This window comes from Pelophylax lessonae (assembly GCF_965119305.1).
Source record: "Pelophylax lessonae genome assembly, chromosome: 9".
Lineage (NCBI taxonomy): Eukaryota > Metazoa > Chordata > Amphibia > Anura > Ranidae > Pelophylax > Pelophylax lessonae.
The window spans coordinates 75,960,012-76,032,100 of record NC_138776.1 but is presented as its reverse complement, the minus strand read 5'-3'; the positions used below and the strand labels follow the sequence as shown (position 1 = coordinate 76,032,100).

Genomic DNA, 72,089 nt, shown 5'->3' with positions numbered 1-72,089 from the left:
GGCACGCTGTGGGCACTCTGCATTGAAAGGGGGCACACTGTGGTCACTCTGCATTGAAGGGGGCATGCTGTGGTCACTTTGCATTGAAAGGGGGCACGCTGTGGTCACTCTGCATTGAAGGGGGCATGCTGTGGTCACTCTGCATTGAAGGGGGCACGCTGTGGTCACTCTGCATTGAAAGGGGGCATGCTGTGGTCACTCTGCATTGAAGGGGGCACGCTGTGGGCACTCTGCATTGAAAGGGGGCACGCTGTGGTCACTCTGCATTTATGGGGGCATGCTGTGGGCACTCTAAAGTTGTTGTTAATATTTTTTTGCAACGTAATTCTAAATAAAACATTTAACAGTGTAATTTTATGAGATATTTTACGAGTGCGTGTTTAGGGGCGGAGCAGGGTAGGGTTTGGGTGGGGCAACAAGCTAGTAACTCTTAAGGCCTGGCTAGTAGCTCATGACTTGAAATTTTGAACCCTGCTTTCAGGGGTCACTCGCTTTTTGTGGTTACGGACGGACCAAGAAAAGGGCTGGCCGCTTCTTTTGCTATCATCTCCAGATTGATCAGACAGACGGTGACTCAGGCCTATTCCATTAAAGGTCAGGTTCCACCTTTCCCTGTCACGGCGCATTCTACTTGGGTGCTGAGTGCTTCTTGGGTCTTCCGTCATCAGGCTTCAATATCGCAAGTTTGCAAGGTGGCCACTTGGTCGTCCGTGCATACTTTCACAAAATTCTATTAGGTAGATACTTTGGCTTCTGCGGATGCTTCTTTTGGCCGCAAAGTTTTGCAAGCTGCTGTTTAAGAGGGGCTGTTCCCTCTTGAGGCGCGTTTTTTCTTTAAACCTTTACTGTATTTTTCAGACGGGGTTCCTGTGACCTGGTTAAGGGTTCTTAAGTTTAGCCTTGGGTTATTTTCCCCACCCCTCAATTTCCTTTTGGCACTGCTTTTGAATGTCCCACTAGTTATGATTTATGGAGCGCTGTGCATGTCGATGAACAAAAGAGAAAATGTGATTTTTGTACTTACCGTGAAATCCATTTTACAGCTGAGGATGGCCCATGGGTGTAGCCAGGTGTTTTCTGTTCTGCCTAGTCCTAGGAGGAGGCAATATAACCCACTAGTTATGATTAATGGAGCGCTGTGTCTGTTGTTGAACAGCAAGTACAAAAATCCAATTTTTTAGAAAAAATACCCTTTTTTTAATTAAAAAATAAGAAAACAGTGAAGTTTGCTCAATTTTTTTCTATATTGTGAAAGATTATATTATGCCGAGTAAATAGATACCCAACATGCTTCAAAATTGCTCGTGGAATGGCGACAAACATTGGTACTCTATAGGCTGCGCTTTAAAAATGTCTACAGGTTACCATTTCAGAGTTACAGAGGAGGTCTAGGGCTAGAATTATTGCTCTCACTCTAATGATCATGGCGATACCTCACATGTGTGGTTTGAACACCGCTTACATATGTGGGCGCGACTTGTGTTTGCGTTCGCTTCTGTGCGGGAGCTCGGAGTGACGGGGCACTTTACATTTTATTTTCTTATTTATTTTACCTTTTATTTTTACACTGTCCCTTTAAAAAAAATTATGTAAACATCCCTTGTAATAGAAATAAGCAGGACCGGTACTCTTTAATGTGAGATCTGGGGTCAAAAAGACTTCAGATCTCACATCTACCCTTAAAAGCAATAAAAAAAGTATATATTTTTTTCCAACAAGAAAGTAAATGGGCCCGGATAGTTTGCACTGCTAACGGCGGCTCAGGTAAGCGGGAAAAAACGACTGGGAAGCGGAAGGGGGGGGGGGCACTTCTTCCGCCGCCCATAAAAGTGATCCAGCAGTGAACCCCAGAAGAAAATACCGGGGTTATGGCAGCTATCTGCTGTCATAACCCCGGTATTTAACGTCAAATTACCAACGTAAAACTGCGGCAGGTGGTCCGGAAGTGGTTAAAAGAGTTATACAGTATAGTTGGCCCCTTCACATTGCCGGCATGTCCTGTGGCAGCACATAACAGGATGCCAGAAAATGTGCTCCAAGCTTACTACTGGTTGGCGAGGCTATCTATCAAAGTGATGTACCTGTGGAGCACAAGCCACAGGCCTGCAAGCCAGCATGCATAGAGAGCTTGTAGCCATTTCTTAATCAGAACAGCCTGTTTTCTGGGGTCCTGGAGCACATGGTCACATAGATAATGTATGGAGCCAACTGGGCCATGCATTTGCTTGATAGATGTGTTTAATACAGGACAAAGACACACTTTAAAGCAATCTTTTTTTTAGCCCAGAGGAACCCCTAAAATAATTTTTAGGTCTTGGGGAACTCAATTCATTGTGGGTCAATGGGAAAATTCTCCTTACATCGTAGAATATCCCCCCCCCCCTCTTCCTTTGCAGCAGTGGTCAGAAGTACAAACAGTTAAAAAAATAAAAGGTGTCATGCAGTAGGTTCTGCCAAGTCTTGCCAGCCTTGTAAATTGCAGGCACCATCAGCTGGGAGGTCAATCAGCAGCTCAAAGGATCCCCTAACAACTCTGAAGGAACCCTAGGGTTTCACTGAACGCTGGTTTGAGAATGGCTGCTTTAGTGTAATAATATTATCATACACAATATGCATGGTCATTTCCTGTAATTGGACATCACATTACTGTCTTGCACAACTTATTTTGGGAATGTACAATATTCTAGGTCACATTGGGAAAAATGTCACATGTCAATGTATGCGCTGGGGTTTATTTATTAAAACTGGAGTGTGCAAAAATCTGGTGCAGCTGTGCATGGTAGCCAATCAGCTTTTAACTTTAGCTTGTGCAATTAAGCTTTGACCATAAAACCTGGATGCAGATTGGTTTCTATGCAGAGCTGCAGCAGATTTTGCACTCTCCAGTTTTAGTAAATCCACCCCAGTGTGACTAGTCTGCCAAAAGCCTGTTGGAAAATAGGTTATGGTCTGATAAAACCAAGACTAAACTTTCAGACCATAATTCTAAAAAGTATGTTTGTTTCAAAACGAAGACTGTGCATCACCAACCAAAAACCCCCCCAAAAAAACCTCACCATAACCACAGTGAAGCATGGTGGTGTCAGCTGTTTTTCTTCAGCTGAAACTGAAGCTTTAATCAAGGTGAAGGGACTTATGAACAGTTCCAAATAGTCAATGTTGGCGCAAAACCTTCATGCCTGTGGTAAAAAGCTAAAAATGAAGAAAACTTTATCTTTCAGCACAACAATGACCCAAAGCATGCCTCCAAACAACAAAAGAATGGCTTTACCAGAATAAGGTCAACGTTTTGGAATGGCTCAGTCAGAGCCCTGACCTGAATCCATATGAAAATCTGTGGCGTGACTTGAAGAAGGCTGTGCACAGGAGATGTTCTCACACATATTGTAAAAGCCTTTACAAGAAAGAGTGGGCAAAGATTCCTGAAGCAAGTTGTGCTATGCTGATAGGCTCCTACCCCAAAAGACTGAATGCTGGTAAAAAGTTAAAAGTGCTTCAACACATTACTGGTTTAACCCAGCGATGACAAACCTTGGTACCCCAGATGTTTTGGACCTTAACTTCCCATGATGCTAAACTACACTGCAGAGTGCATGAGCATCATGGGAAATGTAGTACCAAAGCATCTGGGGTGCCAAGGTTCGCCATCACTGGTATAACCCCTTGGTGCCTAAGCCTTTTCGGGCATATGTTGCCTAAAAGTTAAAATCAGTATTATTTGCTAGAAAATTACTTAGAACCCCCAAATATTATATATATTAGCAGAGACCCTAGAGAATTAAATGGCAATCCTTGCAATATTTTATGTCAAACGGTATTTGCGCAGCAGTCTTTCAAATGCAATTTGTTTGGGAGAAAAATACACATTTATGAATTAAAAAAAAAACAAAAAACAGTAAAATTAGCCCAATTTTTCTGTATAATGTGAAAGACAATGTTACGTTGAGTAAATAGCTACTTAACATGTCATGCTTTAAAATTGCGCACACTCGTGGAATGGAGACAAACTACAGTCTCCATAGGCGACGCTTTAATAAGATTTAACGGTTACCTGTTTAGTTAGAGGAGGTCTTGTGCTAGAATTATTGCTATCACTCTAATAATAACGGCGATACCTTACGTGTGGTTTGAACACCGTTCACGTATGCGAGCGTTATTTGCGTATGAGTTTGCTTCTGCGCGTGAGCACGGAGGAACGGGGTGCTTGTAATTTTTTTTTCTTAATAATTTTATTTATTTTATTTTTACACTGCCCATTTCACATTTTTTTAATAACTTTTATTGCCATCAAAAGGAATGTAAACATCCCTTTTGACAGTAATAGGCAGTCACAGGTACTCTTTATGGAGGGACCTGGTGTCTAATAGACCCCAAACCACTCCTCTGAACTTAAAAGCATTTAAGCACAAGTTTGGCTGTTTTGAATGTGGTCTTTTTTTTAAAAAAAATCTGGCACCTTTAAGGCTCCAGTACCCATAAGTGAGGTTATGACACCGCTTCTGGGTTTTTACATCGAAGACCTGATCATAGGCAAATACGGCTTTGCTTGGGTCATCGGCCAGCCAGTGAACATGCGGCTGGTCGCTCAGGCCTGCTGGTGGTACGGGAGACCCGGGGGAGCCGTGAAAGATGGCGAAGGGGGTGTCCCCTCCTGCTCCTTGTAAAAACAGCTGGTCAGCTGCATCGGTTGCCATTACAAGAAAGCTGACCATCGGCTCTAAGCAACGGTACCAGGTGATGCCTCTAGCTGCAGGCATTACCCCGGGACAACCCCCTGAAGCCGAGGCTGCATATTTGCGTTCTGTCAGCGTGAAGAGGTTAAGGGTGTGCATATTTATGCAACCATGTAGTTTTAAATTTTTACATTTTTTTCCCTCTTTAATTACTTCAGCTCTGGAAGCTTCATGACCATGAAATTGTTTGCTATTCGGCAATGTGCTTCTTTTTATTTTATGTTTTTTTTTTTAATGTTCTTTTTTTTTTTTTTTTTTTTAACAGAGGGCACTGTGCTACTTTAGTGATAGCGTGGTCATGCAATGCTGTACCCAAATTAAATTGATAATTTTCCCCCCCACTAATAGAGCTTTGTTTTGGTGCCATTTGATAACCACTGGGTTTCTATTTTTTTTGCAAAAAAAAAAAAATGAAAAAAAAAGACCAAAAATTCCTACAAACCCCCCCCCCCATATTAATTACTTTCTGCTATAAAATATATGCAAAAAAATTTAAAATAACTTCATAAGTTTTGGGCAAAATGTATTCTGATTAAAAAAAAAAAAAATCCCAAAAAGTGTATATTGATTGATTTGCATGAAAGTTATAGCGCCTACAAACTATGGTATGTAAACTGGAATTTTTATACTACTAATGGTGGTGGTGATCAACAACTTATAATGGGACTATGACAGTGTGGCGGACAATCTAACTCTAACTTACGCTGAGAGGGACCTTACTAGCTGCCACTGACATCACCAGTGCCATTAATACAGTGATAAGTGCTAAAAATATACACTGACACTGTACTAATGGCACTGGCTGAGAAGGGGTTAACATCAAGGGTGACCAAGGGTTAAATATGTTCCTAACTATGTGTAATGTGTGTAAAGCGTGCTACTTTTTACCAATGATCTCTTAAAGCGGAGTTCCGGGCACAGATGTAATTTTTTAATAAACATACCCCCGGGACAGTCAGGGCTAGCACATTCCACAATGGCTAGCCTCTGATCTGTCCCGGTTCGCACTTACCTTTTAGAAGAAATACTTACTTATAAAATTTCTTCCACAGCGTTTCCATCTCTCTTGTGGGCAGCTGAAGCCGGCGCGGTCCTCTTCTGTGTCTTCTTCCTCGTCTTCTTGTCCCAGAATGCGCCGCAAAATGACGAGCGGGGCCGGTGTCGTCGCATTGATTCCTGGGAGCTGTGACGTTCAGCTCCCAGGAATCATAGCGAGGCAGGAAGTGACGGGGTGAGCCGCGGCTCCGAGGGAGGAAGTACTCTGAGGTGAGTATCTTCGATCTTCAATTGCAAGGTAAGTAAACAAAAAAAAAAAAAATAACTATCCAATTCCTTTTCAGGTGAGGCATACCTAGCGAAGGGGCACAAAAAAAAAAATTTGTTTTTGTGCCCGGAACTCCGCTTTAAGTTCTTATTCCATTGCAGGGTTGAGAAACTGACAAATCGCTCCCTGTGTAATAAGCTCTGTGTTGAATTTCAGCACAGAGCTCTCGGCTGTAAATGAACAGCCAATCAGCAGGTCCTGGCTGTGAATCATTGGCTGAGACTTGCTGACAGGCTCCCACTGTGCACAATTACAGCGGGAGCTGTCTGGAGGCTCGCATGTACTGTATGTACCCTAAACCCAGAAGTAGGCAGTGACATACCAGTATGTCGCAATGCGGCCGGGCGGTCGTTAAGTGGTTTAAGATTTGTTTGTTTTTAATTAAATTGCACAGATTGTTCACATTAAAGATATAAATATTCAGAAGTGATTTATCTCACTCTGATTTGTTACATTTTAAAAACCTGACATATTTACATGACTTTTTACGCCTACTCTATTAGTATACGATAAAGCGGTAATAAAAGGATATTGCATTCTCTTTTCATTTCATGCCATTATTATTGTAGTGACCTGTCCAAACAGCAGAACATGTCTGTCATATACACATTGCATTACAGTATAATACCAAATCAGTGGAAGGCAAATAATTGGTGCATTCCAAAATATCGCATATCCCTCATTCCTCCAGCCATTTTGTTAAACAATAACTATGTGTTCACTATATTTATATTCAATTTCTGGGAAGGTAAATGTTAACATCTCTCACAAATACAGCCATAACATGAACATTATAGGCCTGAGAATGTATACTGTATATACTATTATAACATGAACGTTTCTTGTATCATTAGTATAATAAAATGTAACATTACCTAATATCAAAATGTATCAGAAATCCAGTTCACCAGACTGCTACAGAGTAGAGCAATGTTTCTCAACTGAGGTGCTGTGAGCACAAGACGTTATTTGCCCTGGATCAGCAACATGAGTAGCCATGATGTTGGCGACCCTGCCACCAGCATCATAACCAGTTACACTCTATGGCCAGAACACATGGTGTAATTTGTTGCTATGGTGTTGATGGCTGGGCAGCCTGCACCATGCCCCCAACATTCAGGAGAGGACAGAAGTCCCGTTCCTCCAGACCTCCTCGACCTCCTGCTCACTGCTGCTAGAGTTTAAAGGTAGGGCTCCGATGTGAAGAGGGGACTGTGTGATTGGGGAGGACTCTGATGTAAATGGGGGGATTCAGATGAGGAGGACAAAATTGGACGTGAAAAGGGGACTCGGATGTGAAGTTAATTTCATCATGGCAGTTGTGTATATCAATACCAGAGTTTAGGTTTCCCACTGATTAGTAACATTTAGGCTTTTTACATTTTAGACTGGGGTGCCTCAGGATTTTGCATTTTTAAAGGATGGTTCCACAACCTAAAAAAGGTTGAGAAATGCTGGACTAAAGAAACAAACTGTAGCAGTCTAAAAAAGGGATTGTAATAAGTAAAATTTTTGAATACAAAGTGACTGCAAAGCTTTTTTTTTTTTTAAATAACTGTAGTACTCTCTAGTGTGCTAGATGTAAACAGGTTAAGCTGTAGGCAGATCAGCTTGGCTGAGAGCCAGGCCTGGGCTGTGAATCTGGATCAGGGTTCAGTGACTCAGGCGCTGGATGACTCATCTGGTAGCTCTCTCTGACACTTCCCCCTGGTCTAGAGGATAGTAGAAACTTCCAGAACTTCCACCAGAGAGGTGGAAGTAAGGAGGGGCTGCCACACATATTTATGAAGACCCTGGCCAATCCCCAGCAACAAGCAGGGCAGCCATCAGAAATTTTGGGGCCCCTTACACAACCTTAGGCCTGGGCCCCCCCGGGCCTGACCACCAACATTTGCCAGGGCCCACCCACTGGCCATCGCCCCCGAGTCCTTCAGTGCACCCTCTTTTATTTTAACACTTGCAATTTAATATATGAAAATAAATAAAATCCAGCAAAGAGACGTCCCCATATATTCAGGAAAGAGACAGTCACAGCACAGGCCCACATCCAGAAACATTATCAATCAATTTACCATTGTGATATCTAACAAATTGTCCCCAGACCAGTCCATAGTGAGCTCTTAGCAGTCCTGTAGGCTACATGTGGCTGAGCTGGGACTGGCATGGTGCCCAAACCAGCATCTGGTCTGCAGGGAGAAGCGGATTGCAAATGATATCACTCCACCTTCCCCTTGCATCCAGAACTAAGTGAGCTAAATTGGCTCACTCTGTGGCCACCCTATTTACTTGGTCTTGTTGGTTGGGGCCCAGGTAGCCGGGGCCCTCAGAATGCATGGGCCCCTTACATGTGTATGGGCTGTCCCCCCCTGATGGCTACCCTGGCAACAAGGGATTGGAAGGGGGCAGCTTACCTCATAAAAAGGTATGTGCCATGCCAGCAGGGGCAGTCAGTGGTAGATGGAGTGCTGAGGAGGCTGTCAATGGCCCTTAGGGTACCCCCTTGTCTTCGGGGTGACTTCAGGCTGGGGCTTGGGAGCTGGAAGGATCCCTTAAAACACATGGAGGAAAATGTTCCTGAAGGCACGGGAGCAAGGAGAGTACAGCAGGAGCAGGTCAGCACATCCGGGAGATCACCTGAGAGTCAGCCGGGTGGGCTGATGAGTGTCAGTCTGGAAAACTGTGGGGAGATGTTAGCCTGGAGGGCTAGTGAAAGGGGCAGCTGCAGCCAGGCAGGTTGGCAATGTCTGAAGAGGTGGTGCTGGGATCAGTAGCCAAAGGAGAAATGTAAGCTGGACACTGAACTTTTTGCTACACAACCAAGGGGCCTTGGGTTCCTGCCTGTAATGGGTCATTGCTTTTAACCTGACTGAGTGACTGTCAGATCTTGACAGTGATCAAGCTGGGTTCTGCAAGCAAGTGTGTGGAGGAAAAAGTGGAGCGGTACATATGTTCTTATTAAATACATCCAAATATTCATGGTAAACTGTGGGGACTAATTTCAACATTTTGGAATCAGAATGGATACCAAAGGGAGGAGTAATGATATGAGATTCCTTCAGAACACAGCGTGCCTAGCAGTATGGAGAAGAAAATAAAATCTCACCCGTAAGCCAATTAATGCTGTGGTTATGTGCCTTCAACCAGGGCATACCAAGAATGATGGGGAACATGGGTGACGTTATGATGTCTATGCGTATGAATTCTTGATGATGGAGGAGGAATGACAGGACTGGAGCAACTGGAACTATCAGCCAGATGAACAACAAACCCTTGTTTCTTGACCCAGAGGGGAAGATTGTGTTGGGCTGCAAAGTAGAGTCCACAAAGCAGCTGCTGGCACCAGAGTCTATAATTGTAGGAACAGAAAAAGTCTTTTCAGCAAGCCTCAGGTGACCTAGGAAGGTGAGGTGCATTTGATTAGTCCCAGATGGATGCATCGTATGGATCCAGTTAGTGGAGGACTTGGAAGGTTTCACTGGACAGGTCTGTATATAGTGACCACCATCACCACAGTAGAGGCAGAGGATAAAAGGATATTGTCAATGGCGTTCAGCAGCGAACAGAGGGGGTCTACAGAAACTCTTTTGTGAGGAGCCATGAGGTGCATCTGGCTTGCTATCAGAAATGAAGGGAACAGTAACTTTAGACCCTGGGCGGACCAAAGGACTTCTGACGGTACTTTCAGATTGTTGTTCTCATAGCCGATCAATCTGGATAACGAGATTCATCAGATCCTCGAAGGCTGTTGGTATCCCCACTCTGACAAGTTCATCCTTCAGAGCATCAGATAAACCAAGACGGAACTGATAATAGAGGGCTGAATCGTTCCACTAAGAATCTTCACTCCATAAATGGAAGTCAGTCACAATCTTCTACAGGCCTTTGACCTTGCTGTAACTTGCTAAGCATTGATTAAGCAGTCTGATGACAGAAAGGGTCAGCGTATAGCTGAGACATGGCAGAGAAGAAAGAATCCATAGTTGCCGTGAGTTGGCAGAGTTAAATCGTGTTGCTCTTGGAGGTGGTAAGCCCAAGATTGGGGCACATCATGAAGAAGCAAGATGATAAACCCCACCCTATTATCTTCGGAAGAGAAGGTTCGGGGCAGAAGGGAAAAGTACAGTTTGAAAGCGTTCTGAAAAGTCTGAAATTTCCTGCGATCTCTAAAAAAGCGTTCAGGGATGAGAACCTGGGGTTCCGGTGGGAGAATGGCCCGCAGAATGTGCTGGAGTCCGTCTGAGTGACTTCATCTGTGACAGCAGGAGGAACTGGAAGTGACAAATCCTCTGTACAGGCCGGTAATCGAGACTTTGAACAATATAGGATAGTGCCAAGATCGATCGGCAAACGTCCTCCAGTGGAGAGGCCTCCCTTTCAGACTCCATAACGTGCTGACTGATACTGTCACATACCTGATAGAAGACTGAATTGACGAGGTTGGCCTCTCTTACATCTCCCGCCCTGACCCCACTGAGGATGAGACAGAGGGTGCTGAGGGAGAGGAGGGACATGAGTGCCTGTGGGTGTTGATTGTAGAACCTGCAGCAGGGAATGCGACTCAGAGGAGACTTTGGAACCAGAGGAGCAGAAACAGCAGTAATGTTTGGATGACTGGTCAAGACTAAAGGGGCACTCTGCTTATACTGATGGTCCTGGATAAGCAGCTTGTCAGGACTCTGGAGGTTGGAGCATACATCAGTATACAGAGCTGGTTCAGCAGACAGCCAGGTAAGCATTAGAGTAGTACCAGGAGCCAGGATCAGAGACAGAAGCAGAGTCTCAGGAATGGCCAAGGTCATCAATTAGGACACAGCTGAAGATCAGTCAGCAAAAGGAAATTGGAATCAGCTCCGTTTAAAGAGCCCTCCTGGCGCAGAGATCGTGCCTGCATGTGTGCGCACTCACAAATTCTGGCGGGGATGCACGCACCCGTTAGCCATTCTTCGGGAAATAACATGCGCATATTTATGCGCCAGACATCTTACAGGGATTCCCGGACAGCAGTTTTACTCCTAACACCCCCACCTCTCCCCAAACACAAAGTTTAAGCCATAACAAGTAACCAGATCATGAAAAAGTGAACTGTTAACAATTAACTTCTTCTAAAACTTAAACTCCATAAAGCAAAATAAACTCTTTAATCCCTAACATTAACTCAGTCCGCTTAAGAATTATACTTATTTATCCCACACTGGAAGTAGCCCTGCTGAAACCAAACAAGTTCTTTGCTGAAATCTACCAATTCCCAAATGCAGGATTCGCAAACAAATGGTCAAAGGCATTCTGCTATTTAGGTCTTCCACTGTCTGTTTACACATTTCCCAACTATGATGGGCAATAGTTACAGACATCATCACACTGGGATTGATTTAAAAAAAATGTTTGCTTTCTAAAACATTATTTAGAACACTTCTTGGTTACACACAGCTAGCCCTGTCCTATGAAAACAGTCCTAGTCCAGTGTAAAAGAAATCTTATATTACAACATTGCAGCAATGGTGGATTATTAGCAATCATTCAATGCTAATGGATTTTGCACTTTAGTGAATAGTTCCAATAAATCCTGATGAGTGAATGATTCCATTGATGGTGTGTGATCACTGTATGGATCTTTGGAGAAAAATGAGACAAGGCCCTGCCAAAACCTTTTGACAGATACACAATAGAAACCATTTATTTTGTATTGCAGATGTAGGCAATACATACATTTTAATGGAGGACCAACAACTCAAGTCAACTGAATTCCATTAGAACCTTATTGAAAACAACCAATATAGATGCATGTGAATTATTCCAGCCTTGAACCCAAAACATTTTGTACTAAAGACTGCATGTAATGAAAAGGATGCATGGTTATGGTTTATTTTAAAAATAAAGGAAACCTATGTCAGCTTCCAGTCTATAATGCTGAAATAATAGCTTCAGTATTCTACAGCACTCACTGAACAAATTGATAAATATATCAGGCCTCCACTTCATTTTGACTTTCCAGATCTGCATGCTTGTTCCAGGTCAGTGACTAACCATATTGAAGCCAATAACCAGCAGGGAACCTTTTTATCAGTTTTGCTTTTTTTTACATAAGAAAGCAATAGAAGGATTCTGTTTTCTATCAATTGAGCTTTTCATTTAACCTGCTTCAGGTATGGACCACACATTATCTAAGTATGTATTTTTAAAACATCTGTTTTTGCTATGAGAAAAGCTTTTTATGCTTATATTCAATATGGAAAAATCTGCTGTAGCCAGGGGGATCAAGTCTGCAGCTTTGCTCAGGTGCAACATCCAGTCACCAGAAGGAGAAAGTGACTTTTATTTACAGTGCTTATATTCTTTGCACATTTACAGCTTCTTACAATGTAAAGATTACCTATAGAGAAATACAAGACTTAAGTTTTGAATAACGGTCATTTTTATTTACATATAAAAAAAAATAAACACACATTTAAAAAAAAGCAATGTCTCCCCCTCCACCGGTCCAGTACACCAGTCATGCTGCAGATATCCCCAAAAGCACTGGTGCTCAGTGCTGGTAGGCACCAGGCTATTTAGCACATCTTAGGGCATGATATCAAAAGGAGTAGGTGAGAGATGTGATTAGGACCTAGGTTGCAGAACCTTGAGAAGTTTATCAGCTGAATAATTTGAATGATATATTGACTTTTTATAATGAAAGGGTCCACCTTTTTTTGCCAAAATGAATAGCTTTTGGGAAAGTTGCTGGGTAAAGAGTTGTGACTTCTGATTATTTAAGAGACACAGTTTCGGATCAACTACTCATCAATATAAACGTGTTGGCACAATATTGAATGGAGAAGTTTTTTTTTTCGGTTTCTAGATTTATTGAAAATAAAGTCCTACCACACAGTGGCACATATGAGGGCTTGAGCAACAGACGGGGATTTTAATGGTACCTAATAAGAAGTTTAACCACCAATCATAAAAAATATATACATTTTATTGCAACTTCTTACAAAATATGCACAAAGAAAAAACAAACATATAGAGACATCACAAATATTGAGTTGATCATTAAAATCAAAGCTCTTTCTCAAGTAAATCTCAAGTGATCCGCCACAATGGCTAGATCAAACGGATAATGCCTGACATATTCCCTATCACTTCTTCAGGGGCATATAGCTGTAATGAGGTGATCTTTAAGGTTCTACATTGAAAGAATAAATAGACATTGTTACACATAAACAAATATATTTTCTCGCTGAGTAAATGACCACCACCGTACTATGCCTGTCCATCGGAGTATCCCCCACCACCACCAATGACTAGATGGAAGAGGTCATAATAATGAGTGCACACCTGAACAACTCTCTCGGGGGGGATGAGTGCGGGAGCAGGTATATAATTATAAATCATATCACGGTTAACCAATCACCAAGAATTATCAAGGGTGTATTCAATGAGGAGAGAAAGCAAACCAAACTTAAAAAAGATTTAGCAGAAAAAACAAACACACCACAACCAGGAACAAACATAAGCTTAAATTAAAATCACAGAAATTTCCAGATCTGACTACAAATCCACAGATCTGGACATTTGTAGAATGTGTTGCGCGGGATATCAAGACCATGGTCTGGCCAACATTTGATAGTAACTTGAATATGGATCAATGTTTAGCACTCCGACAACTACAATCAAATAAATCCATAGTAATAAAACCCTCAGACAAGGGTGGCAACATTGTTATTATGATCTGTGCCCAATATGAACGTATGTGCTTGAAGGTCCTAAGCAAAACTCATTGGTATCGTCCGTTAGAATCGTCAGAAATACAAGATTTCATTAATGAGTTCCGTGTTTTAGTGGTGGAAGCATTCACACAGGGATTGATTGACAAAGATACATTGGACTTCCTCAACACTAAGCATCCAAGAATACCAACATTTTATACTATACTAACATTATATACTATATACACGAGCGGGGCATCCGGATGGTTGAGTCCCTTCTGCGAGAACTCGGACACACTGAATGGCCGTTGATGAGATTTGTTTTACGGTTACTCCGTTTTGTGCTAACTAGGAATTATTTAAAGTTTGGGGATCAATACTACCTACAAACCCAGGGGGTGGCTATGGGCACTTGCTTACAAACATTCAAAGCGTCCAACAAGCGGACAATGTTAAAGGAAGATAACATAGGAGTGTTCATACACTAGTAGAGACATCCGTACAATGCAGGTAATATACAGAACACAAAATCTATAAGGCAACAGCTCGATATATATGCCGCCTCTTGGGACATCATGTTATACATGTGCTACATGACTTCTCCTGAGTTTCGTACAAGATGAGGCTCGGACTCGGACACCCCCAATGGGAACAACAACTGTGTCCTCGTCCAGGCCCCACCCGGTTGTCAGGGGGCATCAATAATGGGGAGGTGACGTCCCAAGGGTAGGCCTGGGTTAAGAGTACGAACATCCAGGTTAGTAGTTGACTATTGGGGTGTATGGGGGACAACAACAACAACAGGGAGTATAGGGTAAAGTGATAAGATAGACAATAAAAAACTAAAAAAAAAGATACAAAAAAACCACCAATAATGTAAAAGATATAGTGTCATTAAGAGAAACAGTAATTACCCGGGCTACACCCTATTTGGGTGTGGGTTTGGGAAATGTGCATACCAGGCTGACCATATGTTCAGAAATCAGAAGAGAAACAGGCGCCACTGTAATAAGCCAAAGGTTTTTTATTGCACAAAATTACATAGTAACTTACACGATAGTAAGCTCCAGTCCATGTAGCAGCATCCCCAGCCGCACGATCCGGCCGTCCACCGGCCCGGAAGTGACGTCCCAGGAAGCTGGTCCGAGGAGCTGGTTACACCGGAAGCCACAGTGGAACGCAGGCTACATCTGCCGCAACGCGTTTCGGAGCATGCGCACTCGGCTCCTTCCTCAAGCGTAAGAGGCCGCCACCTGAAGTCAGGTTTAAGTAAGGCAGCCTTCAATCAGTTGTCATGGGGATCAAAACAAAGCGGCGCGATACTCTGCGGGACCAGCTACAAGGCCAGCCTAGCCGGAGAGTACACACAACGCTCTAGATAATACAATGGGCTGTTGGAACTGGGGCTTCTTTTGTGTAAAAACAGCAATTATTAACAGACAATACTACACTTCAAACATATTATAATAACATATCTAAAAATATATACGTCATCCAGGACAGATGCATTTTGACATAACTATATCAGAGCCATATTATCTATAAGACGAAAAAAAGTTTTAAGAAAAAGAAGTAAAAAGAAAAAAATATAAAAAAATATATATATATATATATATATATATATATATATATATAAAAAAAAATTATATAATATAATAATCGAGAAAAAAAGGAAAAAGAAAAAGCTACCTTATTGCGATAAGCAATAACGAATACCATGGGCTCATGAATAGATTCATAAAATTTATACGATCTATATATATACTATAAGTGTAGTATTGTCTGTTAATAATTGCTGTTTTTACACAAAAGAAGCCCCAGTTCCAACAGCCCATTGTATTATCTAGAGCGTTGTGTGTACTCTCCGGCTAGGCTGGCCTTGTAGCCGGTCCCGCAGAGTATCGCGCCGCTTTGTTTTGATCCCCATGACAACTGATTGAAGGCTGCCTTACTTAAACCTGACTTCAGGTGCGGCCTCTTACGCTTGAGGAAGGAGCCGAGTGCGCATGCTCCGAAACGCGTTGCGTCATTTCCGGTAGCCTGCGTTCCACTGCGGCTTCCGGTGTAACCAGCTCCTCGGACCAGCTTCCTGTGACGTCACTTCCGGGCCGGTGGACGGCCGGATCGTGCGGCTGGGGATGCTGCTACATGGACTGGAGCTTACTATTGTGTAAGTTACTATGTAATTTTGTGCAATAAAAAACCTTTGGCTTATTACAGTGGCGCCTGTTTCTCTTCTCACTTCTGCCAGCGGAATTTTCGGAGTTTTTCCTGCCAGTGCTGCCTTGTACCCAGCCATCCCGGACAGTTCACACCAAGAATTTGGAGACATCCCCTGCGCCCCCCTTACAGCGGTGGACTCCCTCCTCCTCTTGTTTGGTCAGAAGCGCCCAACATCCATTTTCTTTGGATATGTTGAGAAATCGCTTAAGAGAACCATTGTAGAAAGCAAAGAATTCCTCATAGGAGCAATGGGCCTGTACTCTTTTAATAACATCTGTATTATTTGGTGCGTCAAGCGACTTCCATTTTGATGTAATAGCCAGCCGTGCTGCCACTAAGATATGGGTTATGAGCACTCTATATTGTTTGGGAAAGAGATCAATCCCCAAATTCAGGACCGCAAGATCTGCCTTAAGGGAGAAGATCAGACCTGTGGCTTGGGCTATCAGCCTGGCCACAGCATTCCAAAAGCTACGAAGGCATTTACAGCCAAACATTATGTGCAACAAGGTGCCCGCGCCACCGCAGCCCCTCCAGCACAAATCAGAGGACTGGTCAGATATGCGGTTCATGCGTACAGGTGTCAAGTAACTCCAATGAAGAAGTTTCATGGCCAGTTCCCAATGGTTCGTACAGTGGGATGCTTTGAGTATTGAAAGTGAGGCCAATCCCCACTCTTTAGGGGTATAGAGAGCTTAAAGATCCTTTCCCAGTTAAGAATGCTTGTGGTCTTATTAGGTTTAGAACAGGATTGAAAATAGGTATTAAACCACGATAGGCCTTTCTGTTTGCCTTGCCGTGAGAACAGGTATTGCCATACATCAGATGGCAAGGTGCAGGTAGTCTCAGGATGTCTAAAATGGTAATATTTAAGTTGGGCAGTCGTATAGTAGTGGTACCGCCTAACTTGTGTAAGGTAGAGTTTGTAGGTGGTGCTTTTAGGGTGATCCCCATGGGAAGTCTTAAGGACGGGATAAGGAATTTATACTCGGCAAGGGAAAGTTCCATACTGTGGGTAGGGATGCAACCCTGGGGGGGAGGGGGGAGGAAACTGCCCTCCAGGCCTCCAGGGTAGCATCAATGGATGGGAAACTGGGGTAATACAGCGGTCTATTTAGGGTGCTTGCTATCAGCAAGGAAGGGAGGTCCCTACCCAAGAGGATCGCCTGTTCGATAGAGACCCACAGCTTATCTGTGCAGGGTTCAACCCAAGCTTGTAACTGGTCTAGAAGGGCTGCATAGTAGTAATTGCATAAATTGGGAAGGCCAGGGCCTCCCATTGTCTTTGATCTAAGCATTATGGAAAATGGTATTTTGGCCATCTTGCCCTTCCATAGGAAACATTGAAGCATACTGTTCAGTGGGTCAAAGTAGGACATGGGTATATGGACTGGCACTGTACGGAAATAATAAAGGAGTTTTGGTAAGGTTTGCATCTTGAAAGCAGCTACCTTACCCAGCCAGCTAAGTTCACGCTTGGCAATATGGTCCAGGTCTGATGTGATCGTGTTCAAGAGGGTAATGTAGTTCTGTTAAAATGTGTCTTTTGTCGGGGAAGAGTGATTCCGAGGTAAGTTACCGTTTTTTTAACCCAGTTAAAAGGGAACAAGGTTTTCAACGAGCGTAAAGTGGAAGTGGGGACGTGTAGGGGTAGGCAGGAGGATTTAGTGACGTTAAGTTTGTAATAGGAAATGGGCCCAAAGGTTTCTAAAAGCTCAGATGCTAATTTGAGTGAGGTGGCTGGGGAGGTAAGAGTTAGGACCACATAATCAGCAAACAACCCCAACTTATGCACTTTGTCATCCACAGTGATACCTAATGGCCTCCGCCAGGGGCTCCATCATCAGCGTAAAGATGATAGGGGAAAGGGGACACCCCTGGCGTGTGCCATTCGTTATATAGAATTTCTTGGACATTGCCGCTGAGGTGTAGACATAAGCTGAGGGGGTTGTGTAAAGGGCCGTAATCGCTGACAAGATAGGGCCAGCAAAGCTAAACCGCTGGAGCGTAGTCTTTAAATAACCCCAATGTATGTGGTCAAAAGCCTTTTCGGCGTCAAGCGTCAAAAAGGCTGTTGGTGTCCCTCTCTGTTCAGCAATTTTGAGTAAGCTAAGCATTCTACGGGTGCCGTCAGGAGCCTGACTGCCCTTCACAAAGCCGACCTGGTCTGGGTTGATTAAGTTGGGGGTGAAAGGGCTAGTCTGTTGGCAAGGATCTTCGCGTAGATTTTAATATCGCTATATAGCAATGAGATGGGGCGGAAGTTAGCAGGGGCATCTGGCTTTTTACCTGGTTTTGGTAGGGCCAGATGAATATCTTTTCAAGCGACTTGATTGAACAATAAATGCCACACATATTGTGTTGGCATAGATTTATAGATGATTTGTTATTGGTCTGGACAGGCCCATATAGAGAACTTACTATGTTCCCAATGACCTTAATCTAAGTTTTACACATACCATCAGTCGCAAGACTATTTCCTTTCTCAACCTCAATATCAGCATCCACCCTAGTGGGGACTTGGAGACCGATTTATTTAGGAAACCCAGTGCAGGTAATACTGTACTATGCGCAGCAAGGACCCATTCCACCCCTTTGGTTAGAAGTATCCCCTACGCCCAGTACTTACGGCTTAGCAGAAACTGCTCATCGGAACCTAACTTCCTGAATCAAGCTGACGGCCTTCAGGCTCATCTACTTGAGCGGGGGTACTCTAGGTCTACCCTTAGGAAAGCATTTAACAAGGCTAAAGTGCGTTTGAGAGCAGAACTAATCTATAATACCACTCCCAAAAAAGAGGGCGATACTGTTCGGTTAATTACCGACTATACTCAAACCACACCCTGAACTCGTGTTCAGACAAGCCCCTTCTTTAAGGGACTGTCTGACCACGAGTCATTACACAACCAATAGAGACACAAATACCTACTGAAAGGGAACTTCTAAATGTGGTGGGTGCGCGCGATGTGCCTGGATCATGGAGGGCAGGGGTGTTCGCCTTCCTAATGGCAGGTGGCACCGATCCAGGCACCACGCGGACTGCACTACTAAGGAAGTAGTATACTTAATGATGTGTAAGTGTAAAGTCTTTTATGTAGGGAAGACTATTAGACAACTTAACTAGAGAATTGGAGACCATCTCTATCACTCAGAGGGAGGTAAAATATTAACGACCGTTACCCGCCATATAGGCCTTTATCACAAATATGATAATTCAGTAATTTCCTTTTTTGTCTTAGAAGTCATAGCCCCAGACCCCTGAGGAGGGGACTGGGACAAGAGGATTATGCAGAGGGAAACTTATTGGATTGAATACCTTGATGCTACCACCCCTCCGGGTATTAATGAGGTCCTTACCTACAAGCCCTTCTTGTAGGTAGGGTCTCAGGTTTTCTCTTTCCCCCTTTCTGTGTACTTGGTGGTGGTTTGGGATGAGTGGATATGTTGAGGCCCACTTTGGAGCCTATACTCCGGCAAGCGATTCCTGGGATGTCTGGAATGAAATAAAATATATCATTGGAATTATACTGGATGCTTTGCCTGTGTAATGTCTGAATCTTTTTGCACATGAATCCATGGTGATCGGCCCAATTGCCAGACATTATATGTTGTCCATGTATGAGTTAGTCCAGGTTTGTCTGTCCTAGAGTTTTTTGTTTTATGTCTGGTCTATTGTGTTTAGTGTAATGCTGGTTTACCACTGGCATTTCACCGTAATTCTAATATTGTGTATTATGTTTCAGGGAATTTGAATCCATTAATGTAATTACCTTATATTAACTTGTCATGTTATTATTAATGATTATTACAGCCTTGTGTAGATACATATATATCCAATGTATATAATTGCATGGAGATATTATGATGCATGAAGTTTAATATTTTGATTTGATTAGAGTACAATATGCTTTATTTATATGCCTTGATTTAGGTATTGTAATGGCCCATGTCATTTTCGCTGAGTGGATGTACCCCCATCAGGTTAATCCTGGTGCTTTGTGTCCGTTGTGTTCTTCCGCCTCCAGCCACTGGGGGCATTATCCTGGTTATCCTTTTGTGGGGACGAGTGTGCGGTCTCTCGATAGGGCAATGAGAATTGCTTTGTCAATTTCCTATTTCCCTATGGTTTTTGGAACCTCGGGGTTTCCGTTGGTTCCACTGTAATGGCACTGCGCATGGGCCGATCATGACGCATGCGCAGTTTGAGACCAGACTCGGCACTTGTCACTTCCGCCGGAAGTGACATGCCGGGTTGGAGCCGGTATTTAAACAGTGAGCCGCCATAGTGGCGGCAGGCCGTAGGATGCAGGTGTATGCAACTGAACAGAAGGTATGTGATGCTGACTCCGCTAAAAGTAAGCTCTAAGACAGGGGAAACTCTGCCGGTGGGACCATTTTCTGATACAAACTTTTCATTCTAGATAGTCTGGTCCATCTGTTAATATCCGGAGCATTCGCCCACATTAGGGCCGATTGGAGGGTTAGTAACCATACCCGGTTCCTAATCATATTACATCTGATATTAAGCAAGACTATAACATGAGGATGTCTACAAATATTTGGTGGAATTTTGCACCCTTGGTAGTATAGTTTTGGCTTACTATATAACATTTTTCAATACGATTAGTATATAACCCCCCTTTATATATATATATATATATATATATATATATATATATATATATATATATATATATATATATATAAAGTGTCCCAAACTACATCTAAGTGGAATAGTTTTCAAGCAGCTATACCAACAATGATGTATATTTACACCGTGTGGTTTTCCCTATGGCCTGACATTATTATTTAACGCTCAAGTTCAAGTTCTGAACTAAAAGGTATGATATTGATGCTATGCGGAATACAATAAGGCTTTATGATTGCACGTATTGGTGACACAGCTGACAAACATTGGTGCATGCATGCAGATACACTCTTGATAAACCTTGGTGATTGGTTAACCGTGATATGATTTAGATTTATAATTATATACCTGCTCCCGCACTCGCCCCCCCGAGAGAGTTGTTCAGGTGTGCACTCAATATTATGACCTCTTCCATCTAGTCATTGGTGGTGGGGGATACTCAGATGGACAGGCATAGTAGGGTGGGGGTCATTTACTCAGCGAGAAAATATATTTGTTTATGTATGTGTAACAATGTCTATTTATTCTTTCAATGTAGAACCTTAAAGATCACCTCATTACAGCTATATGACCCTGAAGAAGCGATAGCGAAACATGTAAGGCATTATCCGTTGGATCTAGCCATTGTGGCGGATCACTTGAGATTTACTTGAGAAAGAGCTTTTGATTTTAATGATCGACTCAATATTTGTGATGTCTCTGTATGTTTGTTTTTTCTTTGTGCATATTTTGTAAGAAGTTGCAATAAAATGTATATATTTTTTATGATTGGTGGTTAAACTTCTTATTAAGTACCATTAAAATCCCTGTCTGTTGCTCAAGCCCTCATATGTGCCACTGTGTGGTAGGACTTGATAGTCCTTGATTTTCAATCATTCCTTTTGGGATGTAGGTACTATGTATATAGTTTTGATTTTCTAGTCTACTCCTATGACACAACATCATTTAAGGTTTCTAGATTTTAAACAAGGAGACGGGGGGGAGGGCTCAGAAGTAGAGTCAGTCAGGAGGGAGCAAAGGACTGAAGGCAGTTGTAGAGTCAGCAGCGACAGTAGTTCCATAACATCAATTGGTAGGTCTGTGCGGGAAAACCTCAGACCAAACAGGAATAAACAATCACCAATCACGATTAACTTCCGTAAAAATAAGAGGGGTATATGCTAATGCCAGGAGCCTAGCTAATAAAATGGATGAGTTGGAAATGTTAGTACATGAGGATGACATAGACCTTGTGGGAATAACAGAGACTTGGTTCGACCCCTCACATGACTGGCTAGCCAATATCCAAGGGTATTCGGTGTACCGGAAGGACCGGGTAGGAAAAAGAGGGGGAGGGGTATGTCTCTATGTCAAGAACAATGTAAGGGTGATAGAGAGGAGTGACATTACGGAAGGGATGAGTATGGATTTAGAATCTGTGTGGGTAGAACTCCATAGGGAAGGAGAAAAGGGAAAAGTAATTGTGGGGGTTTGCTATAGGCCACCTAACCAAGGGGAGGAGGTAGAGCTGGAATTTTTAGCACTATTGGGTAAAGTGGCAAAACTGGGATCAGTCATCATATTGGGGGACTTCAATTATCCCGACATTGACTGGGAAGGGGGACTGCACACTCACAGAAGGCCAGTCTATTCACGGAAACCTTACAGGATAATTACATGTCACAGTTGGTGGATTCTCAGACTAGAGAAAATGCAGTCCTGGATCTATTGATCACTAATGACCCAGACCTAATCTTGGAGGTAGGAGTCCAGGACTACCTGGGCTCTAGCGATCACAGGATGATCACATTTAGTGTAAATAACAATATAACAAGGCAAGTGGGGAACATAAGAACCCTAAACTTCAGAAGGGCAAACTTTCCAAAATTGTACTGATGGAAAGGGTAAACTGGGACCAAACCCTGGGATCACTGACCACAGAGGAAAAATGGGAATGCTTTAGGAACATATTAAGCAAATGCATCTTGCAGTGCATTCCTATGGGAAATAAATTTAGAAGAGACAAAGCCAAACCTGGCTGGCTAAACTGTAGCGTTAAAAAACGTATTAGGGGAAAAAAATTTGCCTTCAAGAAATATAAATCAGAGGGCACAGTATCGGCTTTCGAGCAATACAAGGAGGCAAATAAGAAAAGTAAACACGAAATCAAGATGGCTAAAATCAACTTTGAGAGACAAATAGTGGAGGATAGTAAAAAAAACCCAAAGAAATTCTTTAAATATATCAACAGCAAAAAAACTAGGGCAGAGCATATTGCACACATAATTAACGATGATGGGAGGATGGTTACAGAGGACACTGAAAAAGCAACCGTGCTGAATGCTTTTTTCTCGTCAGTCTTTACACAGGAAACGGAGGGGTACACTGACTGTATGGTTAGTAGTAATACACAGGACTTGCCACTATGGCTAACAGAGGGTGAAATCAGGGAAAGGCTGGATAAACTTAACACAAACAAATCACCAGGCCCGGATAGCGTACATCCGAGAGTACTCAAGGAACTCAGTAAGGTTATATATAGACCACTGTTCCTGATCTTTGCTGACAGTATTAGGACAGAAGATGTACCAGGGGATTGGAGGAAAGCTAACGTGATTCCGATATTCAAAAAGGGGCAGAGGCATATCCCGGGAAATTATAGGCCTGTCAGTTTGACATCGATAGTATGTAAACTTCTGGAGGGGATGATAAGGGACTATATCGTAGAGTTTGCTAAAGACAACAACATCATCAGCAGTAATCAGCACGGGCTTACAAATGGGCGTTCTTGTCAAACCAATCTCTTAACATTCTACGAGGAGGTGAGCTGTGAGCTAGATAGGGGCAGACCAGTGGACGTGGTGTACTTGGATTTCGCTAAGGCGTTTCATACAGTTACCCACAAGCGTTTAATTTATAAAATAAGGTCTGCAGGTATTGACAGCAGGGTTTGGTCTTGGATACGGAACTGGCTAAAAGGGCGTGTCCAAAGGGTGGTAATAAACAGCGCATACTCAGACTGGTCTGAGGTAGTAAGCGGGGTCCCCCAAGGCTCAGTCCTGGGACCAACCTTGTTCAATTTATTCATAAACAGCATTGAGGACGGGATCACTAGTTCGATATCAGTTTTTGCAGATGACACAAAATTGGGCAGGGCAATAACTGCACAGCATGAAGCAGATATCCTACAGAATGACCTGGATAAAATAACGGAGTGGGCAACGACATGTCAAATGAGGTTTAATGTGGAGAAGTGTAAGGTTTTGCACTTGGGGACTAAAAACATAAAAGCACAATACAAGTTAGGAGGGGAACCCTTGGGGGAATCAAAAATGTAGAAAGATCTGGGAGTCTTGGTTGATGATAGATTAGGCAATAGCATGCAATGTCAAGCGGCAGCTGCCAAAGCCAGCAGAATATTAGCATGCATAAAGAAAGGGATGTATTCCAGAGATAAGACTATAATCCTTCCACTTTATAAAACTCTGGTCCGACCGCATCTGGAGTATTCTGTCCAGTTCTGGTCGCCAGTCCTCAGGAGGGATATGTTGGAGCTGGAGAGAGTCCAGAGAAGGGCAACTAAACTGATTAGGGGATTGGAGGACCTTAATTATGAAGAGCATCTGCAATCGCTTGATTTATTCTCCCTGGAGAAGAGATGCCTGAGGGGGGACATGATAGCAATTTATAAATATCTCAATGGGGATCTCAGCTTAGAAAAGCTATTCAGTCGAAGGGATTGCCTGAGGACTAGAGGGCATACAATGCGATTAGAGGAGAAGCGTTTTAACCTCAGGCAACGTGGGGGGTTCTTTACTGTTAAGGCTACAAGATTGTGGAATTCTCTACCACAAGAGGTGGTTTCTGCGGGAAGTATGGTGGCTTTCAAAAGACTCTTAGACATACATCTCAAGGATCAGAACATTCAGGGCTATGTGAGATGATTACAGCCACACACACCTACACAGGTTGAACTGGATGGACTATTGTCTTCATTCAACCTCACCTACTATGTAACTTGTGATATAATTCTTCACAAATTTGCCTCATGATCACTTTTGAATCATCAGGGATTTATATACGCTATATTGTGGATGTATTGTCTGGATTATTTAGAAAGCATTCTGCGCATTTAAAAAAAAAAAAAAACTAGCAAAATATTTTGGTAGCTTGGAAACTGCTATAGAAGTATGAGCCCCTGAAGATGCATATTTTTTCCAAAATTTACACCATTACATTTGGCGGGTATTGCTGAAGGGAAAGGCATAATTGTTTCAATATTTTAAAATATACATGTAAAAGAGATCAGCTTTGTGTTAATCCTATCAGTATGTATAAGGGCCAGTGTTAAAGGGCATTTTCTTGTTTCAGAACTGCTTCTCGCCCCAAGGTCTATATAAATGCAAAAGCAGATGAAGCTTAAAGAGTTAACTCAACCTTTGAGTAAAAAAAAAATATTCCCCTGTACATTGCAAGGGTTTTAACAAACTTTTTTGCAGATTCCTAACTTTTGTTATTCTGAAAAAAAAAAAACAAAAGCGGTTTGTGTCTATGGTCAAAGTGAATGTGAGCGGGAGTGACTTTATAATTATCAATCAGCTGCTGAACTTGCAGGGTTTTATTGATGAAAGTGGCAGGGTCTGCATCCCTTTAGATACGATTTCCCTTTGGGAGTATCTCACTAAAAATGACACTTGCAGGGGATGCACAAAATCTGACTTGTATCTTAGTACAGACTTCTGGGAAAATCAGTAAGCCAATCACATAGGCAGGACATTACATTTCTGGGGGGAGTTCCAAACACCATGTACAGAACGCCTCCAGATTGCCATATTGCATTTTACAGAAAATTGCAGCGCTTCAGATTTAAATGGAATTTTAATAATATTCAATTACAGTATGCCTTATGTAGCAAATACAGTTAGGTCCATAAAGATTTGGACATAGCCACAATGTTCATACTTTTGGCTCTGTATGCCACCAGAATAAAATTTATATTTATGTTCAACCCCTTGAATTAAAGCTGGAAGTCTGCACTTCAAATTCATTTGGATTGTTTCATTTTAAGTACAAATTTTGGGAACTGCAACCATTTTTATACAAAGTCCCCCAATTTTCAGGAGCTCATATGTAATTGGACAAATAATTATAATCATAAATAAAATGTTTATTTTTTTAAAAAAATTGTCGAGAATCCTTTATTGGGAATGACCTGAAGTCTGGAACCCGTGGACATTACCAAAAACTGTTTCCTCCTTTCTGATGCTTTGCCAGGCTCTAACTGCAGCTGTCTTCAGTTGTTCTTTGTTTGTGGGTATGCCTGTAGTTTTGCCTTCAGCAAGTGAAATGCATGCTCAATTGGGTTGAGATCAGGTGATTGACCCGGCCATTGCAGAATATTCAAACTCTTTTCCTTCAAAGGCTCCTGGGTTGCTTTTGCAGTGTGTTTTGGATCACTGTCCATCTGTACTGTGAAACGCCGCCCAGTCAACTTTGCCTGCATTTGGCTGAATCGGGGCTGACAGTATCACTCTAAACACTGCAGAATTCATCCGGCTGCTTCTGTCACATCATCAATAAACACCAATGACCCAGTGCCACTGGAAGCCATGCATGGCCATGCCATCACAGCCTCCACCATGTTTTACAGATGACGTTGTGTGCTTTGGATCATGAGCTGTTCCAAGCCTTCTCTACACTTTTTTCTTACCGTCATTCTGGTACAGATTAATTTTAGTTTCATCTGTCCAAAGAATGCTTTTTCAGATTTTTCTAGATGTTTTTTTGGCAAATTCTAATCTGGCTTTTCTATTCTTCAAGCTTATGAATGGTTTGCACCTTATATTTTTTGCGCTCGCGAAGTCTTCTCTTGATTGTAGACAAAATATACACCCACCTCCTGGAAAGTGTCCCTCAAGAAGTTGTGAATGGGTTTTTCTTTACCATAGAGAGGATCCTGCAGTCATCCACCACTGTTGTCTTCTGTGGACATCCAGGCCTTTTTTTTGCTGGGCTCACCAGTGAATTCTTCTTTCCTCAGAATGCACCAAACTGTTGATTTGGCCACTCCTAATGTTGCTACTATCTCTTTGATGGATTTTTTTTTGAGGCCTTACAATAGCCTGTTTCACTTGCATGAACAGCTCTTTAGAACGTATGATGTAGGTTCACAGCAATAGATTCAAAATGCAAATACCACACCTAGAATCAACTCCAGACCTTTTACCTGCTTAATTGATGAAGAAATAACAAAAGGAGTAGCCCACACCTGGCTATGAAACAGCTTTTAAATCAATTGTCCAATTACTTTTCGCCCCTTGAAAAAGGGGGCATGGCTATTCCTAAAAGCTGTAATTCCTAATCCCTTCCTCAGATTTGAATGTACATACCTTCAAATTAATCATGAGAGTGTGCACTTTCAGCCCATATCCATTTTATAACTATAGCTTGAATATGTTTTAGTAAATACCTGAAAAAATAAAATTGTGCCTGTGACCAAATATATATGGACCTAACTGTATATACAATATCATTTTTATTTCTTTCCCCAAAAAAGTGAAGTTACCCTTTAAAGCAGTATTCTTTATTTTCACCAGATGATGCAGCCATTCAGTCTATTTTTTTGCACTTCCTTTAACAGACCAGGCTGTCCAGCAAAAGTTGAAGTTAGATTGCTGATACAAAATATTTAACACCAACAGAGGTGCTTACAATGGTCAGCTTTTATTCATTTTATGTAAAACCTTCATCCTAAAAAGGGAAAAAATGTAACTGCTTAAAAAGCGTTAGCTGGAGTTTGGCTTTAATTTGTTAGTCAAATCCATCTAACACTACCCTCTTCCAAGACGGACAATGCTGATGTCCAAAGGTGGCTCCGCTGCTCCTCCATTCAGGAATTGTGTTATTAGCCAGAGTATAAGATGAAAATGAAGTAAAACAAAAGAAAAAAGCCTAAAAAAAGATAAATACAGCCACATAGTTACATAGTTTGTGAGGCTGAAAAAAGACATCAGTCCATCCAGTTCAACCTATGACGCGCGCGCGTGTTTGCTGTTAACCGTACATTGTATACCCCTGTATGTTGTGGTCTTTAGGGGCCCATCTAATAGTTTTTTGAAACTATCGATGCTCCCTGCTGATACGACTGCTTGTGGAAAGTGAATTCCACATCCTTACTGCTCTGACATTGAAGAACCCCTTACGTATTTTAAGGTTAAACCGTTTTTCCTCTAGTTTTAGTGAGTGGCCATGTGTCTTATTGTATTCCCTTTCTCTAAAAAGATTGTTCCTTATGCTAGGGTCGCCAGTACAGTATTTGTACATTGATATCATATCCCCCCTCAATCGTCTCTTCTTCAGAGAGAATAAGTTCAGTGCTTGTAGTCTTTCCTCATAGCCGATGCCCTCCATTACCCTAATTATTTTTGTTGCCCTTCTCTGGACTCTCTCCAGTTCCAGCACATCCTTCCTGAGGACCGGTGCCCAGAACTGGACAGCATACTCCAGATGTGGCCAGACCAGAGTCTTGTAGAGTGGGAGAATAATCTCTATTTCTGGAGTGAATTCCCTTTTTTTATACATGCCAGTATTCTGTTGGCTTTGCTTGCAGCGGCTTGGCATTGCATGCCACTGCCAAGCCTGTTGTCTACTAGGACCCCCAGATCCTTTTTCATCTTAGATTCACCCAGAGGTTTCCCCCCTAGTGAGTAGCTTGCTTTCGTGTTTCCGACGCCCAAGTACATTACTTTACATTTTCCATCATTAAACCTCATCTGCCATGTAGTTGCCCACCCCATTATTTTGTTCAGGTCCGCTTGTAAGGTTTCCACATCCTGCATAGAAGATATTGGCATGCTTAGCTTAGTATCATCCGCAAATACTGAGATTGTACTAGATATCCCCTCCTCTAGATCATTTATGAATAAATTAAACAGGATTGGTCCCAGGACAGAACCTTGGGGGACCCCACTTTCCACACCCGCCCAATCTGAGTACTCCCCATTTATCACCACCCTCTGGACTCTCCCCTGGAGCCAGTTCTCTATCCAGGTACTCACCCTATGGTCCATACCTACATTCCATAGTTTGTACAGTAAGCGTTTGTGGGGAACGGTGTCAAAGGCCTTTGCAAAGTCCAGATACACCACATCGACAGGTTTACCTTTATCTAGGTGGCAGCTCACTTCATCGTAGAAGGTTAATAGATTGGTTTGGCAAGAACGATTTTTCATGAATCCATGCTGATTACTACTAATAATACCGTTTTCATTACTAAAGTCTTGTATGTGGTCCCTTAACATCCCCTTGCCTGATGTTAGGCTGACCGGCCTATAGTTACCCGGGATATATCTCGGCCCTTTTTTAAATATTGGTACCACGTTGGCTTTTTTCCAATCAGCTGGCACCATACTCGTCTGTAGACTATCCTTAAAGATCAAGAATAATGGTCTGGCAATCACCTGGCTGAGCTCTTTAAGAACCCTCGGGTGCAAGCCATCCGGTCCCGGTGATTTATTTATGTTACGTTTCTCTAGTTTAGTTCTAAGTCTATCTTCTGTTAGCCATGGCGGTACTTCCTGAGGTGTATTATTTAGTTTAGCATTCCAAGCTGGGTTAGTGTAGCCCCCCGATTCTTTTGTGAACACTGAAGAGAAGAAATTATTTAACACTTTCGCCTTCTCTCTGTCCTTCGTGGCCAGATTTCCTTTGTCGTCTTTTATGGGGCCAATGTGTTCTGGCCTCGCTTTCTTACTGTTTATATACTTAAAGAATTTCTTTCTTTTTACTCTCTTCCGCTATATGTCTCTCGTATTCTATTTTAGCCACCTTGATTTTGCCTTTACATTTCTTATTACACTCTTTGTAATGTTTAAATGCTGCCAATGACCCCTCAGCCTTGTATTTTTTGAAGGCCTTTTCTTTAGTATTAATATGCATTTTTATGTTGGAGTTTAGCCACCCAGGGTTTAGTTTTGCTCTTTTAAATTTATTTCCCTTTGGAATGCACTGGCCAATCCCTTTGTTTAGTATGCTCTTAAAGCACTCCCATTTCTCCTCTGTGTTTTTTGTTCCTAGGGTTCTATCACATTCGATATTTTCTAGCAAAGGGCGCAGTTTTAGGAAATTGGCTCTTTTGAAATTCAGTGTCCTTATATTACCATTGTGTTTCCTATTACTATAATTAATACTGAAACGAATTGACCTATGGTCACTATTTCCTAAGTTGCCCCGTATTTCTATATCCGTGAGCAGGTCTGTATTGTTGGTAATCAGTAGGTCAAGTACCGCATTGTTTCTTGTCGGTGCGTTCACCATCTGACCCATAAAATTGTCCTGCAAAACATTTAGGAACTGCTGAGCTTTGGCTGAATGCGCGGTTTCTTCTACCCAGTCTATATCTGGATAATTAAAGTCCCCAATTATAATGACATTTCCCATCCTTGCTGCCAATCCTATCTGTAAAAGGAGGTCCGCCTCCCCCTCCTCCCTCTGGTTGGGGGGCCTATAGCATACGCCCAATATTACCTTCCCTATAGTGCCTTCCCTTTTAAGTTCTACCCATAGGGATTCTGCCTCGTCCATAGCTCCATTATTAATATCATCCCTCATATTTACCTGTACACTGCTCTTAATATACAGACATACCCCTCCCCCTTTTTTACCTTCTCTATCTCTGCGATAAAGGGAATACCCCTGAATGGTCGTCATCCAATCATGAGAGTTGTCTAAAGATTTTTAAGCTGCAATAGGTTTAATTTTTGTTTTTGAGATTAATGCCGTTTTAAGGTAAAATACAGGTTAGCTGCAGCAGCAATGAAATCTGAATCAACACAGGAGTGTTCCAAACTACTGTCAAAAGCTGCATTTGTTCATCCAAGCCAGTCCACAAGCCCTCAATATTTGTTTCCATGTATAGTCTTCATTTACGTACATTATGTAAATTGGCAGCCATATTTATTCTGTGCATATTAGAGGCACTGTTTTCTGCTTTGTAGTGCTACATTCTAATTGAATTTCATAAAATCTTCCCAAAGGAAAGTTTTGGGCCTTTTGATCCACGGAAAACAATGTGCTCCCCTGTGTGAAAGGGATCTTACTTGAATGTCAACACTGCAATAAGTGCTCACTTAAAATATACAATTGCTTCCCTTTAAGAGAGTAGACTGCCAAGATACAAAGTGGTGAGCAATGTTAAGATAAGAGATGTGCTGAGATCACAAACAATTTAGAAAATTACTTACAAATTTGAGCTTACTTAATTGGTTCTTCAAGTTCCTCTTCTATATTTCTTTAACACACTGCAGGTCATTTTAACACTGAGATCTCATTAAATCTTTGCACTAATTACTGAGAGGAGCCAAGAAGCAAGCGACCCAGGTTCTCAGTTTTAAATGAAAACAGTTTAGCAAATGTGAGGATTATGGTACCACTAGCTTCCATCTATCTGCACTCCATCTCAGCAAACGCAAATAGAATTTCTGTCAGATGATAATGGACTATGATGGGTTCAGGAAATAGTGTATAGCAACAAATTATTGCAGGTGATAAACTTGACAGACCAACATTAGTCTACTACTAAGCTGAACTGGAAATCACCAGCTGATTTCACACTGTTTTCTAGTATTAAAGTAGTATTAAAACTTTGTTTTTTTAAACAACAAATGTGTTATACTTACCTGCTCTGTGCAGTGGTTTTGAACAGAGAAGCTCCAATTCTCTTCTTTTCAGGTCCCCCGCCAATGCTCCTGGCACCTACCCCTCAAGCAGTGCCCCCAGAGATAGCCGCTTGCTCTGGGTGCATCACTAAGTGCTCTCTCCTGAGCAGCTTCTCTTTAAGTCCATAAGGCACAAAGAGCCGTGGCTCACCCACCCCCTCTGCTCTCTCCTCATTGGCTCACTAGCTGTGATTGACAGCAGTGGGAGCCAATGAGCTCCCACTTCTGTTTCAGTCAATGAGGGAGAGCCCGGGAGAGCCAAGGCGATCATGAACACTGATTTGATCAGGAGCAGCTCAAGCGCAAAGATTAAGGGGGCGCTGCCCACAAGATTTTTTACCTTCATGCATTCTATTCAAAAGACCTTCAAAACTGGTGCTATGCATCTGGTTGTGAATCCTGTCTGAAGAGAAAGTCATGGGGGAAAAAACAAAACTCTGCAGGTATGAGATACATGCATATAGCTGCCACAGTCTCCAAAACAATAGTTATAGTCTCTTCTTATCTGTACAATCCTATTGGTTAGTGAGGCTGCCCATCATAGTAATGTGTCAAAAAGATAGTGAAATATAGCAGTAAGCTATGATACTGCCCAGAAATTATGTAAATTTGCCTCTCAGAATGACCCAGCAATTGGTTAGGACCACAGATTTTGGGGGCTGCAGTTGCGGGCACCTACAATTTATACTCAAGGCAGTTTTTTTCCTCCCATGTCAGAGTCTCTGTAATACATACATTGGCCAGACAGGAGCAGCGCCAATGCAGGCAGACCTAACGTACATCCTCTCTCATCACCCACTCATGTGTGCAGCACTGCAATTGGTCACTGCTGTGTCCACCGCACACAGTGGATCACAGCTCAGGTCCCAGGATTGGCCCTGTACCATGCAATCGCTGTGGCCAATCACCACAACACAGTTCACATGCATGATGCTCTCTAAAGAGCCATCTGTGTTCAGATGGCTCTTCGGAGAGCATTTGACAGGCAGTGAAAAGGCATTGTATGGCCTCTTTACAACCTGCTTTACCTCCTTGGACCGTGAACAAGCACCCCCAAGAAAAGCATTGCAGCTGTGGCATGTGTACACCCTGGGCCACTGCCTCTGCAGCTAAAAGGGATTGCAGTGAAGGAGGTAAAACCACGGCTAAACTGGAAGGTTGTACCTCCCCCAACCTCATGTGTGAACGATCACTAATAGTGGAGCTGGTCACAATGTCTTTGACCACCACACCAGCCACAGCATCACCAGACCCATGTTACTAGAATCAGTGTTCCTGATTACCATTCCACAGACCAGTGCAGCAAGTAACAGTTTTTCTGATAATGGCCACACCAGTCCTAGTGTCACCAAACCAGTGTAAGCCAGCAACGGTGTCCCTGATTGTCACAAGACCAGTGTAAGTCAGGACAGTGTTCCTCCTTGCTACCTCACTAATCCCCAGACAAGTGTAAACCAGAAACAGTGTTCCTGATTGCTGCTACACAAGTCCCAATGTCACCAGACCAGTGCAGCAAGCAACAGTGTTTTTGATACCATAGTTTGTAGAGTATTACTTTCACACTGGTATAAATAATCCACATCTGTGTATATTGTTCAGTCTAAGGAATGTAGCAGAATACACTTTGACCCTATATTTGTGATGAAAGATTTGCAAAACTGTATAACAAAAACTAAGAAAAACATTTTTTTTCCAACATTTTCCTTTTTTTTGTTTATATAGCAGAGAAAAACACTGGTGGTTAAAGAGCACCAAAAAGAAAGCTCTGTGTCAAAAAAGGATATAAAATTAATTTTGGTACAATGTTGCATGGCTGAATAACTGTCATACTGCTGTCCCACTGTACTGTGCAATAGGAATTAAGGTTATACTTCCTTGTAATTTAGCTATGCTAAGGTCTTTGCTGTACAGCTTTCTCATCCTCATTCATCCTCTATTTACTATTCTATGCACCAAGCAGCTAGTCCATCTATTGATGGGTTTTCCACTGAGGTTAATAGAATCCAAGCCTCGCATGCATGGGCAGCATTATGCAGAGCTGGAAAGAGTTCCATAGAGAGGCTGTGCAGGATCTAGAATGCATATCTTAGAGGAGCTTTATTATAGAAGTTTGCACATATTAATCCTGCACTGCACAGGAGGAAGAAATGGGGAGAGCACTTACCCTTTAGGGCTTGGTCACAACAGCGGCATTGTACTGGATTGGGCAGCGTTGCCCAATCCATTCCCAACCTACAAACAAGGCAATTTTCCTTTAGATCTCATTGCTTCAGTTCACACCACATTGATGCATTGGTGTGCACTGGATAAAAAAAGGACCTTTCTGCACACTGTAACATGCAGCCACGTGGAGAGTTAAATGAACTGTCTGTTAATAAAGTATAAAAGGAAAAAACTAAGCACCACGTCATGTAATACCAAGTCATAGGAGTTGATTTACTAAAGGTAAATAGTCTGTGCACTGATAATGCTCCCGCAAATACACTTCAAGAGCACTGCAAGTGCAGTTTGCTCTAGATCTGAAGAGAACATGCAAGGAAAATAAAAAACTGCATTTTTACTTGCACATGATTAGATGATACAAATCAGCAGAGCTTCCCCTCAGGTCTAGAGCAACTATACTTGCAGTGCACTTCTAGTGCACAGTATGTTCCCCTTTAGTAAATCAACCTCATAGTCTCACTGATTTGATTCTCTTATTCTGATGAAACATAAGTATGAATAGTTGCTGTTGGTCACCACAATTTGGAGAAACCACACTAAGAAATGACTAAAAATTCGGTACTGGGATAGAAAACTCACAGCACTGTGGAGAGAATTTACTAGAGCAGTCAGAATCTGGAGCAGCTGGTAACATGGTAACCAATAAGCTTCTAGCTTTCATTTTCAAAGCTTACTAAAACAAGCTGAAGATAGGAGCTGGTTGGTTACCATGCATAGAACTCAAATAAATCAATCTAATAATAAAATGTGGCTCCAAGTTCTACTGCATTGTCATATTTTATGGTATACATAAAAAACACAAAAAAAAACATAAAAAACCCCCCCACAAAATCCCAACAAGGGAGCCACCGATGCAAATACCTGAAACAATCACGAAGAAAAATCTGAATAAAAAACATTGGCTAAGGCTCAACCTCTAGTGCAATATAACTTGTCCAACACCCTTAATATCTATCCATGAGACCTGGGATACAGCTCGGTACAATATACCGTATAAACGTCATATATATCTGAATACCAAAACGCAAACTATAAATCACCACAATGCCATATTTAAAAGCATAATTGGCCAATTATAAGAAAAAACAGCAGGTGCAGGGAAAAATCATTCCCCCAAAAAGAAAAGAAAATTCATAGGCAAAAAATGAACTATAATCATATTCAGGTGGATAGTGTGAGATAGATCCCCCAACCAGGGATATACTGTAAGTCCACAAGGGTTGACATGCTTTGGATAAATGAACCAGGAGATCCCAAATTGTCAAACCAGGGCCAGGCCACTAATCATGTATATTCCAATGAAGACGACGTTAACTAAGTTGTCTTCCAGAAAAAAAAAGTCTAGTCCCAAGCTATAGCCTCACCCGCCTGAGAACTCAAAGGGAAAACTAGTGTATCTCAAATAACTGAAAACAACAGGAAGTCACAGACCGACCACCAAGTAGTTGTAAATAAGGACCAATCACGGTATTACCGATTGGAATGACTTTATTAAAATACAAAAATTAGCAAAAAATCTGCCAAAAGGCCATAAACCCTCCATACACCAAGTTAAAAAAGGATTGACAACCGTGTCACCCTAAAAAACACACAAGGACCCAGACATCAAGCTCATGCATAACACCATACACACACAGAGCAATGCTGAAGATAACTAGGTTATGCTATAAACAGCCATACAGGTGGATCACTGCCATCCTGCCCTTAGAGGGCTAGGGAAGCACATCAGACACTGATTTTATTGTCAACAGGTTCCGATGAATCCACCTGAAAAGCAGTGTACAGCAGGGGGTTGACGAACCACTTGCTGAACTGCCTCTCTATAGCGAGATAAATTCTATTACTATCAGTCTTTGTAACCCTCTGTAGGAGCAGAGGGAGTAGCGAAGGTCACTCTCATATGATGTTGAACTGAGGCTGGAGCTGCCAAAAAGCGTTTTGCATGGCCAAGAAGTGATTAAACATTATCTTGCATTAGAGGAAAGGCACAGTTCATCCTGCTTGGCCTGCAATATTGGATCACTGTCCTATTAGTATCGAGGCACATCCGGATTTAAGAATTTGATCATACGTGGTACTGTTTGGGAGCAATTGATGATGAATGTCCATATACTGAAGCCAACAGTCCCGAGATATAATCACAGACAGCCAAGTACATTAGCATCATACAATTATGCAGAGAGAGAGAGAAAGGGGATGAAGTAGCAACAAGCTGGGTAGCTACAGTAATGTTCAAGCAGCAATGAAGCATGGCGGAGCACAGCAAATACAGCTTCACAGCAGACCAAACATTCAGTCTTGCATTAGTGGCTTCAAAGCACCACTGACAATCAGCATGGTAAGTAACTTAAAGGTTTGCCTGAGGGCTCTCATTGCTCCAACTCCCAGCTTTATGCCCTTATCTTTTAATTTGTTCCTCCCGACTGCGGTGTTGAGTCCCTGTCCTCCCAGACTCAACTAGCAGTGAACCACTGGGCTTGTATCAAGCCAAGTCTTAGTCAAAGCCTATTCAACATGCTATGCGAGTACATTGGGGCAGCACGTGGATTGGCCCCCAGCATGGGCAGACGCTGGACCCGTCAGACGCTGCATACGTCAATGTGACTATAGCATGATTCCTCACATGTGTAAGATGCAGTATAGCACATACAGTTAGGTCCATATATATTTGGAAACTAGCACAATTTTCATACTTTTGGCTCTGTATGCCACCAGATTAAAATTAAAACAAAACAATCCAAATTCATTTGAAGTGTAGCCTTTCAGCTTTAATTCAAGGAGTTGAACATAAATATCAAGTACAAATTTTAGGAAATGTAACCATTTTTATAAACAGTCCCCACAGAATTAGCCATTGCAGAATATTCCACTTTTCCTTCAAAAGCTCCTGGGTTGCTTTTGCAGTGTGTTTTGGATTATTGTCCATCTGTACTGTAAAGCGCCGTCCAATCAACTTTGCAGCATTTGGCTGAATCTAGGCTGACATTATACAGTGAGGGGGAAAAAGTATTTGATCCTCTGCTGATTTTGTACATTTGCCCACTGACAAAGAAATTATCAGTCTATAATTTTATTGATAGTTTTATTTTAACAGTAAGAGACAGAACAACCAAAATATCCAGAAAAATGCATTTAAAAAACTTATAAACGAATTTCCATTTTAATGAGTGAAATAAGTATTTGATCCCCTATCAATCAGCAATTTCTGGCTCCCAGGTATCTTCTATACAGGTATCGAGTGGAGATTGGGAGCACTCGCCTAAAGAGAGTGCTCCTAATCTCAGCTTATTACCTGTATAAAAGACACCTGTCCACAGAAGCAATCAATCAGATTCCAATCTCTCCACCATGGCCAAGACCAAAGATCTGTCCAAGCAGGTCAGGGACAAGATTCGTCATCAGGTAAGGAAAGTGACGACAGCGATGATTCTGATGTCTCTTTCTGGCACATAGCTCCATTGGAAATTCAGAAGAATCATTTGATATACTTCCCAAATTCCACAAAATATGTGCCAGAGAGAGCCATCAGAATCGTCGCGGTCGTCACTTTCCGTACCCGATGGCGAATTTTCTCACGAATCGCTATCGCTCAGTTCTTCAAGTAACTCTGTTTCGCTGTCACGGTTTTCCAGTTCATCTAAAAGTGCTTTTGCGCAAAAATAACGCTTTTTGGACGCCACGGTCGTTCAAAAATTTCCAGGCACAAAGCTCTGGAAAAGCACATGCAGGGCCCTGGAAAAGTCACCAGGTGCAATCCTGTGGTGAAATGGCATGATACAGTGTAATCCGTTAAGATCATAGCTTTGCATCATGTCATTTGTGTATTTACACTTTTGAATTTGCCGGCGGTTCCACCCCCCTGCATCGCAGTGCTCGCAGGGAGGGAAGGGAACCGGAAGGCAAGTGGCGGCAATCGGCCGTGCACAGAGCGGGGAGAGAGTGTGAGGACGCCGGGGAGGACGCCGGGGGATCACAGGGAAGGTGAGCAACATTCTGGGGTAATCCCGAGTGTGGCTCAGGGTTACCGCTTTTGGTACTGAAAGTTAACCCTGAGCCACACTCGGGAATACCGCCAGGGAAGTTAAGGTCCTGGAGTGGCGTAGCAAGTCTCCAGACCCTAATCCCATAGAAAATGTGGAGGGATTTGAAGGTTCGAGTTACCAAATGTCAGCCTCAAAACCTTAATGCCTTGGAGAAGATCTGCAAAGAGGAGTGGGACAAATTCCCTCCTGAGAGGTTTGCAAACCTGGTGGCCAACTACAAGAAATATCTGAGCTCTGATTGCCAACAAGAGTTTTGCCACCAAGTACTAAGTCGTGTTTTGCGAAGGGGTCAAATACTTATTTCAGGGGCGTGGCTAAGCAGCAGATGTAGTTGGATGTGTGCATCGGTCTCTCCGCTGAAGATCCTGCAGATGATCCTTAGGGTGACTACCTAAAGTGCCTGTTTTATCCACACTACAATCCGGAGGTCCCGTTATAGTGTGCTATGCACTTACAGAGGCTCTCCTGGCCATATACCATGGCCAAAAGGTGGAAAGACACCCACTCCTCTTGCGATATGCTGGGACAAGATGGCGCCCTGCCCCAACGCTCCATGAAGGAAAAGTACAAGGAGGCCGCACAGAAGCTCTTTTTGTGGTCCTCGCTTAAGAAATCATTCGCTTCTTTCACCATTCCAGAAGATTCCTCGGTCGCTTAGTCCGAAGCGGATGACACAGTGCCATTAGAAGATCCGGTCGGACTACTGGCTGACTGGGACAAAGTGAGTGCACCGGCTGACATCTTTACTATGCCTGCCGCACTTATTGGTGAAGATCCGGAGCCTACCCTTCGTGATATAATGGCAGCAGTGACTACATGCAATTCTTCAATTACAGCTCTCACTAAAGAGATAAAGGGGGTAAAGGCAGAGGTCTCCTTTATTAGGTATGATATGCAAAAACAACGAGAGAGGATATCAGCTCTGGGGGGACATGTCGGCATGGGTGAAGATGATTTGGGGCCCCTAAAGAGAGATGTTAAACATACTGTGCTCCTTACTGCCCAGCAGGCCACATGCCTGAATGATTTGGAGAATAGAATGAGGGGCAACTATATACATGCCATTGGCATACCTGAGCAAGCTGAGGGGAAAAACCCCATAGCCTTTATTCAAAACTGGCTGCTGACCCTATTATGCAAAGATTGTTTTACACCCGTTTACCGTGGAATGGGCACAGAGTACCAATGCACCCCCTGCCTCCAGGTAATCCACCTTGTACCTTCTTGTTTAAACTTATAAACAATAAGGACAAAAACCAGAGGCAAGGGTGGTGCACTTGCCATTGATAACACTAAAGTCTCCTTGTTCCCAGAATATTCTGCTGAAGTGCAGAAACAAAGAGCGAAATTCACGGATGTTAAACGACGCCTCCAGAAACTCAATTTGCAATACACCATGCTATACCCCGCTAAACTTCGGGTAGTAGCCAAGGGGGAGATCCATTTCTTTGAAAAGCCTGCTACTGCAAATCAGTGGCTAGACAGGGAGGAGAGATCACTGTGTTCCAGTACACAGTCAAGACCTGCTGAGTACTTGATACTTATAGCCACTCCTAAACTACCAGTCATGTTGCCATCACCTCTCGGTCCATTATGAACAGGGGGAATACAGATGGCAAGCTAGATGAGTAGTCATCACTACAAAGTTCTAGCTGTTGTGAAGTTCACTGTTATGCCTTTGAACTTTCACTGTTCCCCCATGGAAGTCCTATGTGGACAGTTTGTGTCTATGTGGATCATGTTGGTCTCTTACGGGTTAGGTTCTTTTCTTTTCTTTCAATATTTTGGATTTTTTCTCACCTTGATGCCTATTGAGAATGCACTCTCTTAATATACTGAGCCTGCAGTCACTCCCTTTCTCAAGCACATGCCTTGTTCACAGGCCTCCTATTGGAAGGCACGAAAGATACTCTTTGTTCTCATTCAGTACAAGAGAAGAGGGGAACCCTGGGAGCATTCCCTCCGAAATCTGCAACATATTGTACTTTTCACCGGATATATGCCTGATACTATCCGTGTATTGTCTTGAAATATTTGTGGACTCAGCAACCCGGTGAAACGCATGGCTGTCCTGAGAAATGCTAAATGACTGAAAGCGGACATTATTTGTCTCCAGGAGACTCATTTGTCCTCATCTCCGCCTCCCTGTTTGTCAGCATGCTTATTTAGTCATCAGTATTACTCCACTTATTCTTCCTTCTCCTGAGGCGTGAGCTTTTTAGTTCAGCAAGGAACTCCATTTACATGTAACTAAGCAGTTATTGACCCTAAAGGTCATTATGTTTTTTTTTATTGTGTACTATTGCCGGATTGTCTTGCATAATTGTGGGTGTGTAAATTCCTCCTTCATTCTCAGCCGAGGTTCTTAAAATATTAGCGAGTTACATGGCCGGTCCCTGATCCTGATGGTGGGCGATTACAACAATTTGATGTACTCCAAATGGGATACATTACCATCTCCCACCCAAATCACCTCCATAGATGGAGGACCCACTCCTTTCTCTCGCCTAGTAAAGGAACTTGGACTGACTGATGTGTGGAGGTTGCGCCAAACAACTACTAAAAAGTTTTCTTGTTTTTCCGCTACTTATGAGGTTCTGTGTAGGATAGATTTAGGTTTGGGTAATAGTTTGCTCTTATTGCGAACCCAGACATATTTTTGATCATTCCCCTTTTTGGGTGGAACTTACCTTCCCCTCCACCCATATGGCAATTTAGTTGGAGTTTGAACCCATTCTGGATGTCCATATTCCCCAACCCAGACTCAACAAACGCTTTTTTCTTTCACAGAAACATTTTGAGGAAGGAGAAAATACAGGTCAAACGTTAGCGATGTTGGTAGCAGCAGGCCCCATCCTATATTTCCACTATACAAGACTCCCAGGGTACACTTAGGAGCTCTACTCTCAGGATATCCTTCATGGTTTTCGCACCTTCTAAATTAATCTCTATTCGACTAAGGTTCATCCTACTAAGACAGAAATTACTACTTTTCTAGATGGCTGTTCTCTGCTTTGCCTTTTGGCCTCAGATGCTCCTAATGCTCCAATAACAGAAGCGGAACTTCTTGCAGCATTAAAATTAGCTGCCAATGGGAAATCCCCTGAGGCAGAAGGCCTCCCAACTGAGGTCTATGGATAATCTGCAGAACAATTGGTACCTTTACTGTTGAAAGTATATAATGCTGCGCTTCAGTCAGAGACTATACCACAATCAATGAATGACGCAATTATCTTATTATTAAAACCTGGGAAGGATTCTTTACTAGCCGACCCATATAGGCCCATCTCCCTACTCACAACAGATGTCAAATTATTGGCTTAGATACTGGTGACCAGATTAGCAATGGTTATACATAAAATTAGTCACAGAGATCAGTCGGGATTTATCCCGTCACGTTCCACTGCACAAAATCTTAGACGCCTTTTCTTACCTGTAGACAACACACACACACACTCACAGTGCAGGTGCATTTATACGGAGACTTGATTACACACAGGTGGATTCTATTTATCATCATTAGTGATTTAGGTCAACATTGGATCATTCAGAGATCCTCACTGAACTTTTGGAGAGAGTTTGCTGCACTGAAAGTAAAGGGGCTTTATAATTTTGCACGCCCAATTTTTCAGTTTTTTATTTGTTAACTAAGTTTGAAATATCCAATAAATTTCGTTCCACTTCATAATTGTGTCCCACTTGTTGTTGATTCTTCACAAAAAAATAGTTTTATATCTTTATGCTTGAAGCCAGAAATGTGGCAAAAGGTCGCAAAGTTCAAGGGGGCCGAATACTTTCGCAAGGCACTGTACATACTTCAGCTCTGTGTATACAAAGGAGCATAGGGGAGCTCATGACCATAATGGGGATGGTATTGACACAGCCCCAAATGATCCACAATGGCTTAAAAGTGATATGGCGCAGAAATATTTAGACAGAATAAAGGTGGATAAAGGAAATAGTAGCGCTCGACAGAAATAAATCAATAACATATAAATCATATAAATAAATCGTGCATTTAAAGTCTCTGGTGTCCAAAGCAATTGGATAATGGTTGGCCAATATAGAAGACACAGACTTGATAGGGTGGTTTCTTAGCAAAGCCTTCACCTCCACACGATCACCCAGTGAAATAAATGTATGTGCCGCTTACCAGATTCACTGGACCCCTTAGTTACAGGGGGTCAAACACGCTGTGTGTTTCAAATGGAAATCTAATACATCTCGTTCCCATAGGTGTACATCATCACAGCCAAAAACGATGCCATATACAGGATGCCAACCCATAAACGGGGACAAAAGAATACTCTCATGGTGCAGTATCTCTTAACAATCAAGCATTTATTAAGATGAATTTCACTTACTAGACATTAGTAGATAAAAGCCTTCAGTTTAAAATCATTTGCTGAGGATGGGAGACGCCGCTCCACGCTGCGCTCCACGCTGCGCTCCTCAGACCCGGATGTGTATGGTCTCACGTTCCCGACGTTTTGTCAGTCACAGCTGACGTCATCAGGGGATCCCTGTATATGGCATCGTTTTTGGCTGTGATGATGTACACCTATAAGAACGAGATGTATTACATTTCCATTTGAAACACACAGCGTGTTTGACCCCCTGTAACTAAGGGGTCCAGTGAATCTGGTAAGCGGCACATACATTTATTTCACTGGGTGATCATGTGGAGGTGAAGGCTTTGCTAAGAAACCACCCTATCAAGTCTGTGTCTTCTATATTGGCCAACCATTATCCAATTGCTTTGGACACCAGAGACTTTAAATGCAGAGGCGTAACTAGAACCTTCAGGGCCCCGATGCAAGAAACCATGAAGGGCCCCCCAGACCCCTGGCCGGGGCCCTTCCCTTCAAGCCCGGGGCTCTTCCCACTAATCCTGGGGCTCTTTAATCTCATTGCATGGCCTTTTATTATGGTCCCGCATCAGGATCCTTTCACAAGTTCTGCAGTGGGCCCCCTTCCTGCAATCTTGGGGCCTCCCCACAGTGGTGAAATGCCAGGGCCCGGTCGCAAGTGTGACCTTTGAGATCCTAGAAGTTCACCCACTGGTTTGCTACCGGGCCCCCTGGAGCATGGGGCCCGGTAGCGATTGCAACCCCTGCAACCCCTGTAGTTACGCCCCTGTTTAAATGCACGATTTATTTATATGATTTATATGTTATTGATTTATTTCTGTCGAGCGCTACTATTTCCTTTATCCACCTTTATTCTGTCTAAATATTTCTGCGCCATATCACTTTTAAGCCATTGTGGATCATTTGGGGCTGTGTCAATACCATCCCCATTATGGTTATTGATTTATTTCTGTCGAGCGCTACTATTTCCTTTTTTGTTCATTATTTATCCCGTTTTCACGTTTGTGTAGCAGCTGACAGTGTGGGAGAAATCCCACTTTATCACTATATATTTATTTACTTATATACACCATTTGCGCAGTTTTGGTAATTTTACCCCCCTTTTTCACAAAGGTGGATAAAGCCCCAGGACCAGATGGCATCCACCCATGGATCCTAAAAGAATTGAGTTCTGTCGTTTCAAAGGCATTGTTTCTAATTTTTAGGGACTTGTTAAGGACTGCAACAGTACCACTGGATTGGCACAGGGCCAATGTAGTACCTATATTTAAAAAGGGATCAAAGCCTTTACCAAGCATCTATAGACCTATTAGTTTAACTTCTATAATCGGAAAGATACTGGAGAGTTTAATAAAAGACCACATAGATGAGTTTCTTGCTGGAACAAAATATTTTAAGCAACAGACAGCATGGATTCATGAAAAACAGAAGTTGTCAAACAAACCTGATTTCTTTTTATGAGAAGGTAAGTAAAATCTTGGACAGAGAGTAGTGTTTAATGATTCTTACCCCAAGTATGCCTGCCCGCTGAGACAAGCCAAGACCACATGACTAAGCCACATCAACATTCTATTCTTGCAGGCCTGTTTAGCTACTCACCCTTTCCTCACTTTACACAGTGATTCCACACTGGGTTCATTTAATTACCACAATCCACAATTGAGTGTAAAAATCTACTGTCGACCGCCACGGATATGGAGGCAGTGGATTTTTTTACTCCAAGCCGAACTAGAGAAGGGTTTTATCATAGGGCCTTTCATGACACCACCATTCCACAACTGGAGGGTTAACCTGGTTGGTCTAGTTAGAGGTAATTTCTCCAATAATTCTCCAATAAATTATGTTTTATTTAGGATTTGTCAGCACCTCATTCTTCTCACGTACCTAGTCTTAATTACTTGATCCCATCTGAGAAATTTTCACTCAAAAATACATCAGTTGATCAGGCTATCCAGTACATTATCAGTATGGGTAAGTACGCATGGCTGTCTAAACCTGACATTTCTGATGCCTTCAAGCTTCTCCCCATATTGCCTTCCCTCTGGCAGTGGCATGGTATCAAGTGGAGAGGTCTGTGTTTATTTTGCTACCAAACTTTATTTCAGGTCCAAAGGTAGCCCTTGGCTGTTTGATACCTTTGCGCAGGCACTAAGTTAGATTATCGAGCATGAAGCACACTGTCAGAGGGTTATTCACGATCTAGAAGATTACCTTCTTATTGAAAGTCCTCGAAAAGATCCTACTGATCTACAGAAGCTCATGTCCCTTTTTTTCTGCACTTCACAGTGGCAGCTAAGAAAGTTGAGAGCCCGGCTACTGCACTCACCTTTCTGGGGATTGCGTTAGACATCCACTGCATGCAGGATAGTCTGCCTGTGGACAAATTAGCCAGAATTAGAGACCATATCCAGGGCATTTATGATTTTCTAAGCCTGCACCAGGAAGGAACTGCAATCACTGCTGGGAATGCTAAACTTTGCTGTTGAGAATTATTCCCCAAGGTAGGTCCTTGCTGACATTAACCACAGCTCCTGGATCAAACTAGATCCCGTGGCCTTATCAGTGTTACACGTGGGACGAATTCCTTCACAGTTCGAACGGCATTGCAATGTTCATTCCTGCAGTGTCAGGGTCATCTCCCCGAGTTATTACCAATGCTGCAGCCACCAAAGGCTATGCAGCAATTTTTGGCACTCACTGGTTAGCAGGACTGTTGCCAGATGAAAGTCTGATAATTCCCAGGTTTGTACAAACTTCATCACTTTTTGAAATTTACCCTATAGTTTCCACAGCACAGGTGTGGGATCACCAATGGACAGGTAACACGGTAGTTTTCTCCACAATCAGGCCACCTCTGAAATCATTATCAAAGGTAGGTCCAGTTCATTACTTATGTCCTTCATATGCAGGTTCATTTAGCTGTCCCTCCAATACAAATACCATTTTCACTGCAAATTCATCAACGGTGTAGATAATACAGCCACGGATTCTTTATCACGATTTAATTATCCACTGTTTTTCCAGCAGGTTCTAGACCCAATCGCCACTCTGGCCCCACACTACTCACTGTTAATGGATTACTCAGTGGGTCTCTGCAGTTGCATTGATCGAAAAGAATAGTCGAGATTGAAAAGAATAGCCCCCCTGCCTCAGCCAGCAGGCCCCCTATTACTGGGTATAGATTACGCAATATGTCTGATATGCTTACCAGGTCCCCCTTCAGGCTACTACCTAGCCTGGTGCTCAAGGCAGCCATATATCTGGCATTCTATGGGTTCTTAAGACCGGGTGAATTTACTTGTACTGGTACTAAGTCCAGTATTCTCCTGATTAAACAGTTAATCAGATACCAGACCATTTCCGGTTGCATCTAGACGTCTGCAAGACTCAGCAGACTGAAGCCGGCACCGATATTACGTATTTTGAGACCCATACCGCTTGGTGCCCGGTAGCAGTCCTAGATAGGGTAGCCCTCTCCTACCATTCCCAAGTACACAGCCTACTACAACACAATTCATTAAACATTGCTGCATCCTCCTAGTGAACCTAGGCTTAGACTACAAGTTACACTCTGGCCTTTCCTTCAGAATAGGAGCTACTTTGGCAGCCACTCGCCAAGGGGTTCCCAATCACATCATTAAGAAGTTAGGTAGGTGCAATTCATCCTGCTACTCCAAGTATATCCTGCTCCTGGATCCTCATGTTGAGATGTCTCATGTATTTTCACACTTGGCTGACTAGTCTGTTATGCAAATTGTTCAATAAACCCCTTTCCTCTTTCATCCTACGGTCTTTATTTTTACCCCCTTTTAGACAAACTGTCCACGTGACCAAGGCACACCCCAGGTCACTATTCCTGCCTCCCTCCTTTACCTTTCCTGGACTATTTCTAAGAGACTCCATGTAAAAATAGGAAGACTGATCACAGGCTAGCCTGAATTTGTAGGAGTCTCGCTTTATAAATACCTGCACTCAACCCTCTCATCTAGTTGACGTTACCCCACCCACCCATCCCTTTAACTCTTTTTTTTTTTCTGATTATGAATTACTTCTCGAGCATGCCACCTTTCAGGCATACTGTCCATGTGACAAAGGCACACCCCAGGTCACTATTCCCCTCTCCCTCACTTACCTTTCCTGGACTATTTCTAAGAGACTTCAAGTACATACACACACATATATATATATATAGTGCCTTGCGAAAGTATTTGGCCCCCTTGAACTTTGCGACCTTTTGCCACATTTCAGGCTTCAAACATAAAGATATAAAACTGTAATTTTTTGTGAAGTATCAACAAGTGGGACACAATCATGAAGTGGAACGAAATTTATTGGATATTTCAAACTTTAACAAATAAAAAACAAACATTGGGCGTGCAAAATTATTCAGCCCCCTTAAAATACTTTGTAGCGCCACCTTTTGCTGCGATTACAGCTGTAAATCGCTTGGGGTATGCCTCTATCAGTTTTGCACATCGAGAGACTTAAATTTTTGCCCATTCCTCTTTGCAAAACAGCTCGAGCTTAGTGAGATTGGATGGAAAGCGTTTGTGAACAGCAGTTTTCAGTTCTTTCCACAGATTCTCGATTGGATTCAGGTCTGGACTTTGACTTGGCCATTTTAACACCTGTATATGTTTATTTGGGAACCATTCCATTGTAGATTTTGCTTTATGTTTTGGATCATTGTCTTGTTGGAAGACAAATCTCCGTCCCAGTCTCAGGTCTTTTGCAGACTCCATCAGGTTTTCTTCCAGAATGGTCCTGTATTTGGCTCCATCCATCTTCCCATCAATTTTAACCATCTTCCCTGTCCCTGCTGAAGAAAAGCAGGCCCAAACCATGATGCTGCCACCACCATGTTTGACAGTGGGATTAGTGTGTTCAGGGTGATGAGCTGTGTTGCTTTTACGCCAATTATAACGTTTTGCATTGTTGCCAAAAAGTTTGATTTTGGTTTCATCGGACCAGAGCACCTTCTTCCACATGTTTGGTGTGTCTCCCAGGTGGCTTATGGCAAACTTTAAACGACACTTTTTATGGATACATTTAAGAAATGGCTTTCTTCTTGCCACTCTTCCATAAAGGCCAGACTGATTGTTGTCCTATGGACAGAGTATCCCACCTCAGCTGTAGATCTCTGCAGTTCATCCAGAGTGATCATGGGTCTCTTGGCTGCATCTCTGATCAGTCTTCTCCTTGTATGAGCTGAAAGTTTAGAGGGATGGCCAGGTCTTCGTAGATTTGCAGTGGTCTGATACTCCTTCTGCGTTTATATGGTGTGGATTTTCAGCTGCAGAAATAGTTCCACGTCAGTAGTCATGTAAGAGATATGCTGAGATACCATTCCCAACCTCAATGACTCATCATGTGTGGAAGGTCTTATTTCAGCCAGTAAATACACACAATTAGCAAGCTGGTTCCTAGAGTGACTTTATGTATGTGGTAACACAATGATGAAGGTTGAGGGATAGGTTGAGTGGAGGTGGTAGGTGATAGACACTTGAAGGTGAGACAGTAGCAGATGGATGCAGGAAGGTTTAGCAATGTTGTATGATAGCAGATGATAGAATAGCAGGTGGACATACAAAAGAGATCAACCCAGTGCAGAAAAGTAGCAGTAGTCTCAAGAGCTAGCAATCTAGTTATGCAGATGTGATAAACAGTCTTTACTATGCAGAGCTAGATAGTGTAAGTTTAGTATAAGTTTATAGAGAATTCCCCTGCGGGGTACTTAGCACTATTAGCGATACAGCCGAAGGGTGGTTCAGGAGAGGCGGATGATCCAGTAGCGGGATACAGGGATCAGCGCAGCGAGGTTCCGTCAGCGAAGTAAGCTTGCAAGCATGGAAGCTTCAAGCAAGGTTAGCATCCAGGTAAGGGTGTTTGAACGAACACATGTGAGTGAGAACCGGCGCTTTAAATAGCCATCTAGTCCGGCGCTGGGTGATGACAGCTCCAGTCTTAAAGGTGTATGCGCACCTTTCCAAAAGTAAATGGTGGGGCGCATACACTTGTGGAAAGTGTAATTTAGGGTACTAAAGGTACCGGAACATTACAATTATCATCGCTTGCACAGTGCTCCTTGGGATGTTTAAAGCTTGGGAAATCTTTTTGTATCCAAATCAGGCTTTAAACTTCTCCAAAACAGTATCTCGGACCTGCCTGGTGTGTTCATTGTTCTTCATGATGCTCTCTGCGCTTTAAACGGACCTCTGAGACTATCACAGTGCAGGTGCATTTATACAGAGACTTGATTACACACAGGTGGATTCTATTTATCATCATTAGTCATTTAGGTCAACATTGGATCATTCAGAGATCCTCACTGAACTTCTGGAGAGAGTTTGCTGCACTGAAAGTAAAGGGGCTGAATAATTTTGCATGCCCAATTTTTTATTTGTTAACAAAGTTTGAAATATACAATAAATTTTGTTCCACTTCATGATGGTGTCCCACTTGTTGTTGATTCTTCACAAAAAATTACAGTTTTATATCTTTATGTTTGAAGCCTGAAATGTGGCAAAAGGTCGCAAAGTTCAAGGGGGCCAAATACTTTTGCAAGGCACTATATATATATATATATATATATATATATATATATATATATATATTTCTTACACACATACACACACCAACTCCCCGGCCACTTTATTAGGTAGACCTGTTCAATTGCTTGGTGACACAAATTGCTAATCAGCCAATCACATGGGAGCAATTGAATGCATTTAGTCATCTAGATGTGGTGAAGATAACTTGCTGAAGTTCAAACCTAGCTTTAGAATGGGGAAGAAAGGGGATTTAAGTGACTTTGAACATGGCATGGTTGTTGGTGTCAGACGGCCTGTTCTGAGTTTTCAAAAAACTGCTGAGCTACTGGGATTTTCACCCACAACCATATCAAAGGTTTACAGAGAAAAAAAGAAAATATCCAGTGAGCAGGAATTTGTGTGGACGAAAATGCCTATTTGATGTCAGAGAATGGGTAGACTGGTTTGAGATGATAGAAAGGCAACAATAACTCAAATAACCACTCATTACAACCAAGGTATGCAAAATAACTTCTCTGAACACACAACACTTCGAACCTTGAAGCAGATGGGCTACAGCAGCAGAAGACCATACCTGGGTGTCACTCCTGTCAGCTAAGAACAGGAAACAGTCTACAATTAACATAGGCTCACCAAAATTGGACAATAGAAAATTGGAAAAACGTTGCCTGGTCTGAGGAGTCTCGATTTCAGCTGTGACATTTAGATGGTAGGGTCAGAATTTGGCATAAACAACACGAAAGCATGGATCCATCCTGCCTTGTATCAATGGTTCAGGCTGGTGGTGTATTGGTGTGTGGGATATTTTCTTGGGCCCCTTAGTACCAATTGAGAATAGTTTAAGCACCACAGCCTACCTGAGTATTGTTGCTGACCATTGTCCATCTCTTTATAATTACAGTGTACCCATTTTCTGATGGCTCCTTCCAGCAGGATAATGCATTGTGTCACAAAGCTCAAATCATCACCAACTGGTTTCTTGAACAGGACCAGTGAGGTCACTGTACTCCAATGGCCTCCACAGTCCCCAGATCTCAATCCAATAGAGCACCTTTGGGATGTGGTGGAATGGGAGATTCACATAATGGATGTGCAGCCAACAAATCTGCAGCAGCTGTGTGATGCTATCATGTCAATATGGATCAAAATCTCTGATCTATGTAATGAGGAATTAAGGCAGTTCTAAAGGAAAAAGGGGTCCAATCTGGTACCAACAAGGTGTACCTAATAAAATGGCAAATGAGTGTATATACACACACACAAACATTTTGCCTTTAATTTCGATTTTAAACTGAATGGGGAGCTTTATAACATGAGGATTCACAGAAAATTTACAGCTGTATGCTGCAATATATTACATTTTCGTTTTTGGGTTTAGATATGCTTTAATTTAAAACTTTGAGGTGTACAATCTGTGCTAATTCTTTGTCTGGGCAAACTGTGCACCAATGGCTGTCATATATGAACATTTAACTTTTCACATTTTGACTTGAACCCCCAATTTTTTTTTAACATGTTCCTAAATGCTCAGCATATAAAATGTATAATGACACAATACAAACACTGCAGAAAATTAAGGTGGACTGCTGTGTCAATGTCAAGAAATAAACAGCCTGTGTTATGCTCTAAAGAATCACCAACATTTCTAATACAGGTGTGAAGTAGCACTGCACAATTATGTATTATTACAGAGTTAAAATAACCTTAGAGCAGCATGGATTTTATATACGCTGTTTTCATTAAAGCTGAACCTCTGCCAGACAACTTAACTAAATCTTTAGCCTCCACTACGGCCATAAAACACATCTCCAGTCACCTTATAGGACAATGAAATACATGCATACCCCACTTTTAAGTACACAATGGGACCAGAGCATGTATGTAAAACAAAAATGTACTTAATGTGAAGCAATATCTTTTTTCACTTCTCAATGCATGTACTGCATTCCAATAGTCATTTGCAGGCATAACTGATACAAATAATGCATAGATAACTAAAATAAACACAATATTAAAAGAAAAATTGTAAGCTTACCCGATCTGATTGTTGTCACAAGGCCAGAGAATCTGAAGGAATTTATTGTGGTAGGAAGGATACAGGTATCTTCTGTTTCACAAGTCAAGACTTCAAAATGGAGACGCTTTCTTGCTGGCGAATTGGGTGTACTACAAATAGCAATCAGAGTAGGAGCAGGACTTAATGGTGATGTCAGAGCTGGAAATGGCAGTTGATGATTTGGGATTAAAATGACTGTCAGTCAATGTTGATGATCTGCGTGCTGATGGACTTTTAGAAGTGGGTCTATGGAGGTTTGAAGTGTAGCTCTCTTTTCTCCTGTATATTTTTCTTTGTAACAGGCATAAGCCCCTAAAATGTTAGCATTGACTTTGGAACTTCTTTCAAAATCCCTATACTGCTTTTTAAACATGGCGCTATCAAGATGGCAGAAAGCTTCAAAGAGTAGTTGTAGTTAAGCCTTCAGGCTGTTTAATGATCTCAACCTCATCCTGCACATCATCTTCTCTCTCCTCCTCAAGTTCTAGAAGATTTTCATTACTGAGGGGCTCAGTGTGGGATACAAGCATTCCAGCAACATCTTCTGGCTTCACTTCCAGCTCTAACTGCCTTGCCATCTCTACAATATTTTCAGTAACATTAGATACATGTTCTTCAAAGCCTTCAGAATCATCAACTAACTGTGGGTATAATTTTTTCCAGGCCCTTTTCATTGTGGTTTCCTTTATGTCATTCCAAGCATCTCTTACAGTTTTACTGCAATCCAAGATGTTGTAGCTTTCCCAGAAGTTTGATAGGACTTCTTTACCATCTCCTTCTTCTTTGTCTATTGCTGCAACACACTTACTGAATGTTCTTTTCAAGTAGTTCAAATTGAAGGTGGCTATGGCACATTGACCTATTGTCTGCAGTAGTGAGGTCGTATTTGGTGGTAGGAATTGCACTCAAACGTTAGGGTTCAGTTCATCTAGTGTTTGAGGGTGTCCAGGGGCATTATTTACAAGCAGCAAAATGTGGAAAGGGACACGGTTGTCTTTGCAATAGGCTTTCACCTCTGGTACAAAGCAGGTGTTGAATCATTCTTCAAAAAGGGTTGCAGTTACCCATGCTTTTTTTTGTTAGCTCTCCAATGCACTGAAAGTCTAGTTTTAACGTAGTTCTTCAAAGCTCTCGGATTTTGCCATCAGTAAATTAGCAAAGGCTTTAGTTTTAAGGGACCAGAAGCATTGCCACCTAACAGAAGGGTTATTCTATCTTTAGCTGGCTTGTAGCCTGGCATTGATTTTTCCTGTCTTGCGATGAAGATTCTTGCAGGCATCTTCTTCCAAAATAGCCCAGTCTCATCCACATTTACAATTTGATCCATGGAGTAACCTCAATCTTGAAGGATTTTGGCAAAATCGCTTGGATAGCTTTTTGCAGCCTCAGTATCTGCAGCAGCTGCCTCTCGTTGTATTTTAATGTTATGTAGGTTAGACCTCTTCTTGAACCTATCAAACCATCCACGGCTTGCAAAAAATTCTGCATCCTTTGCTGCCTAACCTTCCTTAGACTTCAGGTCATTAAATAGGCTTACGGCTTTACTTTGTATAATTGCCTGGTTGACAGGAACATGGTGTGTAGTCTGATTTTCTATCCAAAGTGTTAAGAGTCTCTCCATGTCTGCAACAATGCTTTCCCTTTTTCGAATTGTTGTTGTGTTAATGGGTGTAGCACTGTTTATTTCTGCAAGAATCTTTTCTCTGTTTTTCATGGTGGTGTTAACTATAGTCCGAGTGAAGCCTAGCCTTCAGCCGATTTCAACTTAAGTTACAACTTTATCATACAATGTAATAATTTTAGCCTTCATTTCAAAGGTAATAGATTTACATGTTTTTTGTATCTGTCATTATTAATGTACAGTACACGATAGGTACCTGTAACAATCAAAAGAACAAATAGAAGTTCCTATAATATGTACACTTTAACTGTATTTCAAAATTATCCCTAAATAATTGGGCTTAAATTAACAGACCTGTACATTATTTACTATTTTAGAGGGTCAGGGGCTGTAGTGAGGGGGGTCAGGGATTGTAGTGGGGGGTGTCAGGGGCTGTAATGGGGGGTAAGGGCCTATAGTGAGGGAGCCATGGGCTGTAGTGGCGGGGGGGGGGGGTCAGGGCCTATAGTAGGGGCCCATGGGCTATAGTGTGGGGGGGGTCAGGGCCTATAGTAGGGGCCTATGGGCTGTAGTGTGGGGGGGGCAGGGCCTATAGTAGGGGCCTATTGGCTATAGTGTGGGGGGGGGGTCAGGGCCTATAGTAGGGGCCTATGTGCTGTAGTGGAAAATACTGTACAGGTACATTTGCTCTGTTTATTCCCAGTCACTTCTACGGTACAGTATGCTACAGTACTCCACTTACAATTATGTAGGCAGGTTTTTGGGTGGATGGACAGTGGGCAGTCGACAACTCCGTACCGGCTATTCCGGACAGGAACCTGGCCTCTTCACTAGCGGCCTCACAACTCCAGACGGTAGCTCTGCCTCTTCCAGGCTATACTGTGGCTGCGCAGCGTGGGAATGTCCATACTTGCGAGGCACTTGACATACACTCTTGTGTGCTCTTCTACTATGCACTGCACTGTGATGGGCTCATAGTTCTGCCCCTCTCTCTCCCATTCTGAGCCCTGCTGCACAGTAGGTGTAAAACTATATTATGTACTTTTATTAGATGTATTTGAAAACCATGTAATGATAAATGTAATGCTTTATTATTCACAATGCTGCAGTACATTTTATCTGTCTAGAGTTCAACTTCACAATGGTGCAAACGCTATATTTTTTTAAGCACATTTTAATGTGTTGCATTAAAATATAACGCAATGCATAATGAGTTTTACATGTATTTTGCATGTATTTTCATCCCTGCTCACCTGGGGAAAAAACTGAGACAAAAACCACACTTAAATTTGCAATGCAATTTTGGTGCCCTTCCATTGACTGTAATTGACTGTAATTGATGGTGCAATTCTAGTGCATTTTTCAAACATTGGACCAAAGATGCAGCAAGCAGGCCTTTTAAAAAAGCGCAGTGCACTGTATAAAAATGCCGGGCACAGATGTGAACAGTTAGATAGGATTTAAAGGGGATTATTTATAATGTGCTTTTGCCACACTGGGAAGGTGTGTTTTAGCACAGGAAAAGGGCACTGATGTGAACAGGGCCTAAAGAACATTGAGACAATCTCATCTGAGCTTGTCCTAAAGCTGGCAATTCATTGGTCTGATTTTTTTGTTCAAACAGCAGGTTAAACAAAACAAAAAGAAAACCCTGCCCCATTTAAACATTCTAGGTGAATGGGAAAATCCTCCCTGCTCTGCTTTTGTATTCTGACAGTGGGAAGACTCCCCTGCTGTCAGAAAACACAGATCAGTGTTGCACCCTTTTTCCTGAAGCGCTGATCGACCTGCTTTTATTCCCGACAGGGCAGTTGAACAGAAATTGATTGGTAGATTGACTTCTGTTTAACCACAGTGGCCATACATGGATAGAAATTCAGACAATACCTGCTGAACTTCCTGAATTTTGATCCATGCCAATTTTAGACGGGGTGTGTAAGATTGATACTCAAAATTAGATGGAACGCCTAGATAATTGTTGGAGAACACAAAGACAGGCACCAGACAGCCAGATATGTATAAGGGTGTTAAAAATGTAATTTAAAAAAGTTGTTAAAAATCCCGTCCAAAGTTACATTTTCAGTTTTGGTGGTAGTCCTCTTTAAAAATACTTCTGTAAAGTCATTGAATCCAACTTACAAGAAAACTTGTTTTCCAGTATTGTTTGCCTGTCTCCCCCATACAACATATCATTGACTTTCATTTGAAAGATTAGCATGCAACCTAATTAAAATCCATTCCATTAATCATCTTAGGCAGATGAAAAGCACACAGCTGCAACATCTCTAATTAGAATTTGATGATGTAATAAATAGGCTCAGTTTATTACATTCGTTCTTGCCTGCTCAAGGGAGTCCAGAGCCTTCCACATCAGCGTAAGAATGAGCACTTCCCCAAAACCAGCAGAGAAAAAGTTACAGTAGCTAGGGCATGAATAGGAGTATTAGTTTACAGTCAGGAGGATAATCTGTTATACAGGTTTTTGAAGAAATAAAAATCAAGGAATAAGTAGACCCTTTCATGAACAAACATATTCTCATTCCCAAAGAGCAGTGCCATTTTAGAGTAGGTTACCACCCATAATGCTGGATTTTTTTTTTTTAATTTGACCACAGTCATAAGACTGAAGCTTATTTTCTACATTTCCTTTGTATCAGTTTGGGGGTAGAATTTTTCCCTTAAATCGTATAGTCATGCTTGTGTAGCAGATAAGGAAAGTCTGTCCAATTCCGTTCCTAAACCTCCCCCACAACATGGTGCACACAAACATATATACCCAGGAAGACTATACAATGATAATATTGCAGTTGTGAAGGAAAGAAGATGCAAGGGAAAATTTCAACTTGTATCATCACTGACACTGGTCTCCCAGTCAAGTTGTTCACATGCTGTGCATGATGTAGATATCTCTGAATTTACTCATCTACAATACACCCCTCTTCCTGGTAATTTTTTGCCTTTTTTTTGGGTCCCTGACCTAGAAGTATACATTTTAGAGATTTTTTCCCCCTGTCATTTGCTTAATGCTCTGTGACCCCACTGTATTACAACTAGATGCGGTCAAGCAATTAGCATTTGCAGAGGTAACCCAGCAAAGACAGTCCACATATTTATTTTCTGACAGGACTGCTTTGTGGTCTCAAAGAACCTGTATTCCATAGAAGCCTCAAAAATGTTTGTTTGTGTGTATATATATATATATATATATATATATATTGTACAGGGTATATTCCAGGTCTCAAAGAAGGACACTGGAGACTTAGGCGTGCCCAAGACAAAAAAAAAAAAACTAACAATGGCTAAAAACCATAAATTTTAATTGGCAATACAATAATATATCACACAGAAACATGATAATTCCTTCATATATGCATATAAGAATACAGTACATGTATTAAAGTATTGGATGAACTCTGAAAGAGGTACGGATCTACGGGTTTCACCAATACAGGCTTCTTCAGGATCCGACTTCTATTTCGTGTAGACCTTATAGTAAGTGAACAATGCATAATAAATATACAATGTATACAGATAAGAATTAAATGAAATGAAAAAGGATATTACATATACTGAGCAAACATACATTAAATTATACGTTACATATATCAAAAACAAGGGAGGAAAGAAGGATACTGGGGAAAAGGGGAAAGAAGGAAAGGGTGGGGAAAGGGGAAGGGAAGGTAGGGAAAGGAACGGGGAATAGAAAAGGGGGGGGGGAGGGCTGCAAGGGGAGAGGGGGGGGAGAGTAAAAGGGGGGGGGGGAGAATGTAAAAGGACCACTCTGGGTCAGAATATTGGGGGACAAGAGCCAAAAAAGGAGGGGAGGGGGAGGAAAGATGGAAAAAGCCAGATGAAAAACCATACCACAAATCATATATGCAAGGAACATATCATAGGTCTTGGAAGGGTAGGGGGGAATTAGGTATAGATATTAAATGTGGTTTTGAATCTGGATGTTGAGAATCTGAATAGATATATCGACACTAGAATAGGGATCTGGTGAGTATAATCGAATAGTTTAGGATTGGAATTTGAAGGGAGGGTAAAAACATCCCAATGAAAACCGCAATATTAGTTGTATAAAAGTAAAAGTGAGTGTATATATAAATATATATTTTTTTTCAGAATGGCGGACTACTTAGGGAGTCTCTGGACAAATTATATGTTACAAACACAGACAAAGAAGTTAGGGGCTCCAATAAAGAGGACTCCGATATCTCACAGATTGTGACTAGATTGAAACAATGAATAATTTGTAAAACTACTTTCTTTTGGCATTTTGGCACGCAACATACTTTCAACAATATACTTAGGAACAGGCTAGTTCACAATGTGATAGACCAACCGAAATCTATAAAGATCTTTCCAGATTTAAAAGGATTTGTAAGATGTAGAAAATGCTTAGCATGCAGAAATAATAGATTACAACCAAGGAAGATAACCGAGTTCAGATCTTGTTTTAACAAACGGAAGTTTAAGATTAATGAATTAATTACTTGCTCCAGTACACACGTGACTTATGTCATAGAGTGCCCATGTCACAAACAATATGTGGGGAGAACCACAAGGCCATTGTATGTGCGAATTAGAGAGCACATAAAAGATATTAAAAAAGGCTTCCCCAAGCATGGTTTATCAAGACATTTCCTTGAGATGCACAACAAAAATCCTAAAGGCCTATTATTCTATGGTATTGATACCATAAAACCTCACTGGAGGGGAGAGAACAAAACTCGAAAAATCTCGAAAAACGAAACCAAGTGGATATTCCAATTGGAATCACTTCAGCCTGGCGGACTAAATCTCGATATAGACCTCAATTGCTTCATTTCCAATTACTAAGAACATACTCAGATTGCAGAATTTTAGGACTAGGATGACAAATATACATCTTCTAACCAGTATACAGTGAAGGCCCCAGAACATGTATTAGAGTAGGAGGACCCCTTTTTCCTCAGATATACCTTAAACTTCTAAGTATCCACATTTTATTACATATAGTATATTTATGATTTCACTTTAACTATTACTAACTGCTTTTAGTTAGCAGGATACCTCTTTTTACCACCCGTAACGAAAGATTAGAGAAAGAGGAGTTAGACATTAATACATTAATCTAGTGGCACAAACGAGTAGAATATTCAATTATAATTACAGATAAGCCCATATCTAACCCAACCCCTGAGCGGTTCATTATGCATAGCAAATTGACCATGGAATTTGTGCAATTATACTAATAGGACCTGATTGTTTTATAAGAACTCTTATTCTATTTATATGCAATATACCTGATTTAGACATTATGTAAGATTTTTATGTTGTTTTAGTGGGTGTATTATGGGCAATATTATGATTTTATGTATTTAACAATCAAGTATCGAGTGCCTACCAGACCACCGGATGTATATAATATATTTATTTATCACCATCACTAATAATTTTAAAGATTTTCCTATCTAATTATACTTATTTAACTTTCATATTTTTTTAGTGGTTTTTTATTACTTTAAAGCTATTGTCCCCTATGTCCTAAAATACACATTTTTCAGTTATCTTCCAGTGCACCCCACTATCTATATACTCGCTTTCATCTATACACTTGTCTTTTATTACACATACATATATGTATTTATATTAGTTATTTGTCTCCTCACACATGCGGCACACTATGGTACTTAATGAATTATTAGATCTATGCCCCCCCATGTACACTCCACAGATCCCATTATATATACACTGAGCTCATTTAATTATTTTATTCCCGTTAATTTTAGAAACATACTTGCACATAAGAACGAACCCCAATAAATTAGTTTTTATGAGCAATTTACCTCTATGGCAATTAACACTGATACTCAGTTTTTAATAAATTTCAAATTTATTTCTTATCTGTAATGATCCGTTTAGAACACCCCTAAGTATATGTTTTCCCTGCCTATATATGAAGTTACCTTTATGTGACTTGTTAAAGAACATATATTGCTGTTCATGTACGATATCATTTAACCATATACAATCCTTCCTCGGTCGGATATTATTTTTATTTACACATAACATACCGATTGACAAACACACACACAATTAGGTCATTTTATCCCCCTATAGTAGTCTTCTTCTATGCCCCTCAACACACTACTTCTGCCCAGTAACTGCTGACGATTAAAATCCCCCATATCCTTATTTTTGATTGGTCAAGTACACAACCTTTAGAATAGGTCTTTTCTGCCTAGCAACTACTGACACATCACGGCCGGATTGGCCACACGAACTAAATACAACATTTCCGGATCGGGTTGCCTGGTAACCACGCGATATATAAAGAGACGGAGGAGACGTGGCCAGCGCTTCTCCAGATGACGTCAGATAGACGAAACCGGTAGAGAGCGCGACCACGTCATTTCCGTCGAACATACCCGAGGCTTGGAACGCACATCCGGCGGTTGGGACGCACGCTATCCCTTAGTGTGTACCGCGAAAGAGGAAGTTGCGGTTCCTATGCCAGACGGGCATACTTTTTGGTTTTATACTATGTGAGTACTTGTCTTTTATTTGAATAAAGTCGTTTTACAAAACAATTTTACACTATTGGAGGCTCCTTCCCTTTTCTCCCATATACCCGGTTACTGTACTGGACCCCTATATACACATACTGAGCTGACACCTGTACACCAATAAGGAGAGGAACCAAGATCGGGGGATATCCTGATTGCCAGTGTGTGGGAGCGATCCCCTAATAATCGACCCGCTGTTTACCCCTGTAGGGGTAAGGGAATCTGGTAAGCGCAGGACCCCAGGCTCAGGGGAATATTTCTTCTTTCCGCCCACCTACCATACTTTGGGCATAGATAAAGGAGCACCTTTTACCACCATATACGGATCGCACTTATTTAGGACTTCTTTCTGGATCCAAAGTCACCGAGACTGCACATGTGTTTGGACTTATTTACTTGATAAATTATACGGACACTTTTTTGATACTGCTATATATATATTTTTTATATTTTTTTTTATATTTTGTGTATTTTTTATATTCTATATATATTTTTTTCATCTTTTATATTTTTTACACTGCTATTTTTCCTGCACGGTTATATATTAAGAGGAAATTTGCACCTTTGCACTTTCACATTCACTCATTCATTGGTAGCTATATATATATATTTATTGGTACACTTATGATCATATTTACCGATTGTTATTTTATGGGTGTTAATTTATTACTGGACATTATTTATTGAACTTTATGATTGTAATATTGTTTTTACTACTTCACATTTGCCACTCACCTTTGCACTTTTTCGCACGATTGTATTTATGGTATATATTTGCTGATATATTTTAATAAGTTTTTATCTGATGTTTATTTGCACATAAACCTGTCCTGAAATATACAGGTTTTTGATATTTTCTACGCTAAATCATTTAAATAGATTACACACAGATCCTATCAGCAGTTTTTGTACAGATCTCCATACAACACCCTACCATCAGTATAGTAAGATCTTATTCCCTAAGCACCCCACCAGGCAGCGCCAATCACTTCCCTCCTTCCTCCTATACTTTCAACAATATATGGACTCCAAGGTCATACCGATTGGGTTTCGGATTCAGAGCTTTCCCACCATCCAACCCATATCTTCAGATTTAAAATCAAATCTCACTCAATGTTCTATTGTGATTATGCAAATTCCTAAAAAAATATTATGAGGCCGAAGCACTGTCTTTGGATAAAGACATTTTGAAGAATGTCAATAAATCAGCCGTGTTCCAAGATAAATCCATTTTTAATGACAAAAAAAATGAAAAGGAAAAAAGGACAAAAAAATTAACAGAGATCTATTGGCCTTCCAAAGTGGGAGGGCATATAGATGGGAAAGAAATTCAAATAGATTTTTGAGTTCTAAATCTACCAATTTTAGGAATGTTGATGATGGAAATATGTCCGATTCATCTGTTGCTTCTTCTACCACTTCTTCTCATACAGGATCACATCTGGAATGCACTCCTAAAGCACGTACTGATTCAACTTCAAATAAAAGGAAAGAGCATGAACGCGACACTAATCGCGCACAGAGCACTAATCTGTCCTAGGCAGCTAAACTAGCCAGGGTTTCTCACACTTCTGACACTGCTTTTTCTCCTTTTAGCGGTAGTAACTCAGGACAATATACTTCTATCACTCAGGTAAGTTCCAATCCTCATTGCGGCACTATCCCCAAAAAATACACAATTTATTAATCTGTTGATGGTGATTTTTTGGATCAAATGACCAAAGTTATCATGGGGTCCACAAAAAAAGTTTCTGACAATAGATCAACATTTTTCGAAAGACAAAACGAACTTGAAGTAGTTAATATATCGGACATCGAATTAACCCACAACGAGATTAGTAGCCTTCAATATGGACTGAATTTTTGTCCCACACAGGGTTTGGATAAATTTGATTTAATCTTTCATCTTTTTGCTCGGAAAGTTAAACTTTTGATCATTGATCGAAGGTCCCAAGATCAAGAAGAAATCAGCCCCTTTGGGGGGCTAATTACAGACTGGCTGTAAGAGACGCTCAGTTGGATCCAAGCAGACGTTTGTGCGCATGCCCAGGCACACAGGAAGGAATTTATAAATGCGCATGCGCCAATGCGTGGATGCACATGTGCCAATGCGCGAAAGTGCGCACGCAATTGGCGCCAAACGGCCTATTTATACTGAGCGGTGACAGGAGCACATTGCTGAGTGGTCTTTCAGCTTGTTCCTGTTTACCTGTGCCCTGACCTGCTTCTGGATTTCCTGTTATACCGACCCGGCTTGCCCTTGACTCTCCTTGGATTCCTGCCTGCCTACCTGTGACCTCAGCTTGTGTTTGACCCTGCCTTTGCCTTATGCTTTTGTACCTTGCTGCCAGACTGTGTACCGACTTCAGTTTGTATCCTGACTCTGCTCCTGTCTCCCGTTCCTGTACCCGTGCTGTCCGGCTGTTGACAACTCCTTGGCTTGTGTTCCGGCTTCGCTCCTGCCTTCTAATCCAGCATCACCGAGTTCCAGTTCCAGGTGTCCACCCGGTGATCCACAGCCATCAGTCTTCTGCCAAGACATCACCTGCTATACCGGCCCTCGTGCCACTCTGTGTCCTACACCGCCTGTCATCTCTATCAGGGGTGTTGGACAGGAGGTGCAAGAGAAGCCCTCTCTACAGCTTGGTCTCCACCAGGTACGTGATTGGCTGGCGTGATTTCTCCACAAAGGATTATAAAACATTAAAAATACTAACAGAGTTGGAAACAGAATCGGCCCTTCTGAGTTTATGGAGGACCTTGATTCTGAGTCACTCTTAAGATTCTAATGAGGCACAGGTTGGAAGCAATTCAGTTAGATTTAAAAGAAAATCAACAAAATCTCCCAGTCAGACAAATCCGAAGGTTGACATTTGTACCTATGGTGACCCAGGAAGTCTAACAAATGAAATTTAAAAAGATAGAGGGTAACCTCTCCACTAAGGAGTCCCAAGCCTTGTCAAGTTTAAAGAAAAGGACGATATTATAGTCAAACCTACCAACAAAGGCAGTAATATAGTTATCATGAATGATCTTCCATATACCGATATGTGTAATAGAATATTAAATAATAAGGCTTGGTACAAAAAAGTGGAGAGTTTATACCTGGAAAGAAATCAACGCAAATTCTTTCAACTTATTGACTTAACATTTTATTTCAGTGACAATAAGACTTATGCGACTTCCTGAAAATTGAAGAGCCTCTCACTCCCACATTTTATGCTATTCCCAAAGTGCATAAATGTTTAACAAACCCAGGATGCCCAATCGTATCTGGTATTAATAGTCTCACACAAAATGCAACCTTGTTTGTTGACACTTATTTAAGACCGCATGTAGAATCTCTTCCCTCCTATTTAAAGTACATAATGCATATGCTGATGACCCTTGATGGGATTGAGGTCCCAACTGATAAGATTTTGGCCTCTCTTGATGTTGAAGCCCTATACTCAAATATTCCACATCAAAGGGGAATTGAGATCATTGAACAGCTCTTAAGTGAGAGAGGCCTTGAACAGAGAAAGGTTAATAAATTTGTCTTGGACATTCTGCATTTCATTCTCACTCATGTTTTTACTTTTGACAGCTCCCATTATGTTTAGGTGCAGGGGTGGATATGGGGACTAAATGTGCCCCATCATACGCTAACCTGTACCTGGGAGTTGGGAGCGTTCGCTTCTTTAATCTGAGGACCTGTCACGGTATCTCTTCTCCATCTTCATTCTATGATCGGCACTGGTGATCTTTTTTTCCTGAGTTCATTCAACAACTCAACAGTAACACCTTTAATTCATAATTTACCTTCACCTACGATACTTAATTTTTTTTTTCTTATTTAATGATATACAAGGGACCTAGCAATACTCTAGCTACCCCCTCTATCGGAAGCCGACTGCTACATGCTCATAGTAGTCACCCAAAACATGTTATTCAGGGGATCCCAATGGGACAATACTGTAGGATCCGCAGGAACTGCTCTGAATTGGAAAATTTCTAACAGGAAGCACAGAATTTACGGCACCGCTTCCTGAACAAAGGATATAATAAAAAGAGTATCAAAAAAGCATATCAGAGAGCTAAGACTAGCCCTTGTGATTTGCTATTGTTTCAGGGCAAAAAGGAAGTATCCTCTAACAAAAAATGGATTTTTGTAAAATCTTACCGTAAAATCCTTTTCTCTTAGCTCATTGACAGACGTAGTCCTCGGTGATACACCACCTTCGGGTTATGTTGCCTCCACAGGAGCAGGACTAGACAGGAAATTAAAAAGCTCTGGCCACACCCTAGGGGCAGTCCCAGAGGGTATATCCTCTCTCTCTCTGCCTCAGCAAATCAGTTATGTGAAAAAGCAGTCTTTAGAGATTTTAACCCAACCCAACTCAAAAAACAGAGGGGCGGGGACTACGTCTGTCAATGAGCTAAGAGAAAAGGATTTTACGGTAAGATTTTACAAAAATCCATTTTTCTCTAGCGCTCATTGACAGACGTAGTCCTCGGTGATACACCACCTTCGGGACGTCCCAGAGCAGTATCACAAATGAGGGGTGGGAAAATGGAAATCAAATCTATCCTACCATACAGAGAGGGGCCCGCGTTCACCACAAGACCCGTCAGGGGAAAAGGGGGAACATACTACTCACCATACCGGAACCAGGCGGGCACCAACTCCTGACAGTACCCCTCTCCACCGGGGCGGGAGGGCTGTCGACCGATATGGACGCCGTGACTCATGGTCTTTGGCGTTTCAGCGAGACGTTTAACTCGCGGGGTCAGTCCTTTAATGGGACTTTGTCGCGGCCGACCCAGCGCGGAGCTATGGCCTGCACGCGCTCGTAGGCTGAACTGGGGTGACCACCGGATCTCAACATCCAGCCTGTCGCCCAGTTCAGCTTTCTTGCTTGAAGATCTCACAGGAACACTGGAGAAAAAAGGCTGTCTAAAAATCCTTTAAGAAAAAAATCTTGCCAGGACCTAAGATCCCAGCAAGGTATCTAGGTCCTTACTCCTAACTAGACAGAAAATAACTGATTTGCTGAGGCAGAGAGAGAGAGAGGATATACCCTCTGGGACTGCCCCTAGGGTGTGGCCAGAGCTTTTTAATTTCCTGTCTAGTCCTGCTCCTGTGGAGGCAACATAACCCGAAGGTGGTGTATCACCGAGGACTACGTCTGTCAATGAGCGCTAGAGAAACAAGTATTTCTAAATTTAATATATAAATTTAATTTAAACAGATACATAAAATTCTTATGAAACATTGGCAAATTCTGGCCGAGGACGAAGTATTGGGTGAATTTGATGACCCTAAACCAAACCTAACCTATAAACAGAATCAGCCCATCAAAGATATGATCACAGAGTCATTATCATAGAGGTAACAAAAATTATCCCTGTTCTAGACTCCTTTGGTACCTTTCCCTGCGGTAATTGCAGCTATTGTCAATATATAGCTGATAAAGCTTCCCAAACCTTGCCCAATGGCAGGCAATTCTCTTCTCGACATTTTGTATCATGCCAGGCAATAGGCATAGTATATTTCTTGAAGTGTACCTTTCCACCCTTTTATGTGGGCAAAACAAAACAACGTTTCTGGGAACATATACGTGATCATGTTAGTTAAGCAAAAAGGGGGGGACTTGGAAAGCCCTATAGCCCGGCATTTTGCCCAATGTCATGGCTATAAATTTCAGAATTTAAAGTTCCTTGCTTTGGAACATGTCCACCCACATCCTTGTGGGGGACATTTTGATAAAATAATATTATAACGAAAATGCCATTGGATATAGAATTTGAACGCATAAAAAAAACGGGCTTAAATGATAAACTCAGTTTTGCCCCATTTCTAGACAGATAGATGCACTTCTGTCCTTATATTGCTGCCATTTATCCGTCATTATTGTACATGTAACATAATTAAGAATTTCGTTTTTTTTTTTTTTCTTCTTCTTTCTCCATACAATTATATATTCCCAATGTAAGCGGTTATATTATATTGTAAAAAGATGAGGGCATATGAAGGATACAGGGCATCCCCCCGCCCCGCTATTTCCTCATGTATGGCACCCTCTTAGTCTGTCTATTGTCCTCCTTTGTAGGTGTTTTTCTTTTTCCCCCTTCTCCGATGCGGTCTGGCCAGCAACTATAGTAATTGCGGTAATATTATTTATTGTATTTTTATATATCTTTTGGCCATGTATGAGGAGCATTGTGATCATGCGAAGGATCTCTATGTGTGCCCTTGTTCCCGTGATGGCATGGACATTTTGCTTTCTGGCTTTCTTATGAGGTCCGCTGCTTTGTTCTTTGGATGTGTTTGCGGGTTTTGTCTTTGTTTTCTTCCCACTGTTTACCTCGGAAAATGGACGTCACTTCGGCTTGATGCAGGATATGCGCACCTCAATGGCGGAACGTCTCCCCACGGTTATGCCGCATCAACGGCATCCTAGGTGGGACATGGGGGACGGGAGGCGTATCAGAGGGGGGAGGGTTCACTCATCCCTCCCTGTATATATAGAGGCTCATGGAAGCCCCTGCTTTGTTGGTACTTGTCACTTTGGATAGGGGAAACGAGGGACCTTTTCTAGATGTGGTCAGTACTTGTAATTGGCAGTATGCTTAAAGGTAACCTTTTTCTTTTCAACCGTATACTTATTTCTCTCTTTTTCATTCCATACCCAGGGATTTACCACTGGGACTTGGATGTCTCATTGTGCTATATTTGACCACGACTGGGCTTATTTGGGGTTTATTTTCTGAAGTCTCATCCTGTTGGAGAGATTGAATTGGTTCTGTTTTTTGGTGAGTGTAATATTAATATGGGATTGGTTTGTGCGGTTCTTTGATCTATTTGCACTGGTTGGTTAGTATTCTTATACAGGCACCACGGGCACTTTCTTTTCAATTTGTATACTGTTACATACACTCACTTCCCTTTTATGCAACTAATATTGTGGTTTTCATTGGGATGTTTTAACCCTCTCTCTTAATTGTAATCCTAAACGACTTGCTTAGACTCGCCAGATCCCTACTCTAGTGTCAATATATCTATTTAGATTTTCAACATCCAGATTTAACACCACATTTAATATCTATACCCAATACCCCCTGCCCCCTTAAGACCCATAATAAGATGTTTCTTGCATTTATGATTTGTGGTTGGTTTGTGGAGGTAATCCTTTTGGTTTTTCATCTGTTTTTTTTTTTTCTATCTTTCCTCCCCCCTTCCCTCCTTTTTTGCCTCTTGTCCCCCCAATATGCTGACCCAGAGTGTTCCTTTACATTCCCCCTCTTTTTCCGTTCCCCGTTCCTTTCCCTCCCCCCCTTTCCTTCCCCTCTCCCCCTCCTCTCCCCCTACTTTCCCTTCCCCCCCCCCCCCCCAAGTATCCTTCTTTCTTCCCTTGTTTTTGATATATGAATTGTATAATTTATTGTATCTTTGCTCATTATATGCAATATCCTTTTTCATTTCATTCTTATTTGTATACATTGCATATTTACAGTATTATGCATTGTTCACTTACTATAAGGTGTACATGAAATAGAAGACGGATCCTGGAAAAAGCCTGTATTGTTGGTGAAACACGTCAATCCATACCTCTTTCGGAGTTCATCCAATATCCAAATACGTGTACTGTATTCTTCTATGCATAGATGAAGGAATTGTAATGTATCATGTTTCTTTGTGATATTTTTATTACCAATTAAAATGTATGGTTTTTAGCCATTGTTAGTTATTTGTCTTGGGCACACCTAAATCCCCACTCTCCAGTGTCTCTTCTTTTCTTTGAGACCTGGAATATACCCTATACTTTCTATTTTCTAGGGGACAGTGCCAATATTTTTATACAGGTAATTTCCCTCCAGCTATATATATATATATATATATATATATATATATATATATACACACACACACACACACACACACACACACACACACAAACACAGTGCTCAAAAAAATTAAGGGAACACTTTTCAGAGAGCAGCAGAACGTTAAACTCCTGACATATTGATCTGGTCAGTTAAATAGCAGAGGGGGGTTGTTAATCAGTTCCAGCAGCTTTGGCGGTAATTAAATTAACAGGTGCACTAGATGGGCAACAATAAGACAACCCCCAAAACAGGAATGGTTTTACAGGTGGAGGCCACTGGAATTTTGTTTTCCTTACTAATTTTTTTCTGACTGTTTTTCACTAGTTTTGCATTTGGCTAGGGTCAGTGTCACTACTGATAGCACAAGATGATACCTGGCCCCTATTGGGGTTGCACAGGCAGTCCCAACTCCTCCAGGCCACTGGTGTGAATGTCTCTGACCAAACAGAGTTCATGAGGGTGGCCTGAGGGCCCAATGTCCTCTAGTGGGCTCTGCGCTCACTGCCCAGCACCGTGGAGCTCCCATGGCATTTGCTATTGAACACCAGAATTGGCAGGTTCGCCACTGGCGCCCTGTGCTTTTCACAGAGGACAGGTTCAGCCTGAGCATGTGACAGATGTGAAATGGTCTGGAGAAGCAGTGGAGAACGTTATACTACTTGTAACATCGTTTAGCGCGACCGGTTTGGGTGGTGGGTCATTGATGGTCTGGGGAGGCATATCCATGGAGGGATAAACAGACCTCTACAGGCTAGACAATGGCACCCGGACTGCCATTAGGAATTGGGATGAAATCCATGGACCTATTGTCAAACCCTACACTGGTGCAGTGGGTCCTGGATTCCTCCTGGTGCACGACAACACCTGGCCTCTTGTGGCAAGAGTATACAGCCAGTTCCTGGAGAATGAAGGAATTGATACCACTGAATGGCCCCCATGCTCGCCTGCAGTGTTGGGGTAGTTACTCAAAAAATGTAACTAGTTACTTCTGTAAATTGTAATGAGATTACTTTACTAGTTGCTGGATTTGAAAAGTAGCTTTCCTACTTATTACTTTACTCTTTCTTAATAGACCGTGTAGAAGAAGAAGATATATGGACAAACATTTACTCCAACACAATGGATTGTGGGTTTATTCATACTCATCATACTAGTGGCTCTCAGCAGCAAACTGTTGACACTAATGCTTTGCTTTAAGGGGAAAACAAGATCAAGCTATCAAACAAAGCCCACCTACCAGCTGTGAGCAGGGAGTGGTGGCAGGGGGCCATGAGGAGGAGAGCTGGAAGCTGAGATGTGGAGTGCTATGCCACGAGCATGGAGAGCAAGTGTGGTGCAGTCTGGGTGAGCTCACTAAGAGCAAGACAGTGCAGCCAAACTGTGTGCAGACTGCAGAGCAAGCTGTGCAATAGTGAACTGTGCAAGGGCCAGGGGAATACCATGCTGCTAAGGGACAGAAATGAAGAGAGCGATCCATGACCAGAGAGATTGTGCTGCTGTAACAGACTGCTGTACCCAAACCTTTGTTGTGTGTGCACACTGGCTGGGTGGCTGCACACAGAGCTGCATAGATAGAGCTGCTGATAACTTTAGAGGAGAGAGGGATTGATCTGGTGAGAGTGACTGTGGCAGTGAAATATAGGGTAAAGCCACAAGAACAGAGATCCAAGCTGCTGCTGGCTGGCTCTGTCACAGTGTCATGTGGCTGTTGGGTACTGACTTGACTTTGTTATGGCTGGCTGGCTGTACTAGGTGCTTCAGAATCAGACTAACACTGTCATCCATAACAAAGTCACTCCAGTACCCAACAGCCACGTGACAAGACCCATACCATAACTTAAGGGACCTGCTGTGCTGTGATGTGAATCTGTCTCTGATTATTAAAATAATAATGTGACATGTCAATTTAGCAGTGCATACAGTCAGTGGGGAGGAGTCTGCGGACTTTACCTTCCTTGGCTTTCCTTTCAGGCATGCATGATGTTGTCTCACTTGTCTGTCATGTCACTGAGTCTGTCTGTGACTGCCGCTTGCCACCCGCCACTGGATTGCTGATTCTGGGCCCTCTCAGCCACAACCCACGAGCCACCCACCTCACAGAAACTTCTCTCTGCCTCACTCCACGGCGCCTGCGGAGGGAGCGGAGAATCACTCCGCCGAGAAGGGCAGAGGCGCATAGGCAGTGGCCGGCCCCCGGCCGGAACTATATGTGAAGCGGTCAGTGCATGCGACCGCGGCCCGCCTACAGCACTTGACTTCATATACCTACGCCCGAAAATGGAGAAAAAGTTCCTGCTCTACAGCCTCCCGATACCCTCTCTTGCGTAACGCAGGAAAACGCGTTCCTCAAGGCAAGTAAAGTAAGTTAGTTACCGATGTTACGAATGTAACGCTTTACTTTACTACGTTACCAAAAAAAGTAACTTACAGTAATCCGTTACATTGTAACTCGTTACCCCCAACACTGCTCTGACCTAAATCCAATAGAACACCTCTGGGACATTATGTTTTGGTCCATCTGGCGCTGCCAGGTTGCACCTCAGTCTGTTGAGGAGCTCAGTGATACCCTGGTCCAGATCTGGGAGAAAAAAAACCCAGGACACCATCTGTTGTCTCATTAGGAGCATCCCTCGATGTTGTCAGGCATGCATACAAGCACTTGGGGGCCATACAAGATACTGAGTACCATTTTGAGTTGCTGCAATAAAATTTCAGCAAAATGGACGAGCCTCCTGCATAATTTTTTTCACTTTAATTTTTGGAGGTGTCTGAATTCAGCCCTCTGAAATCAATGTTTGGTGTGACTACCCTTTGACTTCAAACCAGCATCAATTCTTACACTTTGTACATTTGGACAAAGGCAGGGATTTTGTAAAATTAGTCAGATGTATGATTAACCAATTATACAAGAAGGTGCTAATGATCATCAATTTCATATGTTGGTTGAAACCCAGTAATTATCTGAAACAAACTGCTGTGCAGGTGGCTTAAAACTGGGCGAGGAACAGCCAATGTACTACTAATGTGAGGTTTTGGAAGACATGTCTCAGGTCATTCACCATGGCAAGACTGAGCACAACAAGACAAAAGGTAGTTAGTTATACTGCATCAGCAAGGTCTCTCCCAGGCCAAGATTGTAAAGCAGACTGGGGTTTAAAGATGTTCTGCTCAAACTTTATTGAAAAAGCACAAAGAAACAGGCAATGTTGAGGACCACAGACACAGTGGTTGGCCAAGGGAATTTAATGCAGCAGATGAAAGACATCATGCTTACTTCCTTTCTATATTGGAAGATGTCCAGCATTGCCATCAGCACAGAACTGACACAAACCAGTGAGACCCAGGTACGTCCATCTACTTTGTAGAAGTCTGGCCAGAAGTGGTCTTTATGGAAAAGTTGCAGCCATACCTTCAACTTTCACACAAGGCTAAGCGACTCAACTATGCACTATAAGATAGGAACTGGGGTGCAGAAAAATGACAGTAGATGCACTGGACTGATGAGTCAAAATTTTAAATATATGGCTATAGCAGGAGACGTTTTTTTTTTTTTTCCATGAAGGGCTGGGGAGTAGTATAATAATGAGTGCCTGGAGGCTATAGTGAAGCATGGTGTAGGTTCCTTGAAGTTTGGGGCTGAATTTCTGCAAATGGATTCAGAGATTTAGTCAGGATCAATGGTGTCCTCGATGGTGAGAAATACAGGCAGATAAATTTCCATCATGCCGTACCATCAGGGAGGCATGGGATTGGTCCCAAATTTATCTGCAGCAGGACAACAATTCAAAAGATACAGCCAAAGCTATTAAGAACTTAATTGTAAGGAAGAACAAGGAGTCCTGGAAGTAATGGTTTGGCCCCCACATAGCCCTGTTCTCAAAGACATTCATAAGTCCATCTGGGATTACATGAAGATAAAGAATATGAGGCAGCCTACATCTATAGGAGATCTCCAGAAAGTGTTTGGAACAACTTACCTGCCGAATTCCTTCAAACACTGTGTGCAAAAGTGTACCTAGAAGAATTGATGCAGATTTGAAGGCAAAGGGTGGTGTCACCAAATATTGATTTGGCTTTATCTTCTGTTCATTTTCTTTCCATTTTGCTAATTGATAACAAATATATATATATATATATATATATATATATATATATATATAAAAAAAAAAAACTAACTTCTATTTCTGAAAGCATTTTTAATATACAGAATTATTTTCACACTTGCCTACAACTCTTGCACAGTAATAAATAATTTATATTTATACACATACACACTATAAATTATGCTATAATCCATGACATTTAGGTGCGCAAAAAAAACACTACTATAACCAGAGAGGGTATGTGACTGATGCATGACTTTTTTGTCTTCTTACACTGACAGTGGTCAAGTGGGGATCAGAGCCAAGGATGAAGCTGTGCAATGACCCACCTGGAACCTTGACTTACCAGTGTAAAAATCCTCGATTTACAGGTGCAAGTTAGGACATCCATATGATATTGGGGTATAATTTTTCTGGAATCTCTGTGTCAGAGAAGGTCATTGCACAGTCATGAAGTGGTTTCACAGACTGAAGGTCTGGGGGGGGGGGGCGAGTATAAGCGTGTTGTGTGACCTTCTGGTGCAAGGAAGCAATGCGGAGTGGCCGGAGCCTCGTATGTGGGTCTGCGGGAGGGGGGCAAGGTAAACCCAGAGTGGGATTGTCAGTGCTGTTTGGACTGGAGTGGACCGAAGGGACCACCTGGCATGGAGAGAGACTGACACTACACACTGCTGGCAATGTCACTGAGTCAATTTCATGTGTGTGTGCCGCTCATTCCAATTTTTTGCCATCCTGAGCCCTGTCCCTGAGCTATTTACTTACTATATCGAAAATCAAATGAGAAATTTTTTTGTCTTAATATCTACATTAAATCTAATTGCATATTGTATTTGCGTGTAGCCTAAATACTGATATTTGCACTGAAAAACTTTAATCTTGTAACTTTTGAAAATGTCAGTAAAAACTTGGCTATGCCAGTAAATTTTGGGTGTCTAGTCAGAAGAAACTGACAGCTCAGGAGGAGCTGCTGTACTATCCGATGTACAGCGATCCCCCCTGCTGAGCTATTGTGTTGCGACGGGTCGGTCAGCTGCTGGTATTCCAGCATGCACATCCGACAGAAGCTGGCCGAACAGCCGGCTTCTGTTGAACAGGCTGCCAAACGCACAGGTCAAATGTCGGCCAGTTTCTATTGAACCAACCGTTGCCACCCAACATTTGGCCCGTATGTGTACTAGGCTTTAGTTTAGTAGCTTACATAGTGTTTTATAATAATGCTATAATTCTAAAGATGTTTTTAAACAAAACTTAAAATGCTATGTGTGACTTTTACAAACATAGAATAGAATTTCTCTAATTTCTCTATGACTGATCACAAACAGCTGATTCCAGATATTATATATATATATATATATATATATATATATATATATATATAAGTTATTGAAGAGC

At 41.9% G+C, this 72,089-nt stretch overlaps 1 pseudogene across 1 annotated transcript; it reads right to left on the bottom strand.

Moving 5' to 3' along the window:
• Positions 1 to 42,069: 42,069 nt before the first annotated feature.
• On the bottom strand, positions 42,070 to 51,227 carry LOC309563299 (annotated as a pseudogene). The gene is made up of 2 exons: positions 50,533 to 51,227; positions 42,070 to 42,137 (listed from the first exon to the last, which is right to left on the bottom strand). The product of its transcript is annotated as an uncharacterized misc_RNA (transcript).
• Between the last annotated feature and the right edge of the window lie 20,862 nt (positions 51,228 to 72,089).